This window comes from Ipomoea triloba, chromosome 10 (assembly GCF_003576645.1).
Source record: "Ipomoea triloba cultivar NCNSP0323 chromosome 10, ASM357664v1".
NCBI classification, from domain to species: domain Eukaryota; kingdom Viridiplantae; phylum Streptophyta; class Magnoliopsida; order Solanales; family Convolvulaceae; genus Ipomoea; species Ipomoea triloba.
In genome coordinates, this window is record NC_044925.1 from 775,085 (window position 1) to 842,004 (window position 66,920).

The following is a 66,920-nucleotide window of genomic DNA, read 5'->3' on the forward strand; positions in this document are numbered from 1 at the left end:
AATTGAAACAGATAAGGCCTCACATCAATTTCACAAAAAGTTACGGAGCGGTACTTAAGTTAGGAACAAACCTATACTCTTGAATTATATTTTGTAGTGGAATGCAAGTTGATTGTAAAACCCTACCTAATGCTAGCTTAGTAGTAACCCAATGGGATAACTCAAGTGGCAAGAGAGCTCTCTTTGTGTGGAAGAATTCCAGAAGAACTTGGGTAGTTGGGTTTGATTTCCACAAGTGACGATTCCCTATTGGCTAGCTCCCGTGCCTCCCGGAGCGAGCAGGGATTAATCAGGTGAACTCGGACTGTTAAACGGACGGAGAAAGACCCGAAAAACCTCGTGGATTTTTTTTTTTTTTTTTTAAAGCTTAGCAAAGCAAAAGATAATGCAAATTAAATTCAAATTGAAACCCAGACCCTATAGACTACAGCTAGAGCTTAGCAAATGATGTTAGGAATGGCAGCTAACCAACCACAAGCTAGCTAAGGAATAAGCAGGCAATTAGGATAATCAATGATATGATGTATTCTCTCTAGAAGTTTTAGTGCTTGTTTCATAGGCCCGCAATTTATTGTCTCTTATTTATTTTAATGATAATAAATTATAGATCCATTTATATAATATAATATTTTATATAAATTACTCATTAAAGTATGTAAAAGTCGAAAATATAATTTATTTTCTCATATTATAATCTCTAAGCATCCCCACATCTTCAAAAGAAATCAAACTTTTATTATTATTAAAGTTTTGCAAAATAGACAGTATTTTAGTATTCGCATCTTCAAGACCAGACTGAGGCAAGTTATTGTGTGGACCGTGGTGTACATGAACTATAGTAAAAAACTACGTCATTTTGATATTTCAAAAAAAAAATTTGTTTCGCACGTATTAGAATAAAATAAACATTATAGAATAAGATAATGTATTTTATGAGTTAGAATAATGTACTTTATATGTGTTTAAAATAATGAAATTTCTGGAATAAAATAATGTATTTTTTTTTTGAAGACTACTGACTCTATTACAATATATAGGGTGCACAAGAATCAGTATTGTCTCCACTAAGACTTGAACCCACCACCTCCCATATAAAGGGAAGGATTTGATGCCACTAGACCACAAAGTCCTTGGCAAATCATTATAAAAATAATGTATTTTATATGTTTTTGGACCATGGTCGACACAATCATGGTGGACTAATCTAACCTAGTTTCAGATGTCTTATTAGGGCTAACTATTCCAAGGGCTTTGTTGCATATACAAACACAACACTCCCTGACCTATTCTTACCCCTAACAATAACTCAATAAGGCCCAAATCTACCCTTCTAGGCTACCTGATTCATTCTAATCCAACTTTAAAACTTGAGTTGCTTGGTTTACCCCAATTGTCTTAAACCTATTTTCACAAAATACACCCCAACTTTAAAATTTGAGTGGATCCTCCCGTCAAAGTAAGGACTGATTTTAACCGTCACATTATGATTCATCAATGGTTAACAGTTTTAACAAAAAATTGTGCTAAGCTACTTGTGCAATCAAGAATTTCAACACAAAGACGATTCATTCCGACTGTATTATTGTTCAAATTGTTCACTTGAACTAGCTCATATATATATATATATATATATATATATATATATATATATAATTTATGCTTGTGTGTAGTATTGTCGGAATATGTTATGAACATATCAACTACAAAGTGCCATGAGGTAAGGATCACCAAGCATGGTATGTCCTATGGATGTCCTAATCAAGCCAACCGGCCTTCACATTAATTAATTAATAAATATAACCCTTCTCTCTCTCTGATCTCTCTTATTTTCTTTCTTATTCTTCTGCATGTTTAATTTGGATGCATACATCTTCAAAGTGGCCTTATCTTCTCCCCCAAAGCCCAAAACTTTAATATATATGCCCATCAGTCCATGCTTGTAATACTAGCTCCCTCTTTGAACCAACCAAATTCTAACATGGGCCGTTGCCCAAGTCCCACCATACTATAAGTTTTTTTGAGTACATCTTTTTTAGAACACCCTAACATATCTATAGTATCTGCTCAACAAATTATAGAAAGCAACAATGATGCCATCAAACCGTAATGTATGAGCTATGAGTTTATTTTGGACAAGAAACGAATATTTTCTGTATATGGTGTTATCTATCAATTCTGTTCTCTTTATTTTTAGTTTTGATAATACTATATCACGCTATATATGGTTGTCAAAATTTTAAATGTATGTGTATTTTTAATTTGTTTGTTTTTGTTTAAGACATTTAGTGAAAGTGCTTATGTGCAAAGCAATGTTATAGACAAATCAAACATACCTAATTGACCCCAATTAGTTGAAAATTATATATATCAAAGTTTAAATGTATCCATAAACAATTGTTAAGTTGGAACCTCTTGTCAACATATACCAAATTCTTAGTATATGTTAAGGTTAGGATGATCATGCATATGTTGTCTACTGTCTGTGGATATATGTCATAATCAAGCCAACCTTCACAATACCATTCTCTCTCTCTCTCTCTCTCTCTCTCTCTCTCTGATTTTTTTTTTTTTATAAAAAAAAAAATTGTGTCCGCCTCAAGGTGAGACTGGATAAAGGGTCAAGGCTGCAAGTTAGGGAGACTTGTGAAGCAATCAAAGAATAAAAATGGCAAATAAAGCACTTACATAGTACCTACAATTGCTTGATTCCACATTCTCAACTAGCACTTTCCAGAATGAAATTGTGTCCTTTTTTTTTTCCCTCATGAAAATTTATTATTTAATTAAATTATTAAAATTTGGCTCTTGATAAATTTTGAGACTAATTAAATCTTTTGATTTAATAACCTTCGCATCTATGTTTATTAAAATTTTACATCAAGAAAATGTTTAATAATTGTGAAGATTATCGTATTTAAAGTTTAAGATGAATCTTTGAACATAATGTGTAGTTGTATAAGTAAAAAGTTGTGAGTCAGAAAACCATTTGCTGTGTGCCCAAATCCGGCCAATTGGATGTTTGGACTAAGACAATACTAAAAGCAACAAAGTTGGCGATCATGCATATCGAAGTTCAAGCAAAGCTTCCATTCAATGATCTCGTAGGATGATGCTTTATTTTCTTTTTGGGTGATGAGAAAAATTCGCAATCACACTATTTAAGAGTGTTTGTTAAGTAAACTCTATTTATATGTAATAGTTCACATATTACATAAACCATGTAAATTGTACTAGAAACACCATGTGCATGCGATAGGTTCGACTAATAGAGTGTTGACAATAATCAAACTCAACAACTTTGAATACGACGCGACTGTACGAGAGTCATGCTTCACCCATGTTTCTTAACATAGGTTTTAGCTTTCATTTTTAGGTTCCAAATTTGGATATGGATTTTGGATATGATGTTTATATGTGACCATTTAATCTAGTCGAGTTTCGCTCAAACCTCAGCTCATTCAATAATAGCTCTCCTAAAAGCATTGTTGTAGTAAACATGAGTCCAATATCGGTACCATATTATGTTGAAGTTTACATTAGGAAAAAAAAGAATATTGTGGGTTAATAAAATTTCTTAGTATACCAACAATCCAACATATATGGGTTTTGATGACTTGGGTATACAACTCAACTGTTCAACTAGGTCAAAATAAGTTCATAAACTTTAATTTATTTTGCTAGCAACTGCATGTGCTGAGATCGAACCCTAATAAGGATAAAAATAAATAAATAAATTGATGAATTTGAGGGCATGTTGACCAGTTGAGATACACCGGACAGAAGCGTTGAAATAGCTCTAAGTTTTTCGTTCAAACGTATATATGGGTTTTGACCACTCTTCCACTATACTATTATGGGTGGTATAGATTTAGACTTTGAAAGAAGCAGTCTTACACCAATTCAATGAACTTACATTATTTGACACTATGGTCAAAAACACAGTACGCAGTACTCTTTATATAACAACTATTTGTGACACTATGGTGTGCTGATATTAACTTCACTAACTTATATGTGACAATTATTTTGTCAAATAATATTTGGTAACTTGGTACTATATGGTGTTTTCTAACCAGAAAGCCACATTGATGTTAATTAGTTATTTATAATTTATAAATGTTGCAATAGGTTATTATTGACTAGATTGATGTTTTAATGCCTGTTAATTTTCATACATTGTATCTTTTTTGTATTTTTTAAAGAGAAGCTAGACTAAAAAAAAAAAGATATTAAATCAATTAATATTCTCTTTATGTAATGCTTAAGGTGCGTAACCGCACAACCGCACGGGAACCCTTCCACATATATATATATATATATGGTTGAGCTCCTATGAAAATTTGCAGTCATGTGAGAAAGTGCAAACTAATCTCATTCATCCATCTAAAATGAACAAAGGTTGAAAATTAAGGAAAATAGAAAAAAATATATATGGTAATGTCTATGTATTTACGATAGTGCATTCAAAAACACTTGATAGTACATCGGTGGATAATTATTAATAGTGCATACACGTGAGTGCATTAATATAAATTGCGAGTGCACAACCCGCTATCTGCAAATGTATTATCAAGCATTTCCAAAAGTACAGTAACGTTGTAATTATAGAAATAGCACGTATTGTGTTTTTTCAATTCCTTAATTTTCAACTCTTGATTATCTCGAATGGACAGATAAGATTAGTTCTTACATTCTCACGAGACTACTAGTTCCCATTTGGTCCTAATTAATTCTCTCTCTATATAATATATAAAGAAATATAATTAATTTCGTAAAGTAATTAAGACTTGGTAATTAAAATTCAAATCAGCATGCATAATAGGAAAATATTTTTTTTACATATATGGAAATTTATTATAGATTTAGAATCATTCCAATTATATATAATTTTTTTAATTATGTTCTTTTTATATATGTGCATATACTGTAATAAATACTTTTATTATTTTACCAAATTAAGCTGACAATTATTTGGTAATATTTATTACAAAAATAGAGAATTTGTTTTTGAGAAATAAACTGTAATTAATATTTTTATTATTTTACCAAATTAAGTTATGCATTCCTAAATATTTCATAAAATACAATGACTCTGTTTGGCCGAGCTTATTTAGGAGCTTATAGCTTATTTTAAGCTACTAATAAGATATAAGCTCTGTTTGGTATGTTCTCAAAATAAGCAAGTAGCTTAAAATAAGAGCTTATTTTGAAACGCTACTTGGGGTAGCTTTTCAAAATAAGCTAGTAGCTTTTTAACTTTTTTCCATCTTTATCCTTATTATTTTAAATAAATGACATCCTTTACCCCTCTCAATTAAAACCCTTTTGACATTTTTTTTTCATTATGTTTTGTTGTAATTTTAGTTTGATATTTATGTTTGAACATTAATTTTTGTATGAACTAATCTTATAAATTATAAATATTTTTTTTTACTTTATATATTTTCAAATATATGTTCTTACTTTATATTTTATTTAAATATATTGATTTCATTATTTTATATTTTAATATATAAGCAAACCTATTTAAATTTAAAATTATTTAAAATGTATGAAGATGTCATTTTTAGTCTTTTTACATTTATCAGCTTATCAAAAAGCTAATTTTACCAAATACTTTTAAGCATAACAGCTCTTCAGATTTCAGCTTCGAGCTTATAGCTTTTCAGTTTTCAGCTACTTTTCAGCTTTCAGCTACCTTTTCAGCTAGGTTTGCCAAACATAGCCAATATGTATATGTTGGGAAAAAGACTTTTAATTTGAGAATGACTTATTGGCTCCTTCAGTTAGAATACATTGTATTTCATGAAATATAATATATTGGGAAAAAAGTTATTGTCAATTAGAAGTGATACGGAGAACGACTTTTTGGCTTGCTTAGCTAGAACATATTGTATTTTATAAAATATAATATATTGGGACAAAAATTCTCATTAGCTACCGAGAATGACTCGTTGGCTTACATGGCTAGAACCCAAAAAGCTCTCATCAGGTAGAAGTGATTTGTTGGCTTATTAATTGGCTAGAACATATTGCATTTCGTCTCAAGAATTGACATTGAAAATAACACATTAGCTTATTATATGTTAGAAGTGATACTATACTATAGACATCTTTTTAACTCAAATATATATGTAGTCCCGTTTTTTTTTTTTTGAAAACTTTTTTTTTTTTTTTTTGAAAACATGTAGTCCCGTTGATTTTTATTTATTTAATTGTATTTTGACCCCAAAAAACAAAACACTCACACCAAAACTATCTACTAATAAAATAAAAATTCCCAATTAGAAAAAGATAATCACAAAAGTTTTTTTTTATTATTATTTTTTGTGATTAGGAAGGAATTTGAGTATTTGACCGTAACAAATGGATTAGACAGAAGAATGTTATCATCATCTCCCATTCAATTATGGGATTAAAATGACAAAAGAATATATAATCAGTATATCTACAATCAAAATCCACCAAAACAATGTAAACCAAATTTATGTAAAAAAAAAAAAAATCTTTAAAAAAATTAAATAGAGTTTTAAGGTTGGACTATCATCTACTCTGCCAAGCCAATCGGAGACCCGCCGGAGATTCCACGCCGAACCATCTCCGCGTCAGCAATTTCAACCCCTCATCGTACACGTCACAGAATCTCATCGCCCAACCCTCCGGCTCGACCGGCCTGTAACCTAGACCGGGAGTCCGGTCATTCGAGTTCGGATTCTCCTGCCGGGTCCAGTCGATCACATACGCCGAAACCCTCCGCCGGAACTTCGCCTTAAACTCCGGCCACGCCTGATACTTATAGTGATTCACCGCCATATCTTCGAGCTTCACCTTAACCGTCTTAAACCCCGGCTTCAACTTAAAATGATGAATTACATTAACCAATGAAAAATCCACGGCGTCCAATAAAACAATCGATTTGTGCCGATTTTCCTTCTTTCTCCGGCAATTATACCCCTGCGTTACGCCCGCCGTCGGGTGGGAAGTCCGGTTCGACGGCCCGAACTCGAGACAAGCCACGCTGAGTTGCGCCACGTCACCGGTTTCCGGTAAAACGGAGTGTAATAGCGATTGTGAGGGCGCGTGGAAATCGTCCCACGATTTTGAATACAAAAACTCGTCGACGTCGGTGAATATCATCCATTTACACGAGCTATTAGCGTATACTGTGCTGTGCGAAAAACCGGCTTCTTGAGTTTTCGGCCATGGCCAAAAATAGGTTGTTACGTCGATTCCTTGTTGTTGTACGAGGTTTTTCACTGTTTGTCGCAATTCGTCGTCGCTGTTATTGTCGTAAAGTATGAATCTTTCGACTCCGATTCGAGAATGATACATAACCCATTCTTTTAAGTTTTTCGCGACGTTATATACCATTGTGGCGGCGCAGAGCTTGGACTTTTTATTTCCCGGTTCAGTTCCCGGTTCGGTTTCCGGTTCGGGGAGGTGGAGAGGCGGGTTGTAGAAAGCCACGGTGGGGACGATGATCGGATTGGGTCCCACGATTTCGAGGGAGACTTTGATGAGCTGTTTTTTTCCGGCAGGGAATTCCGGTAGCTTACAGCGAAAGACTTCTTGTATTGAGCTGGTGACGGCGGTTTTGACGGCGTTAATTGTGTCATCTCCCGGGAAGAAAACGCAACGGAGTTCCGTTGGGTTCCGGTTGATGCCTTGACGGTTGTTAACGCCTTTCACGAACAAAACGACGTCGTCCGCCGTCGTGATAGAGTCGTACGCGAGAAAGTTCCACTGGAGCAGAGACGGTTGCGAATTTTCCGGGGGAGAAGTGAAATTGATCAGAGAAGACGAGAGAGTCAAAATCGGTTGCTTATTCACCTTTCTCCGGCGAGCGCTTCTCGGAGACTCGCACTTGAACAGTGACCGATCGGGAAACGGCAACACTCCGACGGGGATCGCCGGCGAGGATTCTCCCTGCTCGAATACGCAGACGTAGGGGTCATCTTCATCCAAATTCAACGGCGAATATTCCGGCGAGGCCACCACAAACACCTCCCAGTCCGGCACCGCGACGGCCACCGCCGGAATCGCCGGCGCGGTGGAGATCACTCGACGGCCAGGGGCGGCTCCGCCGGCTCCCAGTCGGAAATTCTCAGTGATGAGCTTATTCGCCGTAAAGTCTGCTGCGCTTTTGGTGGTTCGCGGCTGAGCGACGCCGGAAAAGGGGACGGCGTAATAAGAAACGGCGGCATGATAGATGCAACGGTTGTAGAGCAAGCCGAAGAAGATGAAAAGCGAAACGACGACGTACGCGGAGTTCCCACGAGCCTTTCTGGCCATTGAGAATCCGGAAGGTGTTAATGGAAGAATGAAACAGAGATGCTGCGTTAAAAACAGGGAAGAATATAAACCGAGAAAGGATTATGGGTCGGGTCGGATATTGTTGCCTTTTCTAAAATGCGATTATTTTGGGATATCTTTTCAATAGTAGAGTCTTATTTGGCAACAACATCTTTTTCTCTTTTTATTTTTTAATAGAAAATAAATTCTAATTTAATTCTATAAATATTTTTAAAGGATTAATAAGGGAACTACCCTGTTGGGACCGGTAAAAGACATCGTTTCTGAGTGTATTGCTTTGATCAATCGGGATTGGACTATAAGAGTTACTTACACTCCTAGGGAAACTAATAAGGTGGCGGATGAGCTCGCAAATAATGTTCTGAAGAATAGATATGCCTCGTTTGAGTGTACTGATTCTTCGGTGAAAATTAAGCGCCTAGTGGAGGATGATAAAATTAGTATGTTGTGTTGCTCGTTAAGAGCGAGAACGGGCATTAACTCGCTTTGGGTTACCCCTTCTTTAGTATCCAAAAAATATACATTATTTTATGATTTTAAATTACAATTTTTTTATGCATAACATTATATTATTGTAGCATTGTTTAATACTCCTTATAATATATGACTACAGATTTTGTTACATTCCATTATCAAAATTGTCTTTTTGAATGCTTGATGTGGCAGTATTATACTATTATACGACTTTTTCTATTTAACTATTACTCCGTATATGAACTTTTTTTTTTTTTAATAAAAATGCATATTTAATACATCGTCCAAATATATACAAGTGTTATATGTCAGCAGAAAACAATAATATGTCACCTCATTCAAATAAAAATTATACTTGACTAGATTTTTTTATTTGTTATTTTCTGCATATAAGTTAAATAATTATGTTTCTTACAATTAAATATTTATTATAATTTTTTAAAAAAAATCCTTGTCAATGTGCTGGGATGCTTCAGTGTGGTGTATAACACTTAGAGCATTCCCATTGATGTTTTGTTTTTTGGATTTTTGTTATATATAGTTTTTATGAGGTGGATGAGAAATGTGAGATTGTTTTGCAAGTTTGATTTAGATTTTAAAAAATTGAAAAGTCAGCCATGTTTGTGAAATGTGTGCGTCTAATAAGCGCGTTAAAAGCTGCTAATAACTTCCAAATTCTGAACCAATAGGTATATTCTTATACTCTGACGATGCATCAAATATTTTGTCATAAGTGAATCAGTCAATTTATTATGAATAAACTTGATAATATTTAATATGTCAGGAAATAATAAATATTATAATATAATTTTATGTTAAAAGAATTATTAAAAAAAAAAAAAAAAAAAAAAAAGAAGAAGCACTTTTCATGTTGAATTCATATTATTGCTATTGTATATCTTTAGTAAGAAGGGATCTTATAAAAGTGTGATCCTTATGTATCCTTGCTTGGTTTATAATGGAGATTCTATGTTCTCATATGACTTTGAACTAGAATATTTTTTTTTCTTTAATTATATGATTTCTATATCCTTACTTGTTGGTTCAATCATACCGTCCATATTATATGGTATTTCAACCCTTATTTGATTTATATATATACATTTTTGGTGCTATGGCCTCCAAACTGCACAGATGGATGTTGATAAGAATTATAATTATAATTATAATTATAATTTTTTTTCTGCTCTTTTAAATTGTTTAATTTACGAAAAAATTTGTAATTGCTAAAAAAAATGCGTTCTGGGTAAGGTTTGCTTAGAAATCCAAGTTAACTAATTAAAAGATCACAACAAATTAAATCAGATTAGGTTGTTCTGACTAGCTCAAATTAAAAAGGTCAATAGATAGTTCTTATAGTCGAAACCTTGTGATTATTAAGTCAATCACAATACCAATTTGGCGGGGTTGCATCATGCATGTCTCATATATATAAAGAAAATATAGACTAAATTTTAGAATTATTATCTAAAATTGGAAATTTATAAGCTAAAAATTAGTTAGAAATTCCTTTCGGAATTACGTGTTTGGGTTTGGTAAGAGATTCTATTGCCAGTTGAGTGTCCACTGAGGTTGTGCCACTTGGCATGTGATGGCGTGCACGTTTGAACTATATTTGAGCATACATAAAGTGCCACTCTTTTTAATTTATTTAGATATCATTTTTCAACACAAAAATTTAGGTTTCTCCACAAGACTTTGATTTATGAAAACATTCACTGATATTACTTTAAAATGTGATTTGAGTGAAGACAACTTTGTGACTTTACAATGATTCAAACCAAAAAAATTAATAAGTAATTCCTTTTTATAAGGAGTTAAATTTGAAACTATGTTACCAAATCAACTATTTGACTAACTCGGTCGGAATTGTACAACCTTACATTAGTCTAATTAATCATTCTAAGGACTTCAATATGAGATTATGATATACACCGTAAGCCCGTATTACGAATATCTTTCATTAAAATCATAAATAAATAGTTTCATAAAATATAATTTTTTGAGTGACTAGTGAAACTCGTACTCATTTCATTTAAGGGTGTGTACTTTGGTAAACCTCACTCATATGTGTAATAATCCGCAAATTATGTAGAAAAAAAAAATAAAGCACATTTAAAATATTTTTTGGATGGGATCGACTAAGAAGATGTCAGTGTAAAATACAAATTTAAATAAACAATTTAGAGGAATTATTAAATTATATATTATTAAAGCAATGATTAGTAATTAGTGCTAATGAAAGTATGAATGGTTTATCCAGTCAAAGTCAAAGAAACACGTCTGTATCATTTCTGTTGTATATAGTCTTCGACGGCAACTGCAGCCCTACGGTAACGACAGATTCCATGCAGCCGCCGCCATTGATCGTTCGTTAGGGTGTTTGTTCGAAAACATTTAAGTTTTTCATGAGTTAAGTGAAATGTAAAAAAAAAACTAAAAAATTTTAGCAAATTCGATCCTTAATTCTCTTAGGATATTGGTTAGTAAGATTCATGCATGTATTGCATTGACTCGATCTTTTAGTGCAGTTGAAGCTGAATTTTGGGTTGTGCTAAAGGGTTTGTAGGTTGTGTGAGATAGAAGGTCTTAGCATGTGATTCAATGTACTTGTCGTGAATTGGTTGCCTAGCTAGTAGCTACAACTAAAATGTATTGGGGTCCTTTGCTTAAGATCTTAGGCTATGGATACTTTGTCTAGAAAATGCAAGATTTATTAACTTAACGCTTTCACAGTCCAGTCTAACAGATTACGGAGGAGGACCAATGTTTGGTGCCAAAGAGGAACTACCCCACAAGGTCACAATATGATGAAACTCCCACAGTAAGACTATTAGATAAATTACATTAATTCAGCAGCTCATTTGGTGGTGCTCTCATATGATCTAGTACCCAAAATGAACTACCTGTCCCTACAAAAGAGTGATACTTCCACACTGCAAGTATCAAGGCTTGATCTTGAGTTTAACTGAACTATCTGTGCAGACGGAACTATATGGATACTTGATCATGCACCAATAGAGATACAATGCTTCTTGGCTAATGACTGCAATGGATATGAGTTAGGCCGAGGAGGGTGTGCTGGGTAGCAAGTTCCAAAACAAACATACATACATATACAACACAAGTGAAATGGTAAGTGCTTTAGGGTAAAGACAAGTTGAAAGTTGCAAGTAGAGGAATTTTGGAATCCAAATTAAGCACTGAGTAGTAGTTACGGACATAATACAATACAATTTTTAAATGTATGATTTGATTGATATTCTAAAAAGAAATTCACCATTTCTCTATTCTCTTCTTTTTTTTTTTTGTTCTTTTTCTTTTTTATCTAAACTGCGGGATTCAAAGGTTGGGTGCTGAAGACATCCCCCTGAGTTTCAACCCAAAAAAATTGAATACACAATCTGTACAAGTTTTCTCCCCAGTAGTAGAGTTCCTACGCTTTTTCTGTTACACTGCTGCTGAGCTATCTTACCTTTTCCTTCATTAGCGTCCAATTGCACAACACCTCGAACCTTTGCGATTAGTTATAGGGCCTAACTAGAGTTGTAAAGCTAAGTCTGGCTGCTTTGGTGAACCGATTTGGATGCTAGAACTTGGCGAGGCTGGACCTGGGGGCTGAACTCGGACATTCAGGTCGTATCCAAACATGCCACTCATGCCATTCCGGTTTGGGTGAAATATGGATTTTTGTAAGGCCGCCTGAGAGGTGGTGTACCCACCACCACCGCGCTGGTCTGACATCTCGTTCAGGCTATTCAATTTCCTGACAGCTTCAACCATTGCTTCAGAGGATGTGCTTGCGGTGGCAGAGTTTGAACTAGGAAAAGGCGGGGTTAAAGGTCTACTAGAATGGTGATCAGTTGCCAATCTATTTGGTGAGTTCTGCGTCTCAGGTGAAAGGCACGATGGCTGTGGCCGAGCTCCGCCTTCTCCCACCCACCCTGGACCGAATTGAACTCCCGGAGGAAGAACGTGCTGCAATTTCTTTGACGCTACCTTCCAGGCAACAGGTCCAAGATTTGCTGCATACCTGGCAAGGCTCCTTGCATACGCGTGCTGCTCCAACTGAAGCCCTACCTGCATAGTAGTTGAACAGTAAGCCAAGTTTCAGTCAGGCAATAGATCAAATGAGCAAATTCCATTATCAAAGAACAGCTGTCATGCTAGATTGCTAGACAATAAAATATTGAAGTGTACTGTTCCAACTTGAATTTTCATGGCATCAAATTATTTATAATAAAGAGAAAAACATATGGAAATATTTGCCAGACAAACAAGTGGCAATTCAGTCAGGAGTTATGATGCCAAGTTCTCAGGTTTGTTATAATATTTCCCAAATTATCTGGAAACGGGATTTGAGTCTACAGAGAGTCAGAGACCAATCCTGCCACCATTTAGTAGAGGAGAGATATTATTGAGAGAGAGAGAGAGAGACATACAGCCATTAACCACTTCAGGTTTCCATTTCTGTTGTCAAATAATGATGGTTCATTTCCAGAAGATGAATGGAATTGCTTGTAGGTATCACGCCTATTGTCCTCAAGTGCAAAGTGTTTGCTTCCATACTTCATGTCAGCTCTCAAAATTGAAGCTGAAGAAGTAAAAGATGCTTGCTCATTTTTCACAATAAAAGATGAAATAGAAATAGTGCACATAATGTACATGTTGAAACCTGGGAACTCATCATTCCAATCGGTGGACCGCTCAGAGTAACTCTCGCCATTGCGTGAACGATACAAAGATACATCATTAGACCGAAACCTATAAAGTGGCTGTGCCTTTCTTAGATTGTAAGAATTAGATCCAATAGCTTTATCCTCCCCACTGGCAAGAGTTGCCCCGGAGGAGATCTCAGGACCAACACGATCAACAGGAGATGTCTCGATAGACTTTTTCATATTTTTACTACTTGGGGGCCTGCCTCTACGAACAACCTTAGGTTGTGGTTCACCATCCTCACCCTCATGCCTCAAATTTTCAAAGTCCCTTTTTGCCAGATCTTGAATAGACCGTGCCTGAAATAGTCAAATTTTCAAGATCAAGCAGATTCAAGATAAGCAATGAGGCACATCATACAAAGAATAAGGCACACCTGCCGGAAGTAAACAGTATCCGGTGCATTATACTGCATTGCATTTGAACATATCAAGTTTACATCAGCCTGCATTAAACAATATGTTGCAGTCAATTTTAAAACCAGTCATGTGCCAAAATGTTACCAATCCCCAATAAATAATGCACTAAATAAATACAGAAGAAATGGAATAAAATAAATTAAAAAGAATGATAAGATAATACAAAGAATCAGGGAGATCCATGCATACAGCCAAGCCACTAGAGGTTAACTGGTAGAAGATTCAAAGAGCTAAATAAACCTCTTCTTTTTTATTTTTCTTGTGTAAATAAGACAAGAGCTAGATCCTTAAGACACGCTACTGTAGATTGAGGACAAAAAACTCCTTTGTGGAGAAATTGCGAACATACAAAACTAGAACAGGAAGATGGCAACCACAGAGGCATTGCAGGTAATAATGAGATATTCATAAGGTAATATTGAGATACTGCTAGTCAAGAACAATGATACTCTCAACACACCTAGCAGAACAACTTTTTAAAAAATCACTTTGATATATTTGCAATGCTAAAAAGTTTGATACACTACAAGAACATCAAAATATGGAATAATAGATTTATTTTTCATGAAGAAACACCATGAGAATGGATTGGATAAATCAAGCCTCTAGCAGATTACTTATCTTTACTCTTGTAAATAAAACATACACGTATACAACAGCATAAAATTCTAGCAGTATTTCCCAGAATTATGATGCTCAGTATAAACCATACAACCATTTGGAAAATTTTCCAAACACCACACCCAAAACTAACATTCTCATGTTGAAGGTCTTGAAAAGGGCATCCAATTGCAAAAGGGGCACTGGTTATTAATCACTAGAACTGTCAGCCAAAAAATAATATACCTCTATTTATGTTTTATAAAAGGCGTAAAGGCTTAATTAACTGTATTAAAAGAATGCTCTAGACTCCCATATCATGTAGGGTTGGAATGAAGATATGTGCACCAATGCAACATTGCATCCATACTTCTCAGACAATCAAAATTAAAAGAAACATACATCATTATCACTAGATGGCTGGCTCACATAAAACCATATGGCTTCATTAGAACTATAACTTACAAGAACAGTAAAAAGCATTACAGTAATACAGTTCTCAGCTTCAAAATCAATAACTAACCTCTAATTCCTCAAGGTTTGAATAAAGCCGACCATCAAGCTTCTTTCTCACAGTCCCAAAATCCATTGGGTGCTCTATAATCTCATGATAATCAGGTAGCTGCAAAGAAACCGTTTGAAAAATTAGCTTTCACAGAACAAGAATCAGCAGGAAAAAAGAAAGTGTTAGTAGCAAAAGCACCTCATTTGGATCCACAGGTTCAGAGAATACACCATAAGTGTCCTTCCTGCATTTGTTATAAAAAGGAAACTGGCATAAGCCTAATAATCTGAAAACAGTAAGAGCCTCAAAGAATATCCAAGGAGCTAAAAGGAAAAATACACACTTTTGAAGTCTGTCAAGAATGAAGACCAACAACTTTTTGTCTGGCAAAGGTGTTGTGGGGCCAGAGGCCAATGGTGACCCTGTCCACAAAATTAATAATCACAATTACATTTAACAAAAAAGAAAGAAAAGCATACCGAATTACTGGGAATTTCTGACGAATATATATATAGTGTATATACATGTGTGTATTTATTTATATAAAATCAAGATTTCCAGAGAGTGAAAGGTTAGATTAAAACCATGTTGAGTGTCCATCGCTTTCAAAGTCTTTTCTCCCTGCAAAATTAATACAAATTTTATGTTGTTTGAGCAATAATTACTCAACTTAAATACAGTGAAAGAGCAGTTTAAGCACAGCAATAATTTTCAAAAGTGGAATTCCATAAACAAGAAATTATCAAGATTCAGTCAAAGGAGTCGCTCAATAATGGATAAGGGAGTAAAACAAAGCACAAAAGAGCAGAGCAAGTACAACACAAAAAAATTAGCAACTGAAAATAATCAAAGAAAAGTTAAATCTGGGACTTTGCTAAACGTGATATGTATATTTTTATAAATAGTACTTTAAGCACAGCAATACTTTTCAAAAGGGGAATTCCATAAACAAGAAATTATCAAGAATACAGTTTAATACTCCGTAGAACACCCGTTTATACTAACAAAAATGTTCTTTTTAAGTAAGTATATCCATATTTGAAAGAAATAAATACCAAAAAAAAAAAATTTGTTCCGGATTATATATAACAGAAAATTTATGGTTGAGTCAAAACACATGGACTTGAGAATTGAGATCATGAAAGTCAAAGGGTTACGCGCCAAATTTTCTAGAAAAAATTGATCAATTTGAGCCACAGAAAATCCCAAAAATCATTTTTCTACAAGAGAAAAAATATATAAAAGTTCTTCAATTTTTTTTCCAAAATAGAAATACATTGATTACGTCCCCCCAGATTCGGATTATTAGAAACATTCTGAAATCATTCCCCCCTCATTTTCCCCCCACTCCCTCCAATAAAAATTAAACAAAAAAATACAATAAAATAAGCCAGAAAAATTGGGGAACCTGATTAGAGACGGCGAGTTCAGATCTGCAATCTTCGGCGTCGACCTTGCGTTTCTTAACAGACGACTCGAGATTCTCGTCGTCCGGGTCGGAACCCGAGTCCGAATTCCCGGGCGAATTCTCGAAATGCTGCTGGGGCTGGTTAGCGCTGGACTGGGGCAACCGCCCAACGAGCTTCACTTTCTTCTCCTTCCTCTCGTCGTCGTCCTCGTCAAATTCCGGCGGAGGGGAGGCCGGGGAGCCCAAATTAGGGTTACGCCGCGTCGATCGGCGCGTTGTCGGATTCGAACCCGGTGATTGATTGCCGTCTCGGGTCCGGAGATCCGAGAGAGATGGCCGCCCTTTCTTCTTCTTCCGCTTCATTTTGTCTGATGCTACAGACACTGTTGCTGCTGCTGTTGCCTTACCCATTTTTCTCCCTCTTCTCCGTTTGGCCCGAATTTTCTCTCTCTTCTGTCTAAAAATCTCTCCCCTCCCTCTCTCTCTCTCCTCCCCCAGCAGCTTCGCTTTTTTCTTTTTTTTCCTTTTATTTTTTCTCCCCTGTTTTTTATTGGCGTATAGTAAATAATTTTTACAAAAAAAATAAAATAAAATTTATATATATATATTAAAATCCCGTATTTAATGTGAACTATAGGTTATAGGTATGCCGCTCCAATTCGCATCAGACACATGACATATCAAACCAATTTTACATCACTAAATCCAAATAATAAAGAAAAAATAGTTAAATAGACCCTTAAATATTATATCAAAGTGTAATTAGGTTCCCAACTTTAAAAAAATTCAAGTAAACGTCAATAGCCGATCACCTACTGGTAGTACCAAGTAATTCAATTTCATATGGTTAAATCACTCGTTGACGACTTTTTTTCGGTCGTCGGTCAATGGTTGCCTTCTTCACCAGTCGAAGGCAATCGCCTTCTTCCTCAGTTAAAGAAGGCGACGTCGATCGCCTTTTTCCTAGAGGAGGAGACAATCAAACATTGCTTTCTTCCTGTAGAAGGATGTCGGCGGCCGTTTTGGCTTCCGTTGACTTTTTTATATTTATTGTTCATATGGTGGTCAACGATGGTAGTTACCGATCACCTATTAGTTACTTGCTAATTGGACTTATCTGATTGACTTTATGAAGTTGAAGTACTTAATTGCACATTTTTTAAGTTTAAGAGCTTTTTTTTTTTTTTGAAAACATTAAGTTTAAGAGCTTAATTACACTTTTGTATAATGTTTAGGTGTGTATTTGACCCTTTTTACAATAATAAAAACTATTTAAGCTCTGAAATGTGTGATTAAGTGAATGTAGTGTGATTTTTGTTTTCAAAGTCATGAGTTTGATATAGTTTGTCGCACGTAATTTTTCTAGTACAATTTACTTTTCTGATGTAGTTTGCAAGCTATTATATAAAAGCATAATTTGATGCTATTATACCGTTGAAGTGGGATTTACCCTTTGCATACTTTTAGACAATAACTACAAGTTTTTCTCGTCACCCAAATAAACTTTAAAAAAGGTTTTTTTTTTTTTGAAAACTTAAAAAAGGTATTTAAATTACTAAGATTTTCAATATAAATTTTATTCTATTTGTGATCTTTCCCATTTTGTATGAAACTATTTATAATTTAAATTTTTTATATAAGATAGTGTTTGTATTCAATAGAATTGAAATTAACAGGTGTGATATGACACACTGAATAAGGTGAAGCAAAATATATCGTACTTTACTACTTTATATATAATATAAATAGCCCGTTATTTATGCTTTATCTAAGTATTATAAACATTTAATTGAGAAAGATATGGTTATTTTTTGTACTATTTTTGTAATATTTAATACACATATTGACTTTTAATTATTTTGGAATTAAACATTTATTAGATATTTTTGTAAATCATTTTTTAAGCGAATCGCAATGACAACATTACTAGTGAGGAATAAGGTATAAGGCCTTGTGGATGGTTTTCCAATATCCCCCAATTTTACGAATGAGAAATGCATGCAAGATGTCCACATGAGCAATTCAACTGATCGCAGGAGTGAAATTTATCACATGAGACCAAGAATCGAGTCTCACCAGCGGCAGTGAGTAAAAGTCTAGTATCTGTTGGTCAGCTGAGTCACCATGATTTACCCCTCCACAAACTGTCGGGGCAGGGTGCAAGGTGTATGGGGTGAGCGATTCCACTTTTTGTCACAAGATAAATGCGTGCAAGATTGGTGCAGTTATGTTTGTCTATTGACAAATTTTTCCTTGATTAATTCAGGAAGAAACAAATCATCACTAGTTGTTGGCGTTGGCCAAGTTTAGCCCCTATTTGATTTGAATTCGAGACGTGACGTTGTGGCTTACCCTAGAAGGATGTGGTTAAATGGTTAATGTCTACCTACTTATCACCAATTGATTTTAAATAGGATATGATAACCATATAGCCAAAGAACTCTGTGGTTAAGCGTGCTTGGTTTACACCAATCATGAATCATAGGATGAGTGATCCACTAGAAGTCAAGTCCACTTACTTATCACTGATTCGTTTTAAGTATGATATAACAACCATATATGAGGCGAAACACTACTGGTGCACGCAGCACTTGCTTGTCTTTCTTTCTCTTTTCTTTTTTAATCTTTAATTTTATTTTTTACTATACCAAAATCTTAGGGAAACCCCAAAAACAAAGACTATCTCAAATTTTTTTTTATCTATCATCTCTAATATCTCATCAAGCGAGCTAACAAGTTATAAAAAGCCTCACAAAAATTTCACTAATTGGGATGCTATAAGGTCAATGGCCTTAGCGTAGCTTTAGAAGGTCGATGGAGTTGATAATTAGGGATTCGAGTCAAGCATATGTGACAAATAGATTTCATGGTGCAACATGATGTAGGTAATGCAAGGGATTTCACATTCAACTCTATTATTGCCCAAATTGACCAAAGAGGAATTCATGCAAGATTGGTGTGGTGATGCTTGTCAACCATCAAATGTGCTAAATGGATTTCCTAATGCAATCGATAGTAAGAGCATCCTTATCAGTGAAAATATTTTACGGTTATTGAGGAGTTTTTGTAAGTGTGATTAGGAAAGAGAATAGGGAAAGATAGATAGATAAAAAAAAATGAAAACGGATAAATTCTGAAAGTTTCAAAAAAAAAATTAAAAAGTATGGTTTAATGTCAGAGTGGCCGCCAGCGACTCACCCCAGCGGCAGTGCGCACCAATCGCTAGGCACGCACTGTTGTTACTTACTTTATTATTATTGTTATTTTTTTATTTTCCTTGACATGATCCCTTCATTTGCAGGAAGTCCAAACCATGAGATAACTCCTCTTTACATCAGTTTCAAGATTATAAATTAGATATTTCTCAGCCATAAGTCCAGAAGTCATTAAGAAAACTCTAATGCTGCCTCCTTTTTCTCTCTAAAACCAAACGCCTTTCTCTGCTGCTCAACTCCAGCTTCCACTGCCGGCCTCCGGCCGGAGCTCTAATGGAGCTTTGAGCCGGCGGTTTTGGTCACCTTCTATGTTTGTTTTCGCTCTTTTTCTGCCCCGACCACCGTCGCAGCTCCGTCCGCCTCCGACCACTGCCACAGATCTTCTTCTTCCGTTTTCTCTTCCTTTGAATAAAATAATAGTAGGTAGGTATTGGCGTTTGTGTTGGTAGTCTTGAACTCCCAACCCTACTTTGACTTTACCCACTTTTTATTTTCTCTATTATTGTGTTTTTCCCTCGTTAGTTTCACGAGCATTTTTCCTCTCGTTACTTTCACGAGCTTTTCATTTTCATTAGCATAAATCGTTTAGTTTGGTTTCGACAAGTGTTGATCTTATCCTGGGCGAGCAAAAAAGAATGATGACGAAGACCCAGATCTTTGATGAAGCTTTAAGCTCCCTGAAGGAACATAGCTTCAGAGTTATGAAACAATCTGCGATTCAAGTTTTCTATAGCATAGTTAGAAAAGTTGTTTCTATGTCTGACTGTAAGGAATGGTTTACAATTTCATTGATCATTGATGTAAACGTTTTATGTTATGAATTAATGGAATAACTACGTTTACCTTTAAAAAAAGAGATATTTCTCTGCCATGAACTTCAAAATAACTACAGATGAGAATGCTCTAAGTTATATAAGGAATTTGATAATTAACTCCAACAACACCCAAATTGATTAATGAGGAGAGCACCCGTAATGTCATAAAAGCTTTTCCCTTTGACTAGGCTATTCTTTACGTCGTCGTTTCCAACTCAACTTTTGCTATGGGTTGTTGGAGAGGGCCAGAAAGGACTACCTACGTGCAGTGTCGTGTGTGCGCTTTCCTACCCAACTCAACTTTCTTTTTGTCTTTTATAATTTTTATTATTTTATTTTATTTTTGTTTTTATTTTGCCTTGAATTCCTTTCTTGTAGCTTTATTTAAAATTTTAAAAACACAAATATTTAAAAATTAGAAAACACAAATAATTAAAAATTTAAAAACACAAATATTTCTTATAGCCTTGAATTACAAAACACAAATATTTAAAAAATTTCAATTCATAGGAAAAACTGCTATTTGAAGCAAACCTCGCTCTTATACAATAACTCAAAAATCACAAATATTTAATATTTTTAACAAATTCTAAAAATATTGATATAATTTTCACTCAACATAAAGATTTAGAATCTTTATGCCAATAAGCCGCCTCCTCCTCCTTCTTCTTCTTATTCGTCTTCTTCTTCTTCTTTTTTGAATAAGGGTCAAATAAACCCTCAAATTATACTGATTTGTGCAATTAGACTATTCAACATCAAAAAGTTCCAATTAGACCCTCAAACTTGTTATTTTGGAGCAATCAAACCTTCGAACCTATTTGTGACCTGTAATTGCAGGTCACCTAGAGTTTCAGCCAACTCCAATGAACATCCGGCGAGTGAAGCAACATCGGCGACCGTTGCATTCTGCCAGAGAAGGCGACCAGCCTTCTCCAGCAATAGAGATCCGTCGAACAGAAACGGAGACCAAATCGGTCCCATCTCCGTTCGACTAGAGATGGCGACCAGTTTGGTCGAACGGAAATGGCGACCCAGTTTGGTCTCCATTTACGTTCAATGGAGATGTCCACCTTTGGTTTTCATATTCGTTCGAACGGAGATGGCGAGCAGTTTGGTCTCCATTCTCATTCGACGGAGACGGCGACCAACCAGTCGCCTTCTCCGGTAGAATGCAACGGTCCTCGAATGTTGGCTAGAACTCTAGATGACTTGCAATTACATGTCATAAATAGGTTAGAGGGATTAATTGCTCCAAAATAACAAGTTTGAGGGTCTAACTGAAACTTTTTGAAGTTAAAGGGTCTAATTGCACAAATCAGTATAGTTTGAGGTTCTATTTGATTTTTATCTTTTTTTTTTTTTAAATGAAAACCAATACAGTTTTATTAGCCCCAGGTGATTTTTGTTGGTCATTTTGGTCCTTGATAATTGTTACTCCATAATTGTTAATTGTAAGCTTAGTCCTCAATTTAGCCAAATACGTGCAAGTTTAGTCCATTTGCTCACTTTTGTTGTCAATTACTCCGGTATTATTATTTTTAGAAAATATAAATATTTATTTATTTATTTATTTATTATTAGAAAGCAGGTAACAATGTAACATGGCACAACATATAGAAGAGATGACTAATGTATACTCCCGAGTAGGGTACTCAATCTGGAGCGTCCCGGTATCAAGAGCCCGCAATTTGACCGCCCTGACCAGTGGATGGGTCGGGTCTAGTATCCCGCTAGTCCGCCTGGTGTAGGCAACTTGGTTGTGGTGCCCGGCCGGATGCGGCACTTAGAGGCGGTGATGCGATATTCACTGAGGATCTTTTCCATATTTGGTGAAATACTTTCCTATTCTAAATTAGGTAGCAGTTATGGCGGTTCTGGCAATTTTCCTAAATTCGAATTTGTTAAGTTTTCTTACTTTCCTTTCAAGGGCTCATTATTCTTGTATAAGTACCTCTGGATCACATTGTAAGGGGTTCTAATTTTAATACAAGGGGCAACTACTCTGTCTCATTACTTTTCAATACTTCATATTATTTTTCCTTATTTTTTACGATTGTGTTGGCCCGCTGTCCGGCCACCTCATGACCGTAAAACCAACAATGACTAATGACAATATAATATAATATGGCATTAGGTACCAAATAAAAATCAAACAGTACGTGACAATAAAATTTACTTTTACTAGATGAAGTAAATTTACAAATATTTGGTTACATGGTGAACTAATTTTTGCAATCGTAACACTAAAGTACAAAAATGACCAAATAAAAATAACTGAGAAACAAAATTTGCAATTTTCCCTTTTTATCAATGCCCATAACCAAATTCCCATATTCAAGAGTGGGTTTTTGTGCATCTTCAGTTATATCACTGCTAAAATTGGAAGAAATTATCAAAATTGTAAAATATGCAAATGTTTGATTTTTGTTCATCAAAACCTATTATGCATGACTGCAAGTTTTTTGAATTATAATATACGGAGTATTCGGCTAATAAGTCTACAAAATCAGTTAATCAACTTACTAAACGGAAAGTAAAGTCCAATTAGAGCATACCATCGAACCAACAAATTGCACTAATTTTTTTCCTCCTTTTGTAATGAGAGAAATTTGTGGGTGGTGAATAAGTTGATACACAAAAGTAATATATATATATATATATATATATATATATATATATATATATATATGAGTTCTCGTGCGGGGTTGATGGTCTTATGTGTGGTTAAATGTGAGCTATTGATCTTGCCTAAATCAACGTTTAGGATTAACAGTGATTAAAAAAATGTGCGGTTGCAATTTGGTCTTTTTGCATTTATGTCAAATTTCAGGTGCATGAATTTCCTTCTCAAGGTGAGTGGTTTTCATTCTTAAGGTGCGTATAATTTTTATGCTTAAGGTGAGTCAATTATTGAAACTTAAGGTGCGTGAATTTCCTTCTTAAGGTGCGTGGTTTTTGTACTTAAGGTGCGTCATTTTAAACATTTACATGCGTGATATGTGTGCTTAAGGTGCGTTGTTTGTGTACTTAAGGTGTGCCATTTAAAAACTTTAGGTGCGTGGTTTGTGTGTTTAAGGTGCATGGTTTGTGTACTTAAGGTGCGTGGTTTGTGTACTTAAGGTGCGTAGTTTGTGTACTTAAGATTTGTGGTTTGTTTATTAATTTTATAAACAATTTAATGAATTTCTTTAGATGGCTGTCATCCCAGGTGCTTAGATGAGAGCATTAATGGAGGTTGTTCATTTTTTTTATATTTTAAATTTTCATTGATTTGAGCCATTGATCTAGATTTGATCAACGACTCATATCAATTAAAATAAATAACATAAGCGTTCAAAGTATTTACAATTTATATATAATCACAAAATACTCACAATGTCTTATTCTGAAGTACCACTCGGGTTCAAGTTCTCAACATGTACAATACATCCTCTTAATTTAGCGACAACTGCCATTATAGTTTGCATATTGGTTTGAAGTGACCTCAATGGTCGAGTGTTTCCAACATGTGTTGGTAGCACTTCATGATAATGACCCTTAGTTTTATCTTGGGAAATATCAGCATACACACGACAAAAAGAGTTGATCTTTTTCAATAAAGTATGAAGCTGTTCGAATGTGCACGTCTTGGACATTTTTTTCAAAGAGAATGGAGATGAATATAGAATATAAAGAGTTATATGAATGGTTAAGAGAGAGAGCAAGAATTCAAAGAGTTGTGGTTTATGATTTAGAGATAGTGTACTATTATATATAGTATAGTGAAGGCAAATACCAGTTAGAGCATCCTTATCTGTTATAGTTTTTTGAGGGTTTATTTCAGTCCACGTGGGAATGAAGTCAGTAGAGGGAAGAAGCAAAACAAAAAAGAAGGAAACAGAAGCATAGAATAGCTGTCAATTTCTGAAAAAGTTTAAAAAAAATTAACAAAAGTGATTTACGCGCCTAGCAGCGCGTGCATTGGCGCACAGCAGGTGCGCGAAACGCGCACCTGCATTCATTTTCCATGTTTAATGCGTCAGTTTGGGCCCCACAATAATCCATTACTTGCAAAAATTAAAAACTCCAATAAAACTCCCTCTCACACTAGTTATGAACTCACTTTTGGTTTATTGGTCTGAAAAAATTTGATATGATCCACACATGTGGATGCTCTTAAGGGCTAAGATGCTTGTGATATAATCCAATGATTGAAAGCCATTGTATTTGGAATTTGGAAAAGATATCATGTCATATATTGGATTGTGTGTTGGAAAGAAAACAAATACCAATTAAGGGCTAAGATGCTTGTGATATAATCTAACGGTTGAAAGCAATTGTTTTTTGGGATTTGGGAAATATATCATATCAGATATTGAATTGTGTGTTGGAAAGATATGCATACCAATTAATGGCTAAGATGCTTGTTATCTAATCCAATGGTTAAAAACAATTGTCATTGGGATTTGGAAAATATATCATATTTGATATATAAGTACATGACATATAAACTTATCTTTCATCTCTTCACCATAGCAATCTTGAGATATGAATCCCCCACACCCCTTTTCTGGCTTTTCATCCTCACCCCAACACCTACCTTCATCCTCATAAGAGGATGGTGATGATCTCATTGCTATAATACAATCACAACAACAAGCACTATTAAGTACATATGCTCGCAACAACGTTGCACTGGCTTACTGTTTGGAGATAATGTCTACTCAAGCCATCAACCCAAGTCATAGAGGTTTGATTCCTGATCATAGAGTGATTCACCATGAGCGTGTATATGAATGCTCTATGATTTATTATTTGTAGAATAAAATAATATTTGCATTATAATTATATTTTATATTAAAATATTTAAAGATAATACAAAGTCTTAATTTATGAGAACCTATATTATTTGAGTGAAGAAATAAAATTCGGTCTAATGGATTAGAGATGGAAAAAAATTGGTGTAAGAATATGTTAATTAATTAGTTTATTTTTTGGTTAATTTGGTGTAGAGGTGAATTTTCATAATTATAGTATAATCAAATAAATGAACGTGAGGACTAAGGATGATCCAGTGATACCTGCCACAGTGTATGATAGGACTTAAGTCCGTATATTCTTCCCAAAATATCTTCACTCGCTCTTTCTCATCTCTCTTTCCTGCCTCTCAACCCTAACCCTAGCTTTCTCTCTGCAACAGTAAGTTTCTTCGATTGAACCTAATTTATGTGCTATTTCATCGTAGCTCGAATCAATTTCCGGTCTTTTCTTCGTTTTGCACCGTTATTTCAGATCCAATTTTCTGATTTTTTTGGGATTTTATTTATTTATTTATTTAATTTTTTGTTGGGGATTCTCAGAATTCATCATGAAAGGAGGGAAATCGAAGGCCGACTCAAGAAAGGCGGACAGCAAGTATGGGTTTCGCTCAAGTATTTGACTTTTTTTTTTCACCCACCGTTTTTGTTGTTGTTTTAATTGAAAAAGTTTTTGTCTTTGGGTTTGAAATAGGCTTGCAGTGAAGAAGAAGGGGAAGAATGTGAAGGATCCCAATAAGCCTAAAAGACCTCCCAGTGCTTTCTTCGTTTTCATGTCTGAGATTTTTTAGATTCTCTTGTGTCTTATGTTGTTGCCGAAATAATGTCTTTTGTATGAAAATTTTAGTATGTTGCCACTTTTTTTTTTTTTTTTTTGGAGTACAGGGAACAGTTCAGGAAAGAGTACAAGGAAAAGCATCCCAAGAACAAATCAGTTGCTACTGTGAGTGATTTCTCTGTTTTGTTTGTTGTGTTTTTTTGTTTGCCATACAAATAATTGTGATGTAAATTTCTAGTGGAGTAGTAATAATGTTTGAAAAATAGGTTGGAAAAGCTGCTGGAGATAAGTGGAAATCCTTGTCTGAAAAGGTAGATTGTTTGCTATTTGGTATATTTGCAGTTGGGTTCATCATTTTAATGTGTTGTGGGGCATTTTTAATGAAAATATTTGGAATTTAGGAGAAAGCTCCCTACATAGCTAAGGCAGAGCAGCGCAAGGAGGACTACAACAGACAGATGGAAGCTTACGACAAGAAAATGGTTAATAAATTTCCATACATTATGCAATTAGTATAGTTATCTTGGTTGTTTTGTTCCTTTAGTATGTTTTAAGCTTGAAGTTTGAGTCTTTTTGGTGATTGATGAATAGGAGGGAGGAGGTGATGAGGAAGAGTCTGACAAGTCCAAGTCTGAAGTGAATGATGATGAGGAAGACGGCAGTGGAGAGGTTTGTCAACGTTTCATTACGAGCTTTTAAGTACACTATACACTGTGTTGAATCAATATTTCGTGATTTTTGATTCGTGATTACTCAATCCTGTACTGCAGGAGGAGGAAGATGACGAGTGAACACTTGTGGTAGGATGATAGTGTGCTTATGGAGCTGTTCTTGATGGTTTTAGCAGTTGACCTGGCTAGTATTATATTTAGGATTGTTGTTTGTTTAAGGATATGTTGCCCCTTTATATTGCCCGTTCGTTTAGTGACTTGTATGTAGCTCCTTATTAGAATCGGATTTAACTTGGTAACAGCTTATAGCTTCTGTAGCGCGCTGTTCATCTTCTACTTGGTACAATGGGTTGGAAGCTTGTTCCTCCCATCGTTGGATTGTTTATATTTGTATTATGAATATTTGCCCGTCTCGTCTTCTTAGCTCTACTTGCTCGTGTTCTTGATCTTCTTGAATATTGTATGCATATTTCGCATGTGCATAAGCAGGAGTGTGTGTGCATACTCTGTGTTCATATTTGGCTGTGCTCATTGAACTGTTTTTACTACCCAAAATTTTCTTTTCAATTGGAAATTGAAACAAATGCTCTTTTTCAATTTAGAAAACATGAAATCATTTTCAAGCCAGATATATGTTTTCTTGGTGTAAAATACCATTGGGAAATGGAGAAATGATATTTAATGAAGGGAAAAGGTTTTTTTTTTTTCTTAATTTTCTCCACTTTTGTTCGCTACTGCTATGTAGCTTTGTTGTGTCAATATAAAATTACGTTAAAAGTTCAATAGATTAATAAGTCAAATTATCAAAATTAGTAATCCTACAATACTTTCCGCGCAGTTTTGAATTGCCCATAATTTTACCCTTTTTTCCCTACTCATTGAATTGTTTTTAGTAGGCCAAGTTTAATGGGATTGGTTCATTGGATCAAGTATAACCGGTCAAGTTATATTTTCGAATTTAATACGCTGGAGATACATATTGCTTCATTGGCTCATCGCTTGAATGGTGCTCATCCAACCCTTTATGGGTTAATGCATATAAATAGATTGAATGTGAGCAAGGGTAGTTGGTGGTTATAGTGGACAGAAGATGTTTGATAACGACCATAGTTAATGATTATAGTATTGAGTGTACGCAAATGATTAGATTATGGTAGAGTGATACTAAACAATATAGATGAGTAATTTTCTTCCCAAAATGTTAATCCCCAGTCCCAATAGCCCACCCCGTTCTGGTCTGGTCCCGACATGACAAAACATATGAGAAGATGTAAATCATGGTAATTTAGCTGAACACAGAAATTAGATATTTGCTTACTAAGTATAAGGAGCTTCCTTAGACCTCACTTTGGGAGGTTGTTCTTACACTGCCACGGGTGAGATTCGACTGCTGATCTTTCTTTTCAAACTTCACCTTTGTGACCAGTTGAGCTGCCCAGCGAACAAAGATAAGTAATTTTGATTCTATGTGGCCTGTGGGAGTTGTTTATTAATTTTTCTTGATTTAGACCTTGTGGTCTAGTGGCACCGAGTGTCCTGGTTTACACTCCCACATGGATAACGGGAGTGAGTTCAAGCCTTAGTGGAAGCAATTGTTGACTCTTTGTATTTCAGTAGGTTGAGAAAGTAGCTATGAACAGATACTACATTGTAACAGAGTCAGTAGTACTCAAAAAAAAAAGAGTATTGGTTAAGTATGAAAAATTTAGGCTATTTTATTTTTATAATTCTTTCTCAATTAGAGCGACGGAATGGGTTTAGTCCAAAGTATATATTCAAGTAATAAATTATGAGTTGAAATGTAAGATTGAAACCTATAGTCGCAACATGATTTATTCCTTCACCATCTTGTCAAGTCGGGGTGTTGAGGCTTCACCTCATTATCTTACCGGGCCGGGTAGGGGCAAAAAAAAGTAGAAATTAATTAATGATTTGTAACGTTTTAAGGTGAAACAAATAGTGGAATGTGATGAAGTGAGTCCTATTCCCGTGAATGCGGTGCCGACCGCTTTACAAAAGCCCCAACCAAACGGAAAATCAGTACACGTACAGACCTTAATCGCCAAGAAAGATCACCCATCGCATTCTTCCTTCATAATTACTGCTAATAATTCAATGGTTGTAATTACTCAACAGTCAAAAAAATGTAAAAGGTGGCTTACGTTAAATGACAGCTTTGATTCGTCGCCGTTTCTCTCCCTCCGCTCTCGCCCGTCAACACAGCTGAGCAACAGCCAGTGGTGTGGGGTTTCAGTCAACGAACAATCCTTTTCACATTAAATTTGGGACTAATTTTAATTTCAGCGTAGTATATATTTGGTAGTAAAATTATACTTAATCAGCTTCATTATGTGTAAGCATAAATAGGATTTTTAAAATTTGTGTGTTTGTTGTTTTTCGCTTGTTTTATTCACTGATCAACAAACTTTGAAACTTCTTCTTCTTCTTCTTCTTCGTTTTCTTTGTTCTTTCTTCCCGTTTTGCCCCCATCTCTAAAGGTGTCATGGACGAATGAAAGCTGCCCAGTTCATAAAAACTGGATCTTGATGCAGGGTTTAAGCTTTCAGCTTCCCAGTTTTAGCCTCTGAGTTTCAAGAATTGCCCATTAGGTAATTTCCAGTTATTTTCTCGCTCTGATTTCTTGGTTTTATGCTGAGGTTGATCAATTATTGGATGAAGAAGATATTCTTAAGTTCAAAATGGAAGTTTTTGGATTTTGTTGAGTCTTTTACATGGGGTGTGTTGTAGTCTTGTAGAGGTCAGTTTAGGTTTGGACAGTAGTTCTTGATATTTGTCACAGCTATTTGCAATCAGTATCAGGTGGTGACAACCCAGAGTTTGGTATCTTCATAGAAGTTAAGCCAGATCATAATCTTACAAGGAAAACTTGAGTCTTTCTTGAGCAATATAGAAATGTTATTTTGTAGCCCGCACGGGCAGCTCAATTGGTTTCTGGAGTAGATTGTGGGCACACAGGATCGAGCCCCGGCAACCGCAATGTAGGGTTACACCCAATGCGGTGTGGTCTGACATGGGTCATTGGGTCATTCCACCTAATAGGCCGCTGAGTCACTGTGATTTTCTCTCCCACTCTTGTCGAGCCGGGATGTAATGTTGTCAGAAGGTTACTGTCATGGTGAGTTTAAAGAGTTAGTTCCTTAATCTGGGCTTTGCCACTAGTAATTTTTGAGCCAAAATTGTTTGGCATTTGGCAATGCTTGTTAGTTGTTACACCATTTACTGTATGCATTCCACTTTAGCATCTCTGCCTGCTAAGAAATTGATTTACTGTGGACAAAAATGGCTGAAAGTAAGGGTTTGCGTGTTTTGACAGGCAGAGGTTTAGATGGCCGAATGCTGGGATGAGAATCATGATGTTGGTGGTAGTACATCAGACGAGAGCTACCATTTCGAGAGACTGCATATAGAACCTATATATGATGCGTTCATATGCCCGCTAACAAAGCAAGTAATGCGTGATCCTGTAAGCCTTGAAAATGGACAGACTTTCGAGAGAGAGGCGATTGAGAAATGGTTCAAGGAATGTAAAGACAATGGAAGAAATCCTGTTTGCCCCTTGACACAAAGAGAGCTAAGAAGCACAGAGCTTAATCCGAGCATGGCTTTGAGGAACACCATTGAGGAGTGGAATGCCCGGAACGAAGCTGCTCAGCTTGATATGGCTCGTAGGTCGCTATCTCCAGGAAACGCCGAGACTGATATTCTACGAGCATTGCATTTTCTCATGCATTACTGCCAGAAAAGCCGGTCAAATAGACATGTGATTCGTAATGCTGAGCTGATACCAATGGTTATTGACATGTTAAGGAGCAGCAGTCGTAGGGTCCGGTGCAAGGCTTTGGAAACTCTTCGGGTTATGGTAGAGGATGATGATGATAATAAGGTCGTCTATGGTTTGCTAATATTTCTGATCGCTGTGGTTTAAGATGCTTATTGTTCGTGCCATTTACATTTGTCTTTTAGTTTTCAGGAAATATTGGCCGAGGGCGATACTGTTCGGACAATAGTAAAATTCTTGTTTCACGAACAATACAAAGAGAGAGAGGAAGCCGTGTCTTTACTCTTTGAGCTATCCAAATCCGAGACATTGTGCGAAAAGATGGGTTCGATTAATGGAGCAATTCTCATCCTCGTTGGATTGGCAAGCAGCAAATCGGAAAATGTTGCAACTATTGAGAATGCTGAGAAAACTCTGGAGAATCTGGAAAAGTGTGAAAGAAACGTAAGGCAAATGGCGGAAATTGGTAGATTACAGCCTCTTTTGACTGTACTACATGAAGGTGCTTCGACTAACCCCTATAGACTATAGTTGTGTGTCAAATACCCTTCAATTCCACAATTTCTTAACCTTCCTGGTTTAACCGTTCATCCGTGCTTATTTCTTTCTTTAATCTCAGGCTCGTCTGAAACCAAACTTTCAATGGCTGCATTTCTCGGTGAGCTGGTCCTTAACAATGACGTGAAAGTCTTAGTAGCTAGGAATGCTGGTTCTTCACTGATTGATATCATAAAGTACAGTAATAGGGAGGGTAGGGAGGCAGGTCTGAAAGCTCTGAACCAAATCTCGTCTTATGAGGTTAGTGCCAAGATCTTGATTGGGGCAGGCATACTTCCCCCGCTTGTCAAGGATCTCTTTAGCGTTGGTGCGAATGCACTGCCCATGCGGTTAAAGGAAGTCGCTGCAACAATTTTGGCAAATATCGTGAACTCAGGTAACGATTTTGATTCTGTGCCTGTTGGTCCCGAGCATCAGACTTTGGTATCGGAAGATGTGATTCATAATTTCCTGCATCTTATTAGCAACACCGGACCTACAATAGCGTGCAAGCTTCTTCAGGTTCTCGTTGGGCTCACGAGTTCCCCAACCACTGTGTTCAATGTCGTTTCTGGGGTTAAAAACTCGGGTGCTACTGTCAGTTTGGTTCAGTTCGTTGAGGCTCCACAGAACGATCTTAGACTCGCTTCCATAAAACTTCTTCGGAATCTTTCTCCATACATTGGTCAGGAACTAGCGAGCTGCTTACGCAATTCATCTGCTCCGCTTAGTAGCCTAATCAAGGTCATATCAGAGAGTATCGGGGGTATATCCGAGGAACAGGCAGCAGCCGTTGGGTTTTTAGCTGATCTCCCCGAGAGAGACATGGCCATAACGAAGCTGATGCTCGATGAAAAGCTCTTCCAATTAGTCACCTTGAGAATAGTTGGCATCCGACAGGGAGATACAAGAGGGAGTCGATTTGTGACCCCATATCTGGAAGGACTAGTGAAGGTTCTTGCAAGGTTCACTTTTGTTTTGTCCAATGAACCCGATGTTCTCGAGCTTTGTCGGGAGTACAACGTTGCTGCACTTTTCATTGATCTTCTACAGACGAACGGGCTTGACAACGTGCAAATGGTATCTGCCACGGCCTTGGAGAACCTATCCCAAGAATCCAAAAAGTTAACGAATCTACCTGACTTGCCAAAGGCGGGTTTTTGTGCATCCATCTTCCCTTGTTTAACCAGGCCACCCGTGGTAACTGGACTCTGCAGGGTCCATCACGGGACATGCTCGCTAAAAGAAAGCTTTTGCCTCGTGGAAGGGCAGGCCGTGGAGAAGTTAGTCTCCCTCCTAGACCATAACAACGAGAAAGTGGTCGAGGCAGCGCTTGCAGCTCTGTCCTCCCTGTTAGACGACGAGGTTGACATTGAAAAGGGGGTCGAGGTATTATGTGAAGCAGAAGGGTTGAATCCAATCCTCGACGTGCTACTCGAGAAGCGTACCGAGAATCTGAAGAGAAGAGCGGTTTGGGTAGTCGAGAGGCTTGTGCGCAACGATGAGCTAGCCTTTCGAATTTCAGGCGACCCTAATGCAACCACAGCGCTGGTGGACGCTTTCCAGCACGGTGATTACAGGACTCGACAGATAGCTGAGCGCGCCCTGAAGCACATCGACAAAATCCCGAACTTCTCGGGTGTTTTTCTAAACATTCCACATTAGATATCAGCAAATGGCTTCCTTGGCATTGAAGACTTTATATTTATATTCACTGCTATGGCTCTTAGATGCATCTAAATTGGTTAACATTCTGTATATAAATTGCTTCCCATTTTATTCTATATAGATTAGTGGCAGTTTCTCTGCAATGTCTTATTCATTTGGTAGCATTTTTACTCAGCAGGATTATTAAACTAGCTAGCTATAGAAATTGGAATGTACTGTAATAATTTTTTTGTTTGAAAAAATAAAAAAAAGTTGATTAATTACTGCTGATTTCTTAGAGTATTTTGATTGTAGCATCCCCAGAACATGGATTCTTGTTTGTAGTAAAGTTCTTATTTGATCATTGAAGACAGCAAGATTCTTTTTAGAGATGTTTATTAGACAAAAGAATTAGCAAAATCTATAATGAAATATAGAAAATTGTTGCAAGTTCAATAGAAATAGCTATGCGGTGAACAGATTGTGGACAAGGACGTGGGATCGAGTATTCGAGTCTTGGTAGCTGCAGTGTGGGAGTCGGATCCAATGTGGTGGGCCTATTGTGGGCACCGAGCATTGGTCCTCCCACTTAATGGGCCTCTTAGTCACCGTGATTTACCACCACTGAAATCCTGTCGGATCAATGTGTAAGGGCCTCGGGGCGAGAGATTTTGCCTATAGTTCAATACAAATAGGTATATAGAAGAGGATGTGAAACCAAAAACTGTGTAAATTATTCCTTCCATGGCGACAAACAAATTCAGGAGGATCATACATCATCATCATCAAAGAATGTAAATGCAAATAAGTTAACACAAACATGGCTGGGTACAAACTAAGACGAGAAGAAGAATTAAATCAGGAGAGGATCTTACAGAAGCCACGGCGGGTTCTTGGTTCGAGATTTCTGAAGAGAAAAGCATATATATGTGTGTGTGTGTGTGTGTTTGTTGGTGAAATGATGTAGCGGCTTCATCACAAATGCAGAACCGCCATGGATTTTGTTGCGCACGAACTTGGATCGAGCTCGTGAGCCACCTGATTCCTCGAGACGTGTTTCCAGTTTGTGTCTGTGTCAGAAACGCGGCATACAGTGGAGAAGTCGAGGACCTGCCCGAATATTTTGAACATCTCAACACCAAAGATGAGATTTTTATCAGAGGCAAATGTGGCATTCCAATCCATGGGGGCGTCGGGATGAATGCAGACTTCTGTCCAGGTAAGATACATGAGATCGAGCTCCCATAGCTTCCTAACGGCTTTGTTTCTCCTGCCTATTTGGCCATCTCCCTCGCACCAGGAGACCGAGAGCATGAAAAGCCGACCATTGCAGGAAATGAGTTTTGGATGGTACTCGTGAACTCGGGGAGGGGATGGACTCGTCCTGATTCCAATCCAGTAGCCTCTTTCTATGTCGAATGCTGCAAGCTTATCTGTTTCAGAGTAAACGTAAAACAAACCTTTACAGACAACACCGGAACAGGCAACCCCAAACTCAACAGGCAGCCTCGGGATTTCTGTCCATTTATTTGACACAGAATCATAAATTTCCCCCGAATCTAAAGGCTCATCCCAGCATCCGAGACCACCTACAGCAATCAGTATGAACCGTCTATGATCTTTATTAAATCGTTCACTTTTTTGTCTGATAAACTTGTATGGCTTCACCAAGGGGTTCTCATCAAGAGAGTGTCCAAATTGTCGTCTGACTGAAAGCCTGTGAGGATCTTCATAGACATCGGATGTACCACCGACCCTTGACCTGTAGAACCGTTTTTCTGATCTATGCTGTTGGTTTTTAATAATTAGGCAATCAGAAGTGACCTCAAAGATCCCAAGCACAGGTGAGGATCTTGCATGTTTCAAGGAGGCTGCTTTACGCCACGATCGAGTTAAAGGGCTAAACACCAGCACGCTTTTGTGCATCTTGTAAGAGCTCTTATCAACCTTGCCAAAGTTGGTCAAGCTTGAACAACCTCCTGCGATGTATACATCATCTCGAACACTGGCAACCGAGAATAGAAATCTTCCTCTGAGTATTTCCGCGTCTATTTTGTGCCATTTGTTGAACGAGACATCGAGTGCGTGTATTTCAGCAGAGCAATAGCCATTTTTGACGACACCAAACAGAAACAACCACGGGCTCTGAAACATACCTTCTTGTCTCATCTTCCAGAACCTGGGCGTCGCACTCAAGTTTTTCCATTTTTTGCACACGAGCCGAGCGTTCATCAGGCTGACAAGCGGAAGCCTCACCAAGCACATTTCCAGAATGTCATCAGGTAGAAACACATTCACACTCCTATTTTGTACGGATTCTTCGACCTGTAAAGCCTTTCGGTTACTCCTCCTCCAGAGCTTCTCCCTCATTCCATAAGAGAAACAATCCACCGAGGCTTCCTCGTTTCCACATACCGGCACATACCCTTTCCCTTCATCGCTTGAACTTGAATGCCTTCTTCCTTGCTGACTCCCGAGATCATCACCAGTGTCAGCACCCACTTTACAACCCCCACCTCTTCCATAAAGACTTATAAGGCAACTTAGGGAAACACCCCTAGCACTGTCCTCCTCTCCTTCAACTCTATGGTTCTTCTTTTTCAACTTCTGGCTAACACTTCTGACCAGACGTTTCGACACACTCAATGATTCAAAATCCCGTCCAAGAGATTCTTCTCCAGTTAGTCTTTCAGACATCACGTTGAAGTCATCAAATGATCAAAGAAAGCAAACAAAACATTAAATTTCCTGCATTGAACAACAACCATTATTAGCAATCCTGTTTATGATAAAGAAACACATTGTCACATATCAAGGAGATTTAAGCACAGATAATCCCAAAACTGGTAGACCCTTAATCTCTACTCCAACATCATCACCACTCACTAGAACAGTGTCCATAACTTATTTACATGGATACAACACATTATATACTAACTCCAGACAATTATATGAATCTGGGGCATTTGATTTTGTCTTCTCTATGTGTTGCATCATTGCCAAATCAAATTAGACTACCAAAACTCATCCTCTTGCTGGAAACCATCAAATATGAAAAGGCTTAAACAAAGAACAGATTTTTAGGAAAAGATTAAGCACAAATTACAAATTCACAAACTGATCATTACAAAAAAAAAATAAAAAATTATGCATATTCTTGACATTTTATTTCTCTCCTTTTACAATCAACAGACTGACCAAAACCTCACATACCCAAAGCTTCAAATATCTGTTGATTTCTAACTTTACATAACCTGACCCCCCAATAAAACTGCCAGCGTTAGCTAATGAAAAAAAAAAAAAAAAAAAAAAAGAGGAGCAAGAAAGATAGTTCACAGGCAAAAGACAAGAAATATCACATACCCAGATTGAAAAATTCCAAAAATGTGTTAGAGAAAGAGGAGGAAGGGGGACAAAACCTGTGAAAGCAAGCACCCACTGCTCCAGCAAGAAAAACTTGATCCCAAATCAAGATTCAGTGCTAAGTAGAGAAGAATAACCTTCAAGATCTCATTTCCATATACATATCTGCAGAAAAATTCAGCTGCTTTAAGCTCTGGACTATGAAACAATGAAGAGAGTAACCATCTGAGAGGCAACCCAGAGATCCAAATGTGAAGCAGAAAATTATGAGACACCACTCACGCATCACTATCGGCATATAGGTAAAAAAGAATTTGTTTTCTTCTCTATTGATTTATGTTGGTTGGAAATTGGAAATGAATGATTGAATTTAGTAAAGCAACAAGTAGACCACCTCATTTATTGGATAAACTTTATTTAACAACATTAATAAAATATTCTAAAATTAAAAATAATGCAATAAATTTTTATTTAAGATAAAAAAAAATATTGCATTTTTGTGGATTAAATAAATTTCTAATTTTTATTTTTCAGTTTTGAGGCAATGCAAAGTTTCTCATTTGGCATTATAATTCCATTTGATGCAAAAAGAAAAAGAAAATCCTTTTTGATTCAATATTGAAATTTAAAATATCTATAATTGCATAGAATTTTTATTGTACCAATTGTATCGGGTATAATTATATATGCTAATTTTTTTCGTCTTATCACGATCGTTACCTAACCGTCGTATTGGCTAATTGTCGACAATTGCCATGTGCTTATTTTAAAATTAAAAAATACAAATTGCATTATTCTTCCCTCTTTCTTTGTCTTGTTTCTAAATTTGGAGACTAAATATTATTTTTAAAAAATGAGAAAGGCAACCATGGATGTCTTCCTCATCTCCAAAACTGGAGGAGACAATTTAATTTTTTTTAAAAAAGAAAAAGGTTGAAGATAGCCATGGCTGTCTCACCTCTTTGTTCTAGTATCCATGTTTAGAGATGAAGGAGATTATTCCTTGTTGATTTGCTTGGTCTGCTACGGAAATCACTTCCTCTAAATATTTGATTCCTGTGTCTCTACTGATTTTAGTGCTCTGCCAAAGGTTTGATCCAAAGTCGGCATTAAATCGAAGGCAATTCATTCGACTCTAGACATGTACTAGATTGGATTGGCCCTTCATCTCTATTTTTGTCTTCGATATCTCTATTAACATATTGGTGACACCAATATAGAAATTAGAGTTTTTTTTTTACTACACATTACATTATTCTTTTAAAGAGATGTATACATCATGCTTATTAAGACTTTACATCATATTTGACCGATTTATATCAATAAATTATTGATTGATGAATCAAATTGTATTAATTTAAGAAGTTAAAATACGTAATTACAATTTTTACTAGTTCGAAAACTTAATTATTATATCACATAATAGTTTAGCATACCATATTCTCTAAAATAAATAATTAATTAAAGCTTGCACACACCCACACATTGTCTCTCTATGCATGTCGTTTGTTGTTGTAGTTATTGGAGTGTGTGTGTGTTTTTTCTTGGAAAAAGTGTCAAATAGACCACTGAACTTGTTGCTTTTGTGCAATTGGGTCATTGAACTTAAAAAGTGTGCAATTCAACCATCAAACAAGCAAAATTTGTGCAATTTGACCATTTTTACAAAAAAATTTAGTTCAATTTGAGTTAAAAACATTTCAATATTGACTCCCACCTAGTATGGTAGAAGAAAATGTCACTCTTAATACATATATGTTAGTAATATAATTGGATTTTACCAGAAAATTTTTGTAAAAATGGTCCAATTGCACAAATTTTGCTTGTTTGATGGTTGAATTGCACACTTTTTAAGTTCAATGGCCCAATTGCACAAAAGCGATAAGTTCAATGGCCTATTTGACACTTTTTCCTTTTTTCTTTTACTTTTTTGGACTTTTTTTCTGTTTTCTTGATAATGGGAAATCATCATTATAGGGAGCCTTTGTAGGGTTCCCTTTTTCATCTTTTATTCATCTCACACTATACTCCTCACCGGAGAAAAAAAAAAGTTCCTTTTATGTAGAAAAGTTTTGTTGTAATCTTTAAGTTACTCAAATAAAAAAAACGTCTAAATGTTGACCAATACTAAATTAATTCATCGAATTGAAAAGTTTAATTATTATTTTTGAAATAAAACCTAAATTGTGATTTAAGTAAAAGACAATAAATGTTGAATACAAAAAGGAATATTAGTGTTCCAAACTGATATAATGGACCAGAATTAGAATATGTTACACCGATTAGAATGTTAGCAAGCACATTCACTGATCTTCGAATAAATCTGGATGCCACTAATCAATTTATATTTTTTATTGGAAGATTTGTCATAATTTAAATCCTAATAATATTCTTATGATACAAATAGGGATATAATATACAGAGAGTATTGTAATTTGTAAAACATTTTTTTTTTTTGGAACTCGAAGCTTTATAAGCAAAATTTATTTTTGTCGACTCAATACACAATTTGGTCAATGGTTAAAGTTTCAAGATTGAGAATAGCCTAATATAGTACAATTTTATGAATTTCGTGTACCAAAACTTTTCCTTTAAAGCATACAAATGAGAGTTTCGAAACATTTTTAGAAACCAAATCTGATTTGCATGCAAGTGTTAGATTTGGTGCATGCTTATGTTGGTGTACTTCAATTGACTTCTTGGAATGATATTTAAATAGCTAGGGTTGTAATTTTATATTATTTTCAAGAGTATATTCGTATTTCACGCGAATTATTATGTACATTGTGATAATATGACTTATAATTAATTAAAATAATGCTCAAAATATAAGACGAGAGTGTAGCATCATTACACACGTATATATATAGAGAGAAAGATAATAGTTTTTTTTTTCAATTTTACTACCTTTGGTACCTACTACAAAAAATGAAAACTAAAAGTTCGTATGAGTACCTTAGTTTTATCAAGTGGCGAATTGAAAAGAGCATAGGAATTTTTTGATAAATATTCAAAATGAAAAATTTCAAAATCGATTACGATACACACATTCTACATGCTCTGAGTGCAACCTAATTTTTGTATTTTGATTTACACTTTCTTTTCTTGTGCGTGAGAGAAAGTCTTTATGATACACAATTCAAAATTTTTAAAAAGTTGAATTATATTCATGCAAACCGACACATTTTTCAAATGTGGGACAAATGATACTTAAGCTTTTTAAATTCTCATTCTATCATTATCTATTTTGAATGTATAATATATCAAAATTAAATCTCTCACTATGAGAACACAACTCCACTTTGACTTAACTCAAATTGAAAGTGCACACCCGTCAAAACATTGTCTCAAAATGATTACTTAACATGTCATTTTTAGTTAATTTTCTAACGAGAACAAAAACAACAGGTAAATTGATTTATTTTTAAATTGTCCCAAAATTAGACTCAAAATTTAAAAGAAGCATACTTTAAAATTAGAAAAATCTTGCAACATGCTATGACATTATACCACGCTTGTACTATATACTGTAAAGATGAGTAAGTTGTGTAAATCAAATTTATTTATAAAAATATAAATAAAACGGGATTTAAACGAAGAAACAAAAAGATAGAAAAATCCAAGTCGTGTATAAGACACACTCTCCTTGAAACCAATTCACTATATCTTGAGGGTACTAGGAGCGCTGTAGTGTCACTTAAACTTATTACTCTCAACGAACTAGAACAATAGGAGAGCACTTTGAAATTATTTCAGAAGTGTTGGCCTTTAGCAACAAATTTGTAAGAAAAAGATTGATTTTTGTAAGAGAGAGGAGAGAAAAATCAACAAAGTTTTTAATATGTTCAAAACTAGCAGAAAACCAATCTATCAACACCAAGTATTTATAGGAGATGGTGAAATAATTAGGAATTAAATAAATCTAGATTTGTAACATTCATAATCGACAACTTAATATGATATTTAACACTGCAATTACGACCGTTAATTCTTAAAATTAAATTGGAATTAATAAAAATTAATTTCAAAACTTGACTAGAATTAACGCGATTCCAGAACGGCACATCGAAAGGTTACTCAAAAAGTTGCATATGAAAAGTACATCCGAAAGATTATACCCAAAAGTGCAATTAACTTTTCAAGCAAAATCGAATAATAAAAGTCAACTTTTCGATCAAACAGAAAAGACGAGGCCAAGTCTCACTTCTCGGTCAATTGTGACTCATAGTTGACCGAGAAGTTGTGCCTCATCAATTCCATCCGAATCAATTGGAAAATATTTTACGAAAAGATGGTATAACTTAATCTATATGAGTTGTCAATTTTCAGACGATATTTGTGTACACAGGTGCACTAAGTCAATTTTTAATTGTTATTTTTGCTACAATTTTACAACATATACTTTATATATTGTACTATTCCATTGAATATCTCTGATCAAATGAAATATACATGTACATAATGTGTTTTAGTTTGTATTAGGTGCATTGACTCTTTCATCAACAAAAAATGACAAGTAATACAAGCTTATCAAGTAGGTACATTGTTGGATATCTGAAAACTTCTTTATTAAAACATTAGTCAAATATATATTATGTAGTAGTTTTTGGCAAATGAAACTATAGATTTAGACAAGTCCTTTAAAAATAATAATAATTAAGAATAATGTTTGTAGTAGTTGTAGAGAGTAGAGAATAGAGAGGTCGATCCGGTCCACGTAGCGGACTTATGATGCTCCATAATGTGCGGCAGTGAAAGTGGGAAGTGTGGTAGCAATCATTAATTGCCTTATTTTTATGTTTGGTTTGGTCCTTGGTAGGTGCCACCTTAATTTTACGAAAACCATACATAGATTTTAAAAGTTATTATTATATGTAAACATTTTGTGTATTTTTAATTCGGGTCTACCTTGTAAGGTGAACATAAATTCACAAAATAATTTGTCACTTTTTGTTATCATCCACATAACACTGTATGGACAATAATTTTCCGGTTGTTGTGGCATGAACCTGAATTCACTTTGCAAATAAGGTGGACCTATGTCCATGCTCACAATTTTTAGAACTCTATGCTAACAAATTTTGAACTCTATATTCGCAATTTCATAACTCTATAGTCAATAGTATAATGTGTTGTAATGGATTTTGTTCTCCATTGGCCTTTTGCTCCCAGGTTGTATGATATGTAAAAACTACTATAACAGGAACTACTATAACAGGAGAATGAAGACAAGAAGAAAGAGAAGTATTCTTATTCATCATTGTTGTATATTTACAAGAGGGAAACCATATATATATAATATATAAGTAATAATAACACTACTAATTACAATGACCGTTACAACGGTTACATAATAATGACCACATGAATATATCATTTATATAACACTCCCCCTTGGACATTATTTGTTCACGATCTTGCCTGGTTAAAAACTTGCTAGAAAAACCCTGTGGGAAAAACCTAGATAATAAAATAGTACAAGTTACATGAATGGTGTACTTGAATATTTTCATGTCTCGTTAAAAACTTTACTAGGAAAACAACGTGGGAAAAACCTAGTTGAAGAAAATAGTATATGATATTTATAAACTCATATCCTAGTTGCCTCATTAAAACCTTACACTAAGAAAACCCAGTGGGAAAAACTTAGTTAAGGGAAAAGAGTACAACCATAACTTGTTGCGTTTAATCTTTAGAATTTACAATGGTTGATGGTCTTCTGGACCAATAATTGTTGCTCCCCCTGAAGACAACAACTCTCCTGATTGTCTCGTTAAAAACCTTACACTAAGAAAACCCATTGGGAAAAACTTAGTTAAGGGAAAAAGAGTACAATCATAAGCCTTCAAGGCATAATCATCAGGATTTCGGGGTTCGTATATTTAAGTATTTATTTGCAACTTTCTCCCCGTTTAGTATATCATACTCATGCCTGGTTAAAAACCACACTATAAAAACCCAGTGGGAAAATCTAGTGAGGAAAAGAGTACATAGTATATAGGTTGCAAAAGAGTACAGTTGTTGGTCCTTTTAGACCCAATCTTCAGGATTGATAGGAGAATTACTCAGTCAATTATGATCTATGCTAAGGTCATATAAAGACCATACCGTCCAGTGACCTTACTGTCATATGATCATGACGTTTATTAGCTGCATATCTAAGTTTGTACTGCCAATTATCTTGTATAGCGGAACTTAATGTCATCGTACATGGGAGATTTGATTAAAATTAATCAAGGGTTTCTGCGTTAACCCATATGCTACAAACACTCGCTATTATTAATCACCTTATTGTTTTCATTTCTCTATCGTACAAACATCCATTTGTAACCAACATGGTTATTATTCAATGGTGAATGTATTGTCAAGAGAATCTGTTTTAGCGAGTCGAGCTCTGCCTTAATTGCTTCTTTAAATATTAAATAATGAGGATGCTTCTGGCATCTCACCTGGATCCAATTTATTTAAATGAGCAATTATATAGGCGTGTGTTGTCGACAGTTTTAAAATTTTGTCCCAAAATCATGACAATTTTTAATCAGATTGTTGACATTTCCCAATATTCGGATCTGATTGTTCCGTATCCCTAGTATTATGTTTGTTTGGTGCACCTTACTAGGGTTTTTGTCGTCTAGACAAATGTCTTCAGGACATAATTCTTTTTAAGACAAGAGTGACAATACTTCTTTGTTAGATCTAGTGTTATGTTTCATATCTCTTAAATCGATAGATTTTCTACACTTCTGGTGTCAAGGAGTATTGAGATAAATATATTTGGTCCAATTTGGGGATTATCTATAGGACATTGTCACTCTTTTCTGATCAACATGATCAGTGTATATATACGTTATCGGTATATATTTGGCAGATTATTTGCTAATATCGCAAATAGATTATCTACTGAATTTCTGGTTCAGTTTTACTCGTACATGGATTATAATGAAGATCATTCCATTTCATGGAATTTCTCGGCATTGAAATTTGGGTATATCTCCCCCTAATGCCGTGAAACTGATCTTCAGTATGCAGTCATCGTATCTATTGATTCCTTATCATGGACTCTATGTAAACAGACGGAACGTTATAGCCCATAAAGATACTCAAATGGTGGTGATATAGCAATTTGACTGCACATTAAGAATAGAAACGCAGAATGGGAAATGTTTATACGTACTAGGTTGAAGGGGGGATTGATACTGATATGCAGTGAGCTAGATTTGAAAATATATCAAGTATGATGTCCCCAAAATCATCAATACCTGGTTGGGTCTTATCACAACATTTTGGCACACCAAAAGATAATCATAAGTATGGTATGAGTCTTCAAAAGTGCCAAAATAGCTTTAATAAAATTAAAGCAAGGAATATTGTATAAGATGATGTGGATAATTTGGTTTGACTTAGATATATACAACATAAGATAAAATTTTGTATTTCTCATTCCTCTTTTCATTAATGTTTTTTCCCCAGTTCAAATCCGGGTGTCGCTTGATCAACAAACAAAAACCTCGAAATCTCTTCTTTTCTTCTATTGCTATAAGATAACAAAGATTCCGCAGCAGAAGCAGAGAAAACGGAGTGGTGACTGTTGTCTTGATACTTGTTTGATTCTAAACATAGGGTGAGGTTTTTATAAAAGATGGACAATCTACTTACATATTTAGGTCAAAGAAATATTCGAATGATAGAGGAGCTATCAAGACTTCACGATTCCCTCTCACTGATGATCATTCATATCGGGATGAACTATCACCATTGAAGGATAGTGATCTTCAACTGAACATAGATCATGCACCCGTTCAAAATATTGAGGATCTTGCAACAGAACTACTATTGTAATTTACAGAGGAAGAACCAATCACTTCTGGGATAGATATAAATTTTGGGTTATGATAGGGTCTGGTTTTGCCAAGAAAACCAACGGACTTATTCCTTTTTGTTTATAAGAAATGATGATCTATCGGAGCCCACAAAGGAAAACTTATCAAGAATTTGTTGGAGGATAGGATATATAGTAGGTCATCAATATGACAAGTAAGAGCGGTTACTTCAGGCAATGCACAACTTATTTAGATTCAACAATGTGCTTGTTCACATAGGTTTCAACAAAATGCTTTGGGGTGTGTCACGCACGTGACCGACGCCTCTTACACCCATATGTAAAGCATAACTTGCTGTCGGGCCAAAGTTAAGACTTTGTGGTTTGCTTATCGTCAAGTGGGTTCATTTTTGCCTTTTATTACGGGACTGTTTGTTGTTGCCACTGTTGCCATATCTCTTTTTCGTCTTCTTCCGCGGTAAGTGACATTTGTGTGCTTCGGGCACCGGAGCAGAGACAATTGGTCATGCATCATAGATTTGCACCAATAGGTGGTGCGTCTACACTTACGGGAAATATGGTGATATGGAAAAGAAAACAAGGTCTCGATAGGCAAATTTTTATTTTAAAAAGAACCATTAATATTTTCTAGGCAAAATTTATCCTTCAGGGATTTCCATAAGGTATAAAGAGCCGTTGTCGGAAGGTGTTTAGGATTCTTTAACGTGTCTTTTGATATGACATAAGCGATAAATAATAATATGCAAAATCATTTCTTTATGCTAAATCCTTTCTAGAGACACTAAGGCATACTTAAATATGCTATTCTATAGGCGTATTCATAGCAATACAAAGCATAATATGATTAAGCATATTATGAAACTGGAAGGGCTCATATATTATAAATAAATTGTAATACTTAGACAATTAAATATGAGCACACATATTAAATTAAAATTCAAAACAAGCTAAAAGAAAGAAGAAGCTCATATTGAATTATAATTTAATAGAATTATCTCAACGAATCAGTCCAAAAAGCTCAAAATAATTTGGCCTAAAAAAAATATTCCAAAGACCTTAAAAAGGAGACCCAAACGAATTAAAGTTTTATTTAATCATAGGTCTGGCAAAATTGGACTACATGGCCCATCATAATCTATCATATTTGTTCAATAACTTATGAACACAAAATGAGCCCAACAACAATAATAGCTTTTTAAAGATTGGATCAAGTCTGGCTGAATTGGTCCACACCCGACCCAAACCAAATCCATCAAGCTATTATCACTTTGGTCCATAACCCTAGCAGCCATTCATCATCAGGCAAACGAAGCAGCTAGAAGAGAGACAGATGCGACTGGACAGACAGACGCCATAGCCATCGCACCTCGCGTTCGTCTCCTTTCGCCGGAAAACCAGCTCCATCGCCACCGCTTGTCTTACCGCCGTCGCCGTCGCCATCGCCGAGCAGCGCCACCGTTGCCGCTGGACGACGCCGACGCATGAAGAAGCCAGACGGGGGCGGGCGATCGTCAACAGTCGCCGCCGTTGCGACGCCGTGACCGCCGTAAAGATCGCAACGGGCGATTGAATTCCGATCAGGAAGCCGATCGGTAATAACCAAGGTAGGTATTTATGATTTTTCGATTTCTAAAATACTCAAATTTCGCCCAAAAACCAACATATATACTGCTAAGTTCATTCCTAGTTCTCAACAGGAATTATGTTGTGAAGATCTCTTTTTTGTAAAAGTATTCGAAGAACGTTCGTAAATTTCTGAAAATTTTTGTATAAATCCGTATATGTGAAAAACTTTGTATGCATTTCGTCGGGAAAAAAATGTTTTTCTTTTCAGAAAATGTTACTGTATGAATGCATATCCGAAATCTTTGAATGCAATATGTTTGAATATGTGAATAATTTGTAAGTAGATAAGCATAGTGTAAAAAAACTCATGCTTTTGTGGATTCTGTGCAAAACACGCATACAACCTTTAATATTATGTATGTGCAATTTCGAAAAACCTAATGTTTGCAAAAGGTAAATTGAAGCATCCGGAAATAATAAACATCATTATGATATCATCATATGTATAAATTCACATATCATAAGCATATGCTATTTGAGACATCCAAAAAAAATAAGGCATAAAACTCATAAAATTACTGGGATTGTGAGCGTGATGAGGCATACACATATACAATTTAGGCATAAAACAAATTATATATAAAATTACCATTCACCACGGTGTACTGAGCACGCGGTGTACTGAGCGTGCTGATAACGTGTTGTAATGGATTTTGTTGTCCATTGGCTTTTTGCTCCCAGGTTGTATGATATGTAAAAACTACTATAACAGGAGGAGAATGAAGACAAGAAGAAAGGGAAGTATTCTTATTCATCATTCTTGTATATTTACAAGAGGGAAACCATATATATATAATATATAATATATAAGTAATAATAACACTACTAATTACAATGACCGTTACAACTGTTACATAATAATGGTCACATGAATATATCATTTATAACATAATGCAAATTTTGAATATATGTAACAAAATTGTGAATATATAGTTCGAAAATTGTGAATATTGAGTAATGTAATTTTGTATATTGAAATTTAAAATTGTGAATATAGAATTCTAAAATTGTTAACATAAAGTTCTAAAATTATGAATATAGAGTTTTAAAAGTGTAAACATATAATTGGGTCCACCTTGCCCTAGTCCATAACATAATTTGCATGGTTATATCGTGGACCAGGGTCCATAGTGCACTGTGGACTCTGGTTCGAAACGACGTCATTTCGAATGTTAGTGGACGGAACTGGACGGACGTTCGTTTCGAATGACTTCAGAGAATACACCGAATCCTTGTCTAGAATACATAGAATGAGTTCAGGGAATACACAGAATATTGATATAAGTACACATAAATTGTCCTCTTAACATTCGGATACACAAAACACGCCACAACCTATGTTTAAGTACCCCTAACATGAATACACAGAATCGTAGTCTATAATACACATAATGCCTTCAAAAAATACACAGAAAATGAAAACACCAAATACACAAATACATCACCCATGTGTTTAAGTACCACTAACATGAATATACAGAATCCTTGTCTAGAATACACAGAATAACTTTAGGTAACATACATAATATTGACACAGCTACACAGAAATCATCCTCCTAACATTTGAAAACACAAAACACGTCACAACCTATGTTTAAGTACCTCTAATATGAATATACAAAATCGTAGTCTACAATACACAGAATGCCTTCAAAGAATACACATAATATTTAAACTAATACACAGACCTCATCATCTTAACCTTCGGATCATCTAGTTATTTAAAAAACAATTCTATAACTATTCTCATAGTTCAATCAATGAATATTATATACGAATTCATTTATTTGCATCAACAACAAACAAATCAAAACCACCAATCTGAACAACACAAATTTTTTTGAAAGTTAACGGCTAAATTGCAAAACGTGATTTTCAAAAAAATAAATCGTTAATTAAAATAACCAAAACGACGTCGTTTTGATAATGTCCACGATATAAATTGCCTAATTTACCATCCACTTAAAAAGACGTGGGCTTTCTGTAAAATTATGAAAAGCCCATAAATGAACCCTTGATTGATGGCCTGGCCCAAATTCCCGAGTTGTAAACCGTTAAACCCCTCCTCTTCTCATACTACAACGATAAACCGCCGACGTGTTTCTGTATCCCCTTCCTCCTTGCTTGCCTCCCTGAGAGGCTGAGAGAGTCTGAGCTGAACCCTACGGACCCACTTAATTACTAAAATAGCCCACTCCTCATTTCTCGGCTCTCACACGCACATTGCTTTCACCCTAAATTGCTAAATCCCAATTCCTAACTTATCCACTTCCAGTTCGCCCACCGTCTCCGCCTTCACCCACCGCCGGTAAGTATTTGTTTTCTTGAGAAAAAGAAATATACTTTGCAGTATATGTATATGTGTGCTCTGTGCTGTACTACTGTGAATTTGTAGGTAATAGAGCAGGAAAACATATTTTAATTCAAATATAGGCATCAATGGTCGAGCTCGATTGGTTTCTGTCCATTTATTTGACACAGAATCATAAAATTTCGATAATTGGTCGAGCTCGAGCAGCACATTTCTTAACGAGCTCGAGCCAACCCATGCTCGAACTCAGCTAGCTCGTTTGTACCCCTAGTTTAATTATTTGTCTTTAACAATGAAGTCTCTGGCTCTCTGTTCATGTTTAGTTTAATTAGTTTAATTATTTGTCTTTAGTTTAAATTTTTGACTTTACCACCATTTCTGCTTCTGCTGACTGCTGCTAGCTTGCTACTACTAATTTTACTCCATTTTCGGTATTTTTAGCATTGTTAAAACATAATTAATCTTAAAACTATCATTACTGTAAGTTTACATTCATGACAGCTCTACATTGTTTCTAATGCTGGGTACTGGACAATGTTTCTATCATCATTCAATTCAAAACATATTAATGTACTGGACACTGGGTTTAAAGCATTTTGTCTACTTATTTCTTTTGGATTTGGAATTACGTAGTAGTGCAAATTAGAATTTTTAATTATTAATTGTGGAATTATTTGTTATTCTTTCAGTTTTTGGTTAACCGACCTAACCGGCCGAAACTGTTTGTTTGTTTTTTGGTTGGTTATGATGGTAAAAAATGTTAGTCGGTTTTTTGGTCAATCGACATAACTGACCGAAATCGACTGTCGGTTTTTCGGTTAGTCATAGCATTTACTTCGGTCTGTTAAAAATTTCCTTCGATTTTTCGGTCGGTTACTGACCGTTTGCTCACCCCTAACTGAAATGCCATTTGTTTTCCTTTTTTAATTTGAACTTATTTCTGGATTTTCACAACTTCATTTATAGTGTCGGAGAAGCTCTGAGCTCATATGGGATTATGTGGAGTCCGGCGATGGACTCCTTTCATTGAAAAGTATTGAGAGTAAAAGCCGTAACTCTCAAATGGCGCTAGTCCAACAACTATTCACCAATGCAACTAGTAGCTGCCTCACCATTATTATGGTAAGTGAATTCAAATTTGAGAAAATGGAAGGATCTGAATTGGAGAACTGATAAGTTTCGATTATAAATGATTGTTTCAACTTGAGAATGGAAATACGTTATTTCGTTTAATTTGTAAATATGAATATGTAACTTGTTTGTAATGTTTAGATCCATTGGAATGGTGATAACCATGTGTTCTGTGTTTGTATTTATTTTGCTTCAACACTGCAGTCAATTTTTGTTTTGCTTTAAGTTGCAGAACAAGGCATTTCAGAATTATTCCGCAGCTCATTTACAATGTCCAGCGTTTGGAAGCATCAGGAAAATGGAGACATTGCATCGGCAAGCAAGGATATGTTTGGTGTCCAGGGCAATCCCGCGAAGAGCTTTTGCCATTAAGTCTGACCAAAAATTGTTTTTCACTGCCCTGCCAAACCTTAGAATGGTTTTACCCAGTAATGAAGCTTCCATCAATTCTGTTTCATTGGGTAGATTAGGTTCCCGGTCCTTTTCTCATTCCCCTAAAGTGGCAGTATCATACAGGATTAATGGCCATAGTCCTCATGAGGTTAACAATAAGGATGTGAATCTAGAAATATCAAGTTTGCCTGCTAGTGATAAGGAATCATCTATAACTAAAGGGAAAGTGAAGCGAAAATTGAGAAGCAAAAAGAATAATGGTGAATCTGCTGATGGTAATGAGGAGGTTCCACAACAGAAGGCACGGACTACAAAAAAGAGACAATCTCCTGCTACTTCAGAGGTTAGTAACATCTCCATAAGGAGTATACAAATCTTGATTGTTTTAAAGAAATACAATGACTAACTTCACAGTTTTCCAGAGTAGTTCTACTGTCAATTCGTCTACAGAAGTGTCTGATGGTAATGTCTTGGCAAAGCAACAATCCACCCAGTCCAAGAAAAACAATCGCAGAAAGGGAAAGTCAAATAAGGATGCCAATGTTCTTGAAGGATCAGACAAGGCTATGGATTTTTCATCAACTAGTAACTTGCAACAAAACCAAAGTTTAAACATGGCCAGCAAAACCAAGCCTCAGGTTCAAAAAACATTGCCAAAATTATATCCACCCACCAATAAATCCGTTTTGGTGGTTGAGTCTGTCACTAAAGCAAAAATTATTCAAGGATATCTCGGGGACATGTTTGAAGTCCTGCCTAGTTATGGCCATATCAGGGACTTGGCTGCCAGGTCAGGATCTGTGCGACCCGATGATGACTTCAGTATGGTGTGGGAAGTTCCTCCAGCTGCATGGACCCACCTTATTGCTATCAAAGTTGCATTAAGTGGGTATGATATGCATTAAACGCTAAGTACTTATTATGCTTCTAAAGTTCCTCTTTATCACACTTTTATTTCTTCAGCATCATATAATGGCCTTATCTTGGTTGTGTTTAACTAATGCTTTATTCTTTATCTCATATATTCCCCCCTGTTTTCTCAGCTCCAAGAATATTGTTCTTGCTTCAGATCCTGACCGTGAGGGAGAAGCTATTGCTTGGCACATTATAGAGATGTTGCAACAACAGGATGCTTTACATGATGATATTACAGTGGCTAGGGTTGTTTTCAATGAAATAACTGAATCATCCATAAAAAATGCCCTCCAGGCTCCAAGAGAGATTGATGGGAATTTAGTAAATGCTTATCTTGCACGACGTGCCCTTGATTACTTGCTTGGATTCAACATCTCTCCATTGCTATGGAGGAAACTTCCTGGCTGCCAATCAGCTGGTCGGGTGCAGTCTGCTGCTCTTGCTCTAATATGTGATAGGGAAATGGAAATTGACAAATTTGTGCCACAAGAATACTGGACAGTTCATGTTGAGTTCAGTAAAAAGGAAAATTCAAGTTCAGCTAACAATGTCTATTTCTCATCACACTTGACACATTTTGATTCTCAAAAGCTAAATCAGCTTTCAATTAGTTCCAACACAGAGGCAAAGGGCATTGAACAGAAGATCAGTTCATCCATGTTTGAAGTTCTTAGTTCTAAGAGATCCAAAAGGCAGAAAAACCCGCCTCCTCCATATATAACATCAACCCTCCAGCAAGATGCTGCTAACAGACTGGGTTTCACATCAACTTATACAATGAGGCTAGCACAAAAGTTGTATGAAGGTGTCCAGTTGTCTGATGGGAAGGCAACAGGATTAATAACTTATATCAGAACTGATGGATTACATATTTCAGATGAAGCTGCAAAGGGCATTCAATCCTTTGTTAGGGAACGATATGGACAGAAATTTGCATCTATGAGTCCTCGTACATACTTTAGGAAGGTGAAGAATGCTCAAGAGGCTCATGAAGCTATTAGACCCACTGATATTCGTAGGCTTCCTTCGTTGCTTCTTGGGGTAATAGATGATGATTCCTTGAAGTTATACACACTCATATGGTCACGTGCATTGGCATGTCAAATGGAACCTGCTGTCATGGATCAGATACAACTCGATATTGGGAAATCAGATCAATCTATTATTTTCCGTTCTGCATCCTCAAAAGTTGAGTTTCAAGGTTATGAGGCTGTCTATGAGGACCAAGAAACTAATTCAATACAGAAGGACGAGAATGGGGAGGATTACCGTACTGAAATATTTGAGGTTCTTAGTAAGTTGAACTCAAAGGATCCAGTGTTTCTAGGTAAAACTGAGCTAAAGCAACATCATACTCAGCCTCCGCCGCGCTACTCTGAGGGGAGCTTGGTTAAGAAGATGGAGGAACTTGGTATTGGAAGACCTTCTACCTATGCATCCACAATCAAAGTGTTAATGGATAGAAATTACGTGACAGTAAAAAGCAGGGTACTATATCCTGAATTTCGCGGCCGTATGGTGTCAGCATTTCTTTCACATTATTTTTCTGAAGTGGCAGATTATAGTTTCACAGCCGATATGGAGACTGAACTTGATAATGTGTCTGCTGGATTGACTGAGTGGAAAGGCCTGTTAAAAGATTATTGGTCAAGATTTAATAAATATTGTGAACATGCCAAAAATGTTCACATCCATCAGGTGGAGAAGATGTTGGAGAAAACATATGGTGACTTTTTGTTTGCATCTCTTCCACAAGGATCTAGGACATGCCCTAGATGTCAGGAAGGAACTTTAATATTTAAAGTCAGCAGATTTGGTGCAGGCTATTTTATAGGATGTGATCAACACCCAAAGTGCAAGTGAGTATCAGCTAATGTTTTCATATGTTTTTCAGCCAGTGCTTATAGATATTATTTTTCTGGATAGGTTCTCATTTTTACTTGTAAAACATAATGCCATGCATTTTCCATTCTCTGTTATCTTTCATTAAATGAATACTATGTTAATGTTGGCCCCTTGTTATTGGCCTCTTTTTGGGTTGGAAAGGCTACTTTCACTTGTATGAGAATAACTAGAAGAATTAAATCCCACTGTGGATTCTTCTCTTTCTACTCAAATGCGATTGCACTAAAGTTTTACGGAGAATCTGTTATTGCTTTTGGTTGGTGAATGACCTATAAGCTTATTTCAGGTACATTGCAAAGACATTGTATGGTGAGCAGGATGAAGACACTGCATCAGAAGACAATACGAATAATATGGATGAGCCAACTTTGCTGGGTGTCCATCCATCTTCAAATGAAAAGGTTTTTCTTCTCATCTGTATAGATTAATTTGCTTATTAGCCATTTTATGCTCAGTCTTGTTTCTTATATATTTATTCACACTCATATAGGTTCTCCTTAAGAATGGTCCATATGGATTCTATGTTCAGCTTGGAGAAGACAGGGCTGGTCACATCCCCAAGCGAGCATCACTATCTCAAGTATGTGAGCTAACAGTCTTAACACATTAGCAACTTACAACTCTTAACTATTGGCACTTACAATGGGATACAACAATATTCTTGATTCACTATTATTTATTAGCATCATATAATGCTGATACATGAGTCATATGCATATCTCTGAAATGTTCAATTATAACTCTGTTGTAGTATCATTGACTTTGCAATACACTTTGGCTCAGGTAAAGGATGTGAGCTCAGTAACCTTGGATGATGCCCTGGAGTTGCTGCGCTACCCTGTGACTTTGGTGTGTGTCCAACAACCTTTCATTTTTTTCTTGATTAATTTCTGAATATTCACTGGATTTTTAAAAATGGGATATATATATAGGGAAAACATCCAGTTGATGGCCAAGATGTTCTAATAAAAATTGCAAAGTATGGGTTTACTATCAGACATAGGCGCACAATTGCTCCGGTACCAAAGGTATATGCTTAGTCAAATTCTGTGTACCATGTGTATATATATGTTGATGTTCCTTGCTATTCGCTGATGCATTTTGTTTGCTTATTAATGCTATATATTCTCAGCCTTTGTTTCTATACTACGTCGGTTTAGATACATACTAATTCTTTAATGTAAATTTGGCATCAGAACTTGAATCCCAAAGATGTAACTCTGGAAAAAGCTTTGAAGCTTTTGTTAAGTAAGAATGTGAGGAAGTGTGGACGACCCAAGACCAAAGGAAAGGTTGTGGAAGCTGATGAGGTATAGGTTCAGTCCTAGAAACCGAGTCATTTCTATGCAACATAGGAGACATTCAATCCAACTGCCCTTTTCACGCAGTTATAAGTGCATATAGATATAGGATATTATTTATGTAGAACCCTTACTATCATTGAATTTGCAATGTTCAATTTCTTTTAGGGAAAGGATGTGAGCTCAGTAACCGTGGAAGATTCCTCAGAGTTGTTGCAGTACCCTTTAACTTTGGTGATTATTCAACAGCCTAAAGAAATTTGTATATTTTAAATTTCTATATAAACGTTCTTTGAATTCATGAAAACTGGATATGTATAGGGAAACCATCCAGCCGATGGGCTTGAGGTCATACTAAAACTTGAAAAGGATGGATTTACCGTAAGACATGGGAACACAACTGCTCCCACACCAAAGGTACATGTTTATGCACATTCTTGATTGTGTGCCTCATGGTTCATTTAAAAATTGGTTCTTGCTTTTCATAGATTCATTTAGAATTACATTCTAATTATCACTGTTGCAAAAGCCGGTCTAGACCTGACGATTACCCTTCTAGGCGTCCGCCTAGGCGACCGGCTGCTTAGGCGCCCGCCTAGCGCCTAACTCGATTGAGTTAACTCGTCCATTTTGATCGAGTTAACCAAGTTAATCTGGTCGGTTCGGCCTTGCTAATTTTATTCATTATATACTTCGTGTGTATATATATATATATATATAGAATATGGACATATATATAGCCGCATAGGCACCCGCCTAGGCCATCTAGGCGCTCCTCTAGCCGCCCGACTAGCGCCTAGTGCTTACTGCAACCATGCTAATTATTGTATAAAATGCTAGTACAGGACTTGAAGCCAAAAGACGTAACCCTGGAAATAGCTTTGAAGCTTTTATCAAGCAAGGAAACTAAGAATGCAAGATCCAGGCAACGCAAGCGCCAAATAAAGAAGGGTGAAGAACAACAGGAAAAGGTTGCAGCTGTTAGGTAATTTAGGCTCACCATATCTCAGATACAATGCTCTATTTCCTGCAACATTGAGGACATTCTTTAGGCCTACCTTTCTTTCACAGCAATAGTTGCAAAGATGAGATTATTTCAGATCATGAAGAGGATGTTTGTACTTTGTAGTGGACTAGTGGTAAAATCCATTAAATGTAAGTAGCAGGTTACTCATTTTTTCATAGAAACCTATAATTTTTCCAAGGAAATCAATACAACATACATATTCTCCAAGTTTCTTGTCACCTAGAATTTCAATCCATGCTGACAATAGAGTATAGTGTGAAATGAATAAAAGATGAAAAAGGGAACCCTTCAAAGGCTCCCCTATAATGATGATTTCCCATTATCAAGAAAACAGAAAAGTTCCAAAAAAAAAGAAAAGAAAAAAAAAACTACAACAACAAAAGACACACAGAGACAATGTATGGGTGTGTGCAGGCTTTAATATAATTATTTATTTATTTTAGAAAAAATGTCAAAGGTTGTTAAACTATATGTGATACAATAATTAGATCTCTAATTATTAAAAAGTTGTAATTACATACAATTTGATAAAAAACAATTGTATCGGAATCACTGATCTATTAACATGGAACGAAGATGAAGGACCAATCCAATTTAGTATAGCTCTAGAGTCAAAGGAATTTCCTTCATCATCAAAGCTCACCAAACCTGAACTAGAGACAACGAGATGAGGGAGTGAGGCAGCTATGGAAACCTCTAATGAAGAACGCATCTATGGTTGCCTTCATCATTTTTTTGTAATAATGATTCCTCGTGTTTACAATATTATATACAATAAAAAGTAACATATATAATTATACTCGATACATTTGGTACAATAAAAAAAATCTATCATTATAAATATTTTTAATTTTGATATTGAATCAAAAAAGATTTTTTTCTTCTTTTTGCATCAAATGGAGAGGTGGTACCTCAAATGGAAATATCATACCAAATGAGAAACTTTGCCTTGTCTCAAAACTTAAAAAAAAAAAAAATTCTCAAAGAATCATCGATCATATAGAAGTCAAATGTCAGTTACTAAGTTACAAAATAAAATTTTATAAATTTTTGGTAATTTATAATCAATTAATAATTATTAAAATTAACCACCACTCATTTAAATGATAAGTATTTACAATTTGTGATAGGTATTGTCTATACTTCTAAAAATGATTTTAAAAATAATGAATTATAGTCTTTTTTTTTTTTTAAAGAATAAAAGCTTAATTCATTAATTCATTGAATTATAGTCTTAAAATGGAAAATTGCAATGGAAAATGGAAAATTGCAATTTAGAATAATTTGATTAACCTTGTTAAATAAAGTTTATCCAATAAATGAGGTGTTCTACTTGTTGCTTTACTAAATTCAATCATTCATTTCCAATTACGTATCAATAGAGATAAAAACAAATTCTTTTTGCCGATATGCCGATAGTGATGCGTGAGTGGTGTCACATTCTTTTCTGCTTCACATTTGGATCTCTGGGTCGCCTCTCAGATGGTTACTCTCTTCATTGTTTCATAGTCCAGAGCTTAAAGCAGCTGAATTTTTCTGCAGATATGTATATGGGAATGAGATCTTGAATGGTTATTCCTCTCTACTTAGCACCGACACTTGATTTGGGATCAAGTTTTTCTTGCTGGAGCAGTGGGTGCTTGCTTTCACAGGTTTTGCTCTCCTTCCTCCTCTTTTTCTAACACATTTGTGGAATTTCAATCTGGGTATGTGATATTTCTTGTTCCTTTTTTTGGGGTTTTCTTTGGCTCAAGCTGGCAGTTTTGTTGGGGGTTCAGGTTATGTAAAGTTGGAAATCAACAGATATTTGAAGCTTTGGGTATGTGAGGTTTTGGTCAGTTTTTAGATTGTAGAAGGAGAGAAGTAAAATGACAAGAATATGCATAATTTTTTTGTAATGGTCAGTTTGTGAATTTGTAATTTGTGCTTGATGTTTTCCTAAAAATTTGTTCTTGGTTTAAGCCTTTTCATATTTGATGGTTTCCAGCAAGAGGATGAGTTTTGGTAGTCTAATTTGATTTGGCAATGATGCAACACATAGAGAAGATAAAATCAAGTGTCCCAGATTCATATAATTGTCTGGAGTTATAAGTTATTATATACTGTGTTGTATCCATGTAAATAAGTTATGGACACTGTTCTAGTGAGTGGTGATGATGTTGAAGTAGAGATTAAGGGTCTACCAGTTTTGGGATTATCTGTGCTTAAATCTCCTTGATATGTGACAATGTGTTTCTTTATCATAAACAGGATTGCTAATAATGGTTGTTGTTCAATGCAGGAAAATTAATGTTTTGTTTGCTTTCTTTGATCATTTGATGACTTCAACGCGATGTCTGAAAGACTAACTGGAGAAGAATCTCTTGAACGGGATTTTGAGTCGTTGAGTGTGTCGAAACGTCTGGTCAGAAGTGTTAGCCAGAAGTTGAAAAAGAAGAACCATAGAGTTGAGGGAGAGGACAGTGCTAGGGGTGTTTCCCTAAATTGCCTTATAAGTCTTTATGGAAGAGGTGGGGGTTGTAAAGTAGGTGCTGACACTGGTGATGATCTCGGGAGTCAGCAAGGAAGAAGGCATTCAAGTTCGAGCGATGAAGGCAAAGGGTATGTGCCGGTATGTGGAAACGAGGAAGCCTCAGTGGATTGTTTCTCTTATGGAATGAGGGAGAAGCTCTGGAGGAGGAGTAACCGAAAGGCTTTACAGGTTGAAGAAGGCGTACAAAATAGGAGTGTGAATGTCTTTCTACCTGATGACATTCTGGAAATGTGCTTGGTGAGGCTTCCGCTTGTCAGCCTGATGAACGCTCGGCTCGTGTGCAAAAAATGGAAAAACTTGAGTGCGACGCCCAGGTTCTGGAAGATGAGACAAGAAGGTATGTTTCAGAGCCCGTGGTTGTTTCTGTTTGGTGTCGTCAAAAATGGCTATTGCTCTGCTGAAATACACGCACTGGATGTCTCGTTCAACAAATGGCACAAAATAGATGCAGAAATACTCAGAGGAAGATTTCTATTCTCGGTTGCCAGTGTTCGAGATGATGTATACATCGTTGGAGGTTGTTCAAGCTTGACCAACTTTGGCAAGGTTGATAAGAGCTCTTACAAGATGCACAAAAGCGTGCTGGTGTTTAGCCCTTTAACTCGATCGTGGCGTAAAGCAGCCTCCTTGAAACACGCAAGATCCTCACCTGTGCTTGGGATCTTCGAGGTCACTTCTGATTGCCTAATTATTAAAAACCAACAGCATAGATCAGAAAAACGGTTCTACAGGTCAAGGGTCGGTGGTATATCCGATGTCTATGAAGATCCTCACAGGCTTTCAGTCAGACGACAATTTGGACACTCTCTTGATGAGAACCCCTCGGTGAAGCCATACAAGTTTATCAGACAAAAAAGTGAACGATTTAATAAAGATCATAGACGGTTCATACTGATTGCTGTAGGTGGTCTCGGATGCTGGGATGAGCCTTTAGATTCGGGGGAAATTTATGATTCTGTGTCAAATAAATGGACAGAAATCCCGAGGTTGCCTGTTGAGTTTGGGGTTGCCTGTTCCGGTGTTGTCTGTAAAGGGTTGTTTTATGTTTACTCTGAAACAGATAAGCTTGCAGCATTCGACATAGAAAGAGGCTACTGGATTGGAATCAGGACGAGTCCATCCCCTCCCCGAGTTCACGAGTACCATCCAAAACTCATTTCCTGCAATGGTCGGCTTTTCATGCTCTCGGTCTCCTGGTGCGAGGGAGATGGCCAAATAGGCAGGAGAAACAAAGCCGTTAGGAAGCTATGGGAGCTCGATCTCATGTATCTTACCTGGACAGAAGTCTGCATTCATCCCGACGCCCCCATGGATTGGAATGCCACATTTGCCTCTGATAAAAATCTCATCTTTGGAGTTGAGATGTTCAAAATATTCGGGCAGGTCCTCGACTTCTCCACTGTATGCCGCGTTTCTGACACAGACACAAACTGGAAACACGTCTCGAGGAATCAGGTGGCTCACGAGCTCGATCCAACTTCGTGCGCAACAAAATCCATGGCGGTTCTGCATTTGTGATGAAGCCACTTCATCATTTCACCAACAAACACACACATATATATATATATGCTTTTCTCTTCAGAAATCTCGAACCAAGAACCTGCCATGGCTTCTGTAAGATCCTCCCCTGATTTAATTCTTCTTCTCGTCTTAGTTTGTACCCAGCCATGTTTGTGTTAACTTATTAGCATTTACATTCTTTGATGATGGTGATGTATGATCCTCCTGTATTTGTTTCTCCATGGAAGGAATAATTTACACAGTTTTTTGGTTTCACATCCTCTTCTCCATACCTATTTCTATTGAACTAATGAACTATGTCCATAAAATACGAAATCTCTCACTTTGAGACCCCTATACCTTGGCTCAACAAGATTTGTGGTAGTGGTAAATCACGGTGACTCAATAACCGATTAGATAGAAAGACCAATGCCTAGTGTCTACCAGAAACCCACCACTTTAGGTGTGGCTCCCACATTGTGGCTACCTGAACTTGATATTGCGTCTTTGTCCACAATCTACTCACTGGATAGCTATTTCTATTGAAGTTGCAACAATTTTCCATATTCCAATATATATTTTGCTAATTCTTTTGTCTAATTATCATCTGTAAAAATAATCTTGCAAGAACACTAAAAGAAATTTAAAATTTAAAAGAATAATATATTGCCTAGCAGATTGAAAAGTCTTTGATCGGAAACAAAATTTTAGCATGAATGAAAATGAAATTCTAGTCTAATTAATTGATTTGGTATGTATTTTACTTATGTATTTACATCTACTATATATATATATATATATATATATATATATAATACGGTTCAAATGCAGTTGGGGTGCTTAGGTGCAGTTGTGCCGTGAGGGGAGAGCCATTGATCTTACCAACATCAATGTTCAGGATTAACAATGTCTAAAAAAAGACGTTGTGGCAATTTGATCATTTTCTATACACGTCAAATTTAAGATGCGTGATTTTGAGCTTAAGGTGGGTTAGTTGTTAAAACTTAAGTGCGTCGGTCTAAAGTTTTATGCGCGCGGTTTCTGTGCTTAAGGTGCGTTGTTTGTGTGCTTAAGGTGCGTCAGACGTCCGTTGTTGAAACTTAAGGTGTGTTGGCCTAAGGTTTTAGGTTAGTTTTTTTTTTTTTTCAAACAATATTTTTTACAAGATTTTCTCTACAAAGTTATATTTATGTTAATCAAGCTTATATTTATGTTAATCAAGCTTAAGGTGCGTAGATTAAAAGCTTAAGGTTTATCAGTTTAAATTTAAAAAAAAATGAAGAATAGATTTTAAATTTGTTTTTGTGTGCTTAAGGTTTGTGAATTTGTACTTAAAAGTGCATGAGTTTTGTGCTTAAGGTGGTGCGTAGGCTGTGTGCTTAAGGTGAGTTAGTTCTTGAAACTTAAGGTGCGTGGTTTTTGTGCTTAAGATGCGTGATTGTGTTGCTTAAGGTGCGTAGTTTTTTCGCTGAAGATGAGTAGTTGTTGAAACTTAAGTTGTGTCAACCGGAAGCTTAAGGTGCGTGTTTTTTCTTCTTAAGGTGCGTGGTTTGTGTGCTTAAGGTGCGTGATTTTCTTTCTTAATGTGCGTTGTTTCCCTTCTTAAGGTGCATTATTTTTCCTTCTTAAGGTGCGTCAGTATAAAGTTTTAGGACACACTTTTGTTTTTTAGTTACAAAACACAACCAATATTCTTTACAAGATTTTCTCTACAAAGTCATATTTATGTTAATCCAACTTAAGGTGTATAGATTATAAGCTTAAGGTGTTTAAATTTTATTTTAAAGAGCATTGATCACTGCACAACCGCATGGGAAGCTTTAACCGCACCTAATCCCTTTCATATATATGTCTGTATGTGTGAACATGTTCTTAAGTAAAAAGTGAGGACTAATATGATTAATTCATTTAGGTAAATCAACAGTTGAGAGTTGCCTTAAAAATGAGGAGAAAAGTGAAGAGATTTGTTTTATAAATATTGCAAATGAATTTAAAAGTTTACAATAATTATAAAATTGATCATATTTTATATTTTTTTTGACTAAAATTCTCAATCATTGAAGAACTCTAATTGACGATTGAGATCAATCATCACTCTATATTTGAGGAGGTTAGTTGTTCTCATTTAAATGGACACACACATCTATATATATAACAAGGCAGAATTACATCAATATCATAGTCCAACACCAATAGTGGTATGGTGCTAAGTGACACAAAATTCTCCATGTCCGAACCACTAAAGCAAACAATGCTTTAATAATCTATTGGCTTAACATAAGAAAGTTACCTAGAAAAGCAGTGGACATGCAAGATGGTGGGTTGTTAGTTACAAAGTAGATGTATAATGTTGAGAAGTCAAAATTTCTTTCCTAATTTACTAATTTAATATAATTTGCCGACTTGCTAATTGCATGTATTTAAAAAAACATATAAATACCAGACATAAATTAAACATTTTAGTACACTTAAATCACATGCATGTTCCTAGGTGCTCTAACAACGACCCACTATATACTCTTAAATCAAACAAATAATAATAATAATAATAATAATAATAATAATAATAATAATAATAATAATAACCACATGCACTCAATTGAGTGTTATCACCTGTCAAATAACACCTCTACTAATGGATTTTTTTTTGAACAAAGTAATGAAAAATTGGAGAAAAAAGAAATAAAGAATTTGAAAGACGATGGATGTTAGTAAACATATTTTTTAAATTAAAAAAAATAGATATAGAGAATAGAAAAAGGAAACTAATAACCCATTTAATGGATAGCCGTGTTACTGTGATTTATCTTTCTACTATTATATTTGGTCGGAGGTATGGGTTCTGGGTTGAGGAATTTTACTTTTTGTGGTCATGAAAATGGAAAATAGAGAATTGAAGTGATGTGAAGTTAAATATCCTAATTTCTCGAGTGCAAGAAGTTTGTTTCTCCATAGATCGACATAAAAAAAAAAAAAACAACTAATAATATTGATTGCCCATTCCAATTCAAATGGGTCATTATCATTGAATTGAATAGCTTCATGCCTACTCTTTATCATATTATCTTTGTGTGCTTGAGATGCTTATTCCAATTAGCCAATCACACATATATACCAAAGGATTTTCTTTTTCTTTTTTATGTTATACTTAGTACAATGTCATATTTTATTCTAGTACGGCACGCATTAAGATAATTACGTATGAATATATATCCTTAGAATTTCGTAGATGCTTTTGTTAAAGCTTTTTTTTTTTTTTTTAATAATAAAATGGAGGGGAGACCCGAATACACGTACATGTTTTTGTTACAGCTTTAAGCATATATGCTATCAACCTTTTGCCATTTCCAAGATGGATGGGCATCCCATTTTAGTGGATTTTAGTGTGATTTTTTAGAAAGTATGACTGATGTGGAGGAGATATTTTTGGGTTGAGCAAGTGAGAGAAGGAGCGCATGTTCGCTCACCTTGAGCACCCAACGGACCTCTGGGAGCGTAAAAGATTATGTTTAACGGAGTAGGTTTTTTTTTTTTTTTTTTTTTTTTTTTTTTTTTTTTTTTTTTTTTTTTTTTTTTTTTTTTTTCCTTACATCTTCTATTTCCTACTCACACCTGCAAAAACTCCTAAAAAATTACAACTATGGGTCATGTTACATAAATAAACTGACGAAATGAAGCGAAAGGAATTTGCAATTTTGTTATAAGGAACCAAAAAGAAAAAGAAATATTGTTTTTGTTTGATTGGTTTGGAATAAGACGACAGAAGGTATTAAAAAAAAATTGATACTAGAGATAGAAGATCTTTCAACTATTTTTGAAATATTAAAATTGGTCTTCATCTTCAATTTGGACTAGGTTGCATCATATCATTAACTAAGTATGTAATATTGTTACTTGATTTAGTCATTTAGTTGGTATTCTGGGGAAATATAGGTGGGATAGATGATGAGTACTCAAAAAAAAAAAAAAAATAGGATGATGAAATTTTAAAATGTTCTCCCAAGTTTCTTTATGGGATGTTATTATAAGTGTAAAAACAAAAAAAAAAAAAAATCAAATTGAAATTGTGGAATTATACCCTAACTTTCAAACCAAAATCACGTACTCAAACTTTTTCTACCACGTTGAGTATTTCAAAATAGATTCGGAACTTTGCTAATGCAATTTACCTCTCTAGTCTGATTTGTAGACTATTACATATGGGCAATCGTAAGGGTCCATTTACTGTAGGAAGCATTATTTATCTGTTTTTTGTTTTCTAATATTTTGGTTTTCATTATCTGTTTTTTATTTTTTGTTTTCTGTTTCGACAACTTATTTACTAATACTCATTTTTCAAATTTGTTTTGTAGACTAACATTATAAAATTAACACACGTTTAATTTCGAGTGATTTTTAGACTTTATATTTAAAATATTTTTAGATATGCTTGGTTTAAATGGAATAAATATAATTTTTACTTTTTAACTTTTTAAGTCTTATATGTATGTGAAATTTTCAATATCCGATATTCAGACCAAACTTTTATTACGGTTTAATATAACTAAAAATATATGAATCAATAATCTATTGAATTCAATCAAAATCTAAAACTTGGTAGAGTTCAAGTTTTAACTTTTAATTGTGATAATGTGAATAATATCTAACTTTAAGTGTAAATAAATAAGTTATGTTTTACATAAGTAAATGCTAGTAAAAAGATAGAAAAAGGTGATAAGTAAACGAATATAATAATGAAGCAATCATATTAGTTAATAAATATGTTAGTAAATAGATGATAGTCTGATTTTGTTTTTTAATTAGAAAATAATTTTTAAACGTTCTTACAATTTTCTGTTTTCTTGTATCAAATTCTCAAATTTTCCAAAAAATTGAACAAATTCTCCGATTAATAAAGGGTCCTAAATTTTCCCAAAAAGTGGGCGGATTGGAGTAAACTAAAACAACGTGATTCATGTGTTAAGTATTCAACGGCAATCATTAATTAGTGAGATCATGAATTAATTAAAAATTTTGAGAAAGCAAAATGGAAAGTGGGAAATGAGAATTTACTTAAGATCTAGGCCAGAAATGTTAAGATTCTCAACGCAATATGTAGAGTGTAGTGTTTTTCCATTTAAAAATTTCATCAATCAAACACAATGATTATGCTAAAGAATTGAACTGGATTTTGTTGGAAGGGTAAGGTGTATAAATTGTTGTTATTAATTTATAGAATTTTATTGTCGGAGTTAATTCTATTTTTGGTTTTAGATTTATAGGTGTCAGTGCATTTTTAGTCATTTTTATCAAAACATCCCATTTTAGTCCTAATATTATTATGACATGTCAATTTTTGGTCATCTGTCAACAAAATCGTTTAAATGACATTAAATACAAGGACCTTTTGGTCTATTCAATTCTAAGTGTTAAGTTTTTTTTTTTTTTTTTTTTTTTTTTTTTTTGGTTCTAGATTTATATATGCCATTTCATTTTTAGTCTTGTGTGTTTTCAAAACATCCTTATTGGTCATAACATTATTGTGACATACATGACCATTTTTTATCCCCCGTCAACAAATTAAATATGTTTAAATGGCATTAAAAATGACGTTATTAACCACTCAAAATTCTCCTTTTTTTTCTTGGTATTAGAACTAAAGTCTTGTAGATTTTATGAAGTAAACTTATGCACTAAACTTAAGGTTTGCCATGAAATAGACTTGTGATTTTCTCAATTATACTTTTTTAAATTTTGCAGTAGACTTATGTATTGATAATACTTTTATTACCAAGAAAAAAAAGAAGATTTTGAATGGTTAATAGTGTCATTTAATAATATTTGTTGACGGATGACAAAAAACGATCATGTCACAATAATGCTAGAATCAACGTGGATGTTATGAAAACAAAAAAAGATTAAAAGTGGAATTACACATAAAACTAGGACAAAAAGGAATGACTTAAAATTGAATAGACCAAAATACCCTTGTATTTAACGCCATTTAAATGATTTTGTTGACAATGGACTAAAAATGATCATGCCACAATAATACTATGTATGACCAAATTGAGATATTTTAAGAAAAATAGACTAAAAGTGGACTAACGTTTATAAATCTAGGACAAAAAAATGGAATTAACTCTTTATTGTCAACACAATGAAAAAAACAAAGACAAAGGGAATACAAAGATCCGGGTTTCAAAAAAATTAGAGACAAACTGATACAATTATGAGATTGTATTGAAATGCTTTTCTTCGAGTTAAGAGTACCTGAAACTCCAGAAAGCAATGAAGAAAAGATATAGGACGTGTTTGGTTCGCATATGGGAATCGGAATCGGTATGAGTATACTTGGTAAGGGTAATGGCCGGATTTTGGTAAAAGTATTTTGTATGTTCGGTAGTAAGGTGGAATGAGAATGATTATTAATAGGTGGGGAAGAAAGGAAGAAGAGAAATGAAACCCTTATTTCATTAGGATATGAGTTTTCCAATTAATGGAGTATTCCAAACTCATAATAATATTCTCAAAACCTATCAACCAAATAATAACAATCACTTTGACACTCATATCTTATGCCTAAACCCACCAACCAATAACACCCTAAGTATATTATTTTAATAGCTTTTCAGATTTCAGCTTTCAGCTACCATTTCAACTAAATTTGCCAAACATAGCCTATCTAACATTGAAAACAATTCAATTATTTTAATTTAGGTTTTAGTTTCTTACTATAATGGGGGTGTTTGGCAAACGACTGATAGCTTATAACTGATAGCTGGTTGGTTTAGCTAGTAGCTGATGGCTGATTGCGTTAACTGGTTTGACCAGCTGGTTGTATTAGCTGGTTATAAAAAACTGTTTGGTAAATTAGCTGTTTACTAGTAGCTGATTGAATGTAAAATGACATTTAAGGGTATTATTATTATTATTATTATAAAATAATAAACACACCACCCATTTAAAAGTAAATCCCACTGATTTTAAAGGATAAAATAGTCAATATACCATTGTTTCCAACCAGCTGATACAAAAAGCTACATTCATTAGCTTTTCAATTTTCAGCTTATTGGCCCAATAAGCTAAGGCTAATAAGCCATTTACCAAACACTTCAAAATAGCTTATTGGTTGGTCAAAAAGTTAAACTTGGTCAAATAAGCTAAATTTTGGCTTATAAGCCAATAACCAAACACCCCAATATGTTAACTTAATGGTTTTTTTTTTTTTTTTTTTTTTTTTTTTTTTTTTTTTTTTTGGGTTTTATGGAGGAGTCAAACTTCGTACACTGTCAAATGTCAATCTGTGGTTGTAGCTTTCGAGAAAATGGATGGTTTAAATGGCGATATATATTCCACCCACTCTGCTCAGGATTTAGTTCAATTTGTGAGGACAAAAATAGAGGATGGGCAAAAGAGTAATCAATATATATATATATATATATATATATATATATATATATATAGACTTTTTACTATATATATACACTTGAATTTTTTAAAGAATCCTTTGGTTAACATATTTTTTCTATTATTTCTAAATTGTAATAAATTGATTGGTGTTACTGTCTCCAACCCAACATAAATTTGTTGATCAGTACAAGATTGATGAGTACTCGAGGACTCATCTTGATCTTTGAATGCAAAGAATGTTATGTGTGGTTATTAGATTAGATTAAATGCAAAGAGTATCAAAAATTACTTTATTTATAGCTAAATAAAGATTTTCGACAATCAGAATAGTTTAACAATAATTATGAATGGAGAGCATGGCTCCTACCAATTTAATGCAATTCACAAGGAGACATTGATTCTATATGCATATTATGTTACTTTGCATTGTGAACATGACAACCTTATTTATGCTAGAGAATAGTATATTTTTTCCATGAACGGTCTTATTAGACATAAATATGAATAATGACATGTAAATACAAATACCATATCTGGAGCAAAATCGAGTATACCTATTGCCATAGCTGATTTCTTCACGGTAGGTTTGCTTAAAGAACTACAATGGATTTTGTCTAGATGGTGTAGCGGTTTTTGTAACAAGAGTAGTGAGAAGATTAGTTTTTGTAAATGCGTGTTATCAATATAGATAAATACTCAATTTTAGACCAAAATAGAATACTTCACTTAGTCCGACCAAACCAATAATATAATTGACATACTCAAACAGGGTCAGTCATAGCCATGTGCGATCAGGGCGACGACACATGACCCTTAATTTTTGGGGCTATATATATAATCTATTTTTTCAATACTTAGTAACTATATTTTTTATATAGAGTTCATGTATTAAACTGACGTAACAAAAAAATAATTATTTGTACATTTTTTTAAAAATTTTGAGAGAATTAAAGTAAATAGAGTTGAGGTATTTGGAGAATTAAA

The 66,920-nt window shown here is 35.1% G+C and overlaps 7 protein-coding genes across 11 annotated transcripts; 4 read left to right on the plus strand and 3 right to left on the minus strand.

Moving 5' to 3' along the window:
* Nucleotides 1-6,352: 6,352 nt before the first annotated feature.
* On the minus strand, nucleotides 6,353-8,379 carry LOC116033484 (glycosyltransferase family 92 protein Os08g0121900-like). The gene has a single exon (XM_031276231.1). The coding sequence runs from the start codon at nucleotides 8,290-8,292 to the stop codon at nucleotides 6,544-6,546; it is 1,749 nt and encodes a 582-aa protein (XP_031132091.1). The 5' UTR covers nucleotides 8,293-8,379; the 3' UTR covers nucleotides 6,353-6,543.
* A 3,568-nt stretch (nucleotides 8,380-11,947) lies between these two features.
* LOC116032504 (bromodomain-containing protein 9) lies at nucleotides 11,948-16,938 on the minus strand. The gene is made up of 9 exons (XM_031275094.1): nucleotides 16,439-16,938; nucleotides 15,615-15,651; nucleotides 15,374-15,452; nucleotides 15,229-15,274; nucleotides 15,049-15,147; nucleotides 13,883-13,951; nucleotides 13,463-13,805; nucleotides 13,230-13,381; nucleotides 11,948-12,867 (listed from the first exon to the last, which is right to left on the minus strand). The coding sequence occupies exons 1-9, from the start codon at nucleotides 16,847-16,849 to the stop codon at nucleotides 12,328-12,330; spliced, it is 1,776 nt and encodes a 591-aa protein (XP_031130954.1). The 5' UTR covers nucleotides 16,850-16,938; the 3' UTR covers nucleotides 11,948-12,327.
* Nucleotides 16,939-25,069: 8,131 nt separating this feature from the next.
* Nucleotides 25,070-27,145, plus strand: LOC116031488 (HMG1/2-like protein). 2 transcript variants are annotated; one of them, XM_031273710.1, is made up of 8 exons: nucleotides 25,070-25,200; nucleotides 25,811-25,865; nucleotides 25,962-26,042; nucleotides 26,153-26,210; nucleotides 26,312-26,356; nucleotides 26,447-26,527; nucleotides 26,637-26,714; nucleotides 26,816-27,145. In XM_031273710.1, the coding sequence occupies exons 1-8, from the start codon at nucleotides 25,167-25,169 to the stop codon at nucleotides 26,834-26,836; spliced, it is 453 nt and encodes a 150-aa protein (XP_031129570.1). In that variant the 5' UTR covers nucleotides 25,070-25,166; the 3' UTR covers nucleotides 26,837-27,145. The 2 variants fall into 2 exon arrangements, with proteins under 2 accessions (XP_031129570.1, XP_031129571.1); XM_031273711.1 differs by lacking the exon at nucleotides 25,070-25,200 and adding an exon at nucleotides 25,528-25,649.
* Nucleotides 27,146-28,847: 1,702 nt separating this feature from the next.
* LOC116032528 (U-box domain-containing protein 44-like) lies at nucleotides 28,848-32,990 on the plus strand. Of its 2 annotated transcripts, none has more exons than XM_031275129.1 (4): nucleotides 28,848-29,325; nucleotides 30,051-30,620; nucleotides 30,708-31,017; nucleotides 31,135-32,990. In XM_031275129.1, exons 2-4 carry the CDS (start codon nucleotides 30,063-30,065, stop codon nucleotides 32,715-32,717), a joined length of 2,451 nt encoding a protein of 816 aa, XP_031130989.1. In that variant the 5' UTR covers nucleotides 28,848-29,325; nucleotides 30,051-30,062; the 3' UTR covers nucleotides 32,718-32,990. The 2 variants fall into 2 exon arrangements, with proteins under 2 accessions (XP_031130989.1, XP_031130990.1); XM_031275130.1 differs by lacking the exon at nucleotides 28,848-29,325 and adding an exon at nucleotides 29,355-29,852.
* Nucleotides 32,991-33,411: 421 nt separating this feature from the next.
* LOC116033495 (F-box/kelch-repeat protein At5g42350-like) lies at nucleotides 33,412-36,368 on the minus strand. Its single transcript, XM_031276240.1, has 2 exons — nucleotides 36,119-36,368; nucleotides 33,412-35,447 (listed from the first exon to the last, which is right to left on the minus strand). Exon 2 carries the CDS (start codon nucleotides 35,394-35,396, stop codon nucleotides 33,675-33,677), a length of 1,722 nt encoding a protein of 573 aa, XP_031132100.1. The 5' UTR covers nucleotides 35,397-35,447; nucleotides 36,119-36,368; the 3' UTR covers nucleotides 33,412-33,674.
* An 11,022-nt stretch (nucleotides 36,369-47,390) lies between these two features.
* LOC116032195 (DNA topoisomerase 1) lies at nucleotides 47,391-54,718 on the plus strand. 3 transcript variants are annotated; one of them, XM_031274647.1, is made up of 13 exons: nucleotides 47,391-47,836; nucleotides 48,806-48,961; nucleotides 49,197-49,706; nucleotides 49,786-50,252; nucleotides 50,407-52,137; nucleotides 52,470-52,584; nucleotides 52,674-52,763; nucleotides 52,967-53,032; nucleotides 53,116-53,211; nucleotides 53,380-53,493; nucleotides 53,653-53,718; nucleotides 53,806-53,901; nucleotides 54,330-54,718. In XM_031274647.1, exons 2-13 carry the CDS (start codon nucleotides 48,902-48,904, stop codon nucleotides 54,471-54,473), a joined length of 3,555 nt encoding a protein of 1,184 aa, XP_031130507.1. In that variant the 5' UTR covers nucleotides 47,391-47,836; nucleotides 48,806-48,901; the 3' UTR covers nucleotides 54,474-54,718. The 3 variants fall into 3 exon arrangements, with proteins under 3 accessions (XP_031130507.1, XP_031130508.1, XP_031130509.1); XM_031274648.1 differs by having other exon boundaries at nucleotides 47,393-47,836; nucleotides 49,203-49,706; XM_031274649.1 differs by lacking the exons at nucleotides 47,391-47,836; nucleotides 48,806-48,961 and having other exon boundaries at nucleotides 49,487-49,706; nucleotides 49,791-50,252.
* Nucleotides 54,719-55,902: 1,184 nt separating this feature from the next.
* Nucleotides 55,903-58,820, plus strand: LOC116033601 (F-box/kelch-repeat protein At5g42350-like). Its single transcript, XM_031276353.1, has 2 exons — nucleotides 55,903-56,163; nucleotides 56,793-58,820. Exon 2 carries the CDS (start codon nucleotides 56,844-56,846, stop codon nucleotides 58,560-58,562), a length of 1,719 nt encoding a protein of 572 aa, XP_031132213.1. The 5' UTR covers nucleotides 55,903-56,163; nucleotides 56,793-56,843; the 3' UTR covers nucleotides 58,563-58,820.
* Nucleotides 58,821-66,920: the final 8,100 nt, after the last annotated feature.

What these genes read in the sequence shown, in the direction of transcription:
- LOC116032504 (XM_031275094.1), bottom strand. Translation starts at nt 16,849, where the DNA reads ATGGGTAAGGCAACAGCAGCAGCAACAGTGTCTGTAGCATCAGACAAA. An exon ending in AACCTGTGGATCCAAATGAG is followed by an intron (nt 15,148 to 15,228) that starts GTGCTTTTGCTA and finishes GTTTCTTTGCAG; the next exon opens with CTACCTGATTATCATGAGAT. An exon ending in CAAACCTTGAGGAATTAGAG is followed by an intron (nt 13,952 to 15,048) that starts GTTAGTTATTGA and finishes TGTTTAATGCAG; the next exon opens with GCTGATGTAAACTTGATATG.
- LOC116033495 (XM_031276240.1), bottom strand. Translation starts at nt 35,396, where the DNA reads ATGTCTGAAAGACTAACTGGAGAAGAATCTCTTGGACGGGATTTTGAA.
- LOC116033484 (XM_031276231.1), bottom strand. Translation starts at nt 8,292, where the DNA reads ATGGCCAGAAAGGCTCGTGGGAACTCCGCGTACGTCGTCGTTTCGCTT.
- LOC116032528 (XM_031275129.1), top strand. Translation starts at nt 30,063, where the DNA reads ATGGCCGAATGCTGGGATGAGAATCATGATGTTGGTGGTAGTACATCA. An exon ending in AGGATGATGATGATAATAAG is followed by an intron (nt 30,621 to 30,707) that starts GTCGTCTATGGT and finishes TTTAGTTTTCAG; the next exon opens with GAAATATTGGCCGAGGGCGA. An exon ending in TTTGACTGTACTACATGAAG is followed by an intron (nt 31,018 to 31,134) that starts GTGCTTCGACTA and finishes CTTTAATCTCAG; the next exon opens with GCTCGTCTGAAACCAAACTT.
- LOC116031488 (XM_031273710.1), top strand. Translation starts at nt 25,167, where the DNA reads ATGTCTACTCAAGCCATCAACCCAAGTCATAGAG. An exon ending in AGAACAAATCAGTTGCTACT is followed by an intron (nt 26,211 to 26,311) that starts GTGAGTGATTTC and finishes TTTGAAAAATAG; the next exon opens with GTTGGAAAAGCTGCTGGAGA. An exon ending in GGAAATCCTTGTCTGAAAAG is followed by an intron (nt 26,357 to 26,446) that starts GTAGATTGTTTG and finishes TTTGGAATTTAG; the next exon opens with GAGAAAGCTCCCTACATAGC.
- LOC116033601 (XM_031276353.1), top strand. Translation starts at nt 56,844, where the DNA reads ATGTCTGAAAGACTAACTGGAGAAGAATCTCTTGAACGGGATTTTGAG.
- LOC116032195 (XM_031274647.1), top strand. Translation starts at nt 48,902, where the DNA reads ATGGCGCTAGTCCAACAACTATTCACCAATGCAACTAGTAGCTGCCTC. An exon ending in GATCAACACCCAAAGTGCAA is followed by an intron (nt 52,138 to 52,469) that starts GTGAGTATCAGC and finishes AGCTTATTTCAG; the next exon opens with GTACATTGCAAAGACATTGT. An exon ending in AGCGAGCATCACTATCTCAA is followed by an intron (nt 52,764 to 52,966) that starts GTATGTGAGCTA and finishes ACTTTGGCTCAG; the next exon opens with GTAAAGGATGTGAGCTCAGT.